Below are 72,089 nucleotides of genomic sequence, written 5' to 3'. Positions count from 1 at the left end.
TCATTGACATTATCACTAGTTTTAGGTTCATTGCCAGATTGTGTTTCAGCATCAGAAATAGAGATATCATTTGGATTCTCAGGTGTTTCAACAATAGGTTCACTAGAATCATGCAAAGTCCTATCATTTTTCTTTTTCTTCCTTTTAGAAGGACTGGGTGCATTTATATTATTTCTCTGAGAATCTTTCTCAATTCTCTTAGGGTGGCCTTCAGGATACAAAGGTTCCTGAGTCATTCTACCACCTCTAGTCATAACTCTAACAACATTATCATTATCCTTACTGTTCAATTCATTGAGCAAATCATTTTGAGCCTTAAGTACTTGTTCTACTTGAGTGGTAACCATAGAAGCATGTTTACTAATAAGTTTAAGTTCACCCTTGACATTAGCCATATAATCACCCAAGTGTTCAAGCATATTTGAATTGTATTTCAATTGTCTACCAAAATAAGCATTGAAGTCTTCTTGCTTAACCATAAATTTATCAAACTCATCTAAGCATGGGCTAGCAAACTTAGTAAATGGGATTTCAGCTTTATCATATCTATAAAGAGAATTTACCTTTACTACCTGTGTCGGGTTATCAAGACCATGAGTTTCTTCAATAGGTGAAGGATTAAGATCATATGTTTCTTCAATAGGCGGTAAATTAAGACCGTGTATTTCTTCAATAGGAGGTAAATTCTTAACATCTTCAGCTTTAATACCTTTTTCTTTCATAGATTTTTTTGCCTCTTGCATATCTTCAGGACTGAGAAATAGAATACCCCTCTTCTTCGGAGTTGGTTTAGGAATAGGCTCAGGAGCTGGCTCAGGAAGTGTCTAATTATTTTCATTTGTCAACATATTATTCAATAGAATTTCAGCTTCATCCGGTGTTCTTTCCCTGAAAACAGAACCAGCACAACTATCCAGGTAATCTCTGGAGGCATCGGTTAGTCCATTATAAAAGATATCAATTATTTCATTTTTCTTAAGAGGATGATCAGGCAAGGCATTAAGTAATTGGAGAAGCCTCCTCCAAGCTTGTGGGAGACTCTCTTCTTCAATTTGCACAAAATTATATATATCCCTTAAAGCAGCTTGTTTCTTATGAGCAGGGAAATATTTAGCAGAGAAGTAATAAATCATATCCTGGGGACTACGCACACAACCAGGATCAAGAGAATTAAACCATATCTTAGCATCACCCTTTAATGAGAACGAAAATATTTTAAGGATATAAAAGTAGCAAGTTCTCTCATCATTAGTGAACATGGTGGCTATATCATTTAATTTAGTAAGATGTGCCACAACAGTTTCAGATTCATAGCCATGAAAATGATCAGATTCAACCAAAGTAATTATATCAGGATCAACAGAGAATTCCTAATCATTATCAGTAACACAGATAGGTGAAGTAGCAAAAGCAGGGTCAGGTTTCATCCTAGCATTTAGAGATTGCTTATTCCATTTAGCTAATAACCTCTTGAGTTCGTATCTATCTTTGCAAGCTAAAATAGCTAAAACGGCTTCTTTTTAAAAAACATAACCCTCAGGAATAACAGGTGAGTCTTCATCATCACTTTCATCAATATTATCAGATTCAATATTTTCATTCTCTCTAACCCTAGCAAGTTGTTCATCAAGAAATTCACCAAGTGGCACAGTAGTATCAAGCATAGAAGTAGTTTCATCATAAGTATCATGCATAGCAGAAGTGGCATCATCAATGACATGCGACATATCAGAACGAATAGCAGAAGTAGGTTTAGGTGTCGCAAGCTTACTCAAAACAAAAGGTGAATCAAGTGCAGAGCTAGATGGTAGTTCCTTACCTCCCCTCGTAGTAGAGGGATAAATCTTGGTTCTTGGATCTTTCAAGTTCTTCATAATGATAAGCAGATATAAATCCCAAGTGACTCAAAGAATAGAGCTATGCTCCCCGGCAACGGCGCCAGAAAATAGTCTTGATAACCCACAAGTATAGGGGATCGCCACAGTTTTCGAGGGTAGAGTATTCAACCCAAATTTATTGATTCGTCACAAGGGGAGCCAAAAAATATTCTCAAGTATTAGCAGCTAAGTTGTCAATTCAACCACGCCTGGAAACTTAATATCTGCAGCAAAGTATTTAGTAGCAAAGTAATATGATAGTAGTGGTAACGGTAGCAAAAGGTAACGGTAGCAAAAGTAATATTTTTGGTATTTGATACGTCTCCAACGTATATATAATTTTTGATTGCTCCATGCTATATTATCTACTGTTTTGGACTATATTGGGCTTTATTTTCCACTTTTATATTATTTTTGGGACTAACCTATTAACCGGAGGCCCAGCCCAGAATTGCTGTTTTTTTGCCTATTTCAGTGTTTCGAAGAAACGGAATATCAAACGGAGTCCAAACGGAATAAAATCTTTGGGAACGTGATTTTCTCACCGAACGTGATCCAGGAGACTTGGACCCTGCTCCAAGGAACAAAAGAGGCGGTCACGAGGGTGGGGGGCGCCCCCCCCATAGGGCGCACCCCCCTGCCTCGTGGGCCCCTCGTTGCTCCTCCGGCGTACTTCTTCCTCCTATATATACACACATACCCCCAAACGATCAGAACAGGAGCCAAAAACCTAATTCCACCGCCGCAACTTTTTGTATCCACGAGATCCCATCTTGGGGCCTGTTCCGGAGCTCCGCCGGAAGAGGGCCGTCATCACGGAGGGCTTCTACATTATCATAGCCTCTCCGATGAAGTGTGAGTAGTTTACCTCAGAACTTTGGGTCCATAGTTAGTAGCTAGATGGCTTCTTCTCTCTCTTTGAATCTCAATACAAAGTTCTCCCCCTCTCTTGTGGAGATCTATTCGATGTAATCTTCTTTTTGCGGTGTGTTTGTTGAGACCGATGAATTGTGGGTTTATGATCAAGTCTATCTATGAATAATATTTGAATATTCTCTGAATTCTTTTATGTATGATTGGTTATCTTTGCAAGTCTCTTCGAATTATCCGTTTGGTTTGGCCAACTAGATTGGTAGTTCTTGCCATGGGAGAAGTGCTTAGCTTTGGGTTCGATCTTGCGGTGTCCTTACCCAGTGACAGAAGGGGCAGCAAGGCACGTATTGTATCGTTGCCATCGAGGATAACAAGATGGGGTTTATTTCATATTGCATGAATTTATCTCTCTACATCATGTCATCTTGCTTAAGGCGTTACTCTGTTTTTAACTTAATACTCTAGATGCATGCTGGATAGCGGTCGATGAGTGGAGTAATAGTAGTAGATGCAGAATCGTTTCGATCTACTTGTCACAGATGTGATGCCTATATACATGATCATGCCTAGATATTCTCATAACTATGCTCAATTCTGTCAATTGCTCAACAATAATTTGTTCACCCACCATAGAATACTTATGCTCTTGAGAGAAGCCAAGCCACTAGTGAAACCTATGGCCCCCGGGTCTATTCTCATCATATCAATCTCCATTACTTTAGTCTTGCTTTGCTTTTTACTTTGCTTTTACTTTTTACTTTGCATCTTTATACCAAAAATACCAAAAATATTATATCTATCAGATCTCACTCTCGTAAGTGACCGTGAAGGGATTGACAACCCCTAATCGTGTTGGTTGCGAGTAGCTATCGCTTTGTGCAGGTACGAGGGACTTGAGCGTGGGCTCCTACTGGATTGATACCTTGGTTCTCAAAAACTGAGGGAAATACTTACGCTACTCTGCTGCATCATCCCTTCCTCTTCGGGGAAAACCAACGCAAGCTCAAGACGTAGCAAGAAGGATTTCTGGCGCCGTTGCCAGGGAGTCTACGCAAAAAGTCAACATACCAAGTACCCATCACAATCCTTATCTCTCGCATTACATTATTTGCCATTTGCCTCTCGTTTTCCTCTCCCCCCAATTCACCCTTGACGTTTTATTCGCCCTCTCTCTCTATTCTCCCTCTCTATTTGCCTTTTTGCCCGCTTGCCTTTTTGTTTGCTCGTGTGTTAGATTGCTTGTTTGTCACGATGGCTCAAGATACTACCAAATTGTGTGACTTCACCAATACCAATAATAATGATTTCCTTAGCACTCCGATTGCTCCTCTTACCGATGCTGAATCTTGTGAAATTAATACTGCTTTGTTGAATCTTGTTATGAAAGATCAATTCGCCGGCCTTCCTAGTGAAGATGTTGCTACTCATCTGAATAGCTTCGTTGATTTATGTGATATGCAAAAGAAAAAAGATGTCAATAATGATGTCGTTAAATTGAAGCCATTTCCTTTTTCGCTTAGAGATCGTGCTAAAGCTTTGTTTTTGTCTTTGCCTAAGAATAGTATTGATTCATGGAACAAGTGCAAAGATGCTTTTATCTCTAAGTATTTTCCTCCCGCTAAAATCATCTCTCTTAGGAACGATATTATGAACTTTAAACAACTTGATCATGAACATGTTGCACAAGCTTGGGAGAGAATGAAATTAATGATACGTAATTTCCCTACTCATGGTTTGAATTTGTGGATGATCATACAAAATTTTTATGCCGGGTTGAATTTAGCTTCTAGAAATCTTTTAGATTCGGCCGCGGGAGGCACTTTTATGGAAATCACTTTAGGAGATGCTACTAAACTCCTAGATAATATTATGGTTAATTATTCTCAATGGCATACTGAAAGATCTTCTAATATAAAGTGCATGCGATAGAAGAAATTAATGTGTTGAGTGGAAAGATGGATGAACTTATGAAATTATTTGCTACTAAGAGTGTTTCTTCTGATCCTAATGATATGCCTTTGTCTACTTTGATTGAGAACAACAATGAATCTATGGATGTGAATTTTGTTGGTAGGAATAATTTTGGTAACAACGCTTATAGAGGGAAATAATCCTAGGCCATATCCTAGTAATCCTTCTAATAATTATGGGAATTCCTACAACAACTCTTATGGAAATTATAATAAGATGCCCTCTGAATTTGAGACTAGTGTTAAAGAGTTTATGAATTCACAAAAGAATTTTAATGCTTTGCTTGAGGAGAAATTGCTTAAAGTTGATGATTTGGCTAGAAACGTTGATAGAATTTCTCTTGAGGTTGATTCTTTAAAGCTTAGATCTATTCCTCCTAAGCATGATATCAATGAGTCTCTCAAAGCCATGAGAATTTCCATTGATGAGTGGAAGGAAAGAACCGCTAGGATGCGTGCTTCCAAAGATGCCTTTATTAAAGCGTGTTCTTCCAATTCCTATGAAAATCAAGATGAAGATCTAAAAGTTATTGATGTGTCCCCTATTAAATCTTTGTTCTGCAATATGAATCTTGATGAAACTGAATATGATCTTCCTTTACCTAGAAGGCGTTCTAAAAATTCGGATTATTTAGATATTAATGATGAAATTGATGAAAGTGGGATTAAAATAAATAAAAATATAGATGTTGCTAAACCCACTATATTGGATTTCAAGGAATTTAATTATGAAAGTTGCTCTTTAATTGATTGTATTTCCTTGTTGCAATCCGTGCTAAATTCTCCACATGCTTATAGTCGAAATAAAGCCTTCACCAAACATATTGTTGATGCCTTGATACAATCTTATGAAGAAAAACTTGAGTTGAAAGTTTCTACCCCTAGAAAACTCTATGATGAGTGGGAACCAACTATTAAGATTAAAATTAAAGATCGTGAGTTTTATGCTTTGTGTGATTTGGGTGCTAGTGTCTCTACTATTCCCAAGACTTTGTGTGATTTGCTAGATTTCCGTAATTTTGATGATTGCTCTCTAAACTTGCATCTTGCGGATTCCACTGTTAAGAAACCTATGGGAAGGATTAATGATGTTCTTATTGTTGCAAATAGGAATTATGTGCCCGTAGATTTCATTGTTCTTGATATAGATTGCAATCCTTCTTGCCCTATTATTCTTGGTAGACCTTTCCTTAGAACGGTTGGTGCGATTATTGATATGAAGGAAGGGACTATTAGATTTCAATTTCCATTAAAAAAGGGCATGGAACAATTTTCAAGAAAGAAAATAAAATTACCATATGAAACTATCATGAGAGCCACTTATGGATTGCCTGCCAAAGATGGCAATACCTAGATCTATCCTCGCTTTTATGCCTAGCTAGGGGCGTTAAACGATAGCGCTTGTTGGGAGGAAACCCAATTTTATTTTTATTCCTTGCTTTTTGCTCCTGCTTAGTAATAAATAAATGATTTAGCCTCTGTTTTGGTTGTGTTTTTTGTGTTTAATTAGTGTTTGTGCCAAGTAGAACCGTTGGGAAGACTTGGGGAAAGTCTTGTTGAACTTGCTGTAAAAAACAGAAACTTTAGCGCTCACGAGAACTGCTGTAATTTTTATTTGAAGAATGCTATTTAGTTAATTATTTTTTAAGATGATTAATAGATAAATTCCTCACGTCCAGCAATTTATTTTAGAATTTTTGGGGTTCCATATCTTGCGCTAGCTACAGATTACTACAGACTGTTCTGTTTTTGACAGATTCTGTTTTTTCGTGTGTTGTTTGCTTATTTTGATGAATCTATGGCTAGTAAAATAGTTTATAATCCATAGAGAAGTTGGAATACAGTAGGTTTAACACCAATATAAATAAAGAATGAGTTTATTACAGTACCTTGAAGTGGTCTTCTGTTTTCTTTCGCTAACGGAGCTCACGAGTTTTCTACTTTGAGTTTTGTGTTGTGAAGTTTTCAAGTTTTGGGTAAATTATTTTGATGGATCATGGAACAAGGAGTGGCAAGAGCCTAAGCTTGGGGATGCCCATGGCACCCCCAAGATAATCGAAGGACACCAAGAAGTCAAAGCTTGGGGATGCTCCGGAAGGCATCCCCTCTTTCGTCCACTTCCATCGGTAATTTACTTGGAGCTATATTTTTATTCACCAACATGATATGTGTTTTGCTTGGAGCGTCTTGTATTATTTGTGTCTTTGTGTATTAGTATGCCACAACCATCCTTGCTGTACACACCTTTTGAGAGAGCCATACATGAACTAAAATTTGATAGAATACTCTATGTGCTTCACTTATATCTTTTGAGCTAAGTAATTTTGCTCTATGCGCTTCACTTATATCTTTTTGAGCGTTATAATTTTTCTCTATGTGCTTCACTTAGATCTTTTAGAGCACGGTGGTGGATTTGTTTTAAAGAAACTATTGATCTCTCATGCTTCACTTAAATTATTTGAGAGTCTCTTAATAGCATGGTAATTTGCTTAATAATAATATGCTTGGTATTCAAGATTTGTGAAACTTTCTTTTGAGTGTGTTGAATACTAAGAAAAGATTGAAGCATGATAATTGTTTTGAGATATGGAGGTGATAATATTAAAGTCATTCTAGTTAAGGTTTGTGATTCCCGTAGCATGCACGTATGGTGAACCGTTATGTGATGAAGTCGGAGCATGATTTATTTATTGATTGTCTTCCTTATGAGTGGCGGTCGGGGAAGAGCGATGGTCTTTTCCTACCAATCTATCCCCCTAGGAGCATGCGCGTAATACTTTGCTTTGATAACTTCTAGATTTTTGCAATAAGTATATGAATTCTTTATGACTAATGTTGAGTCCATGGATTATACGCACTCTCACCCTTCCACCTTTGCTAGCCTCTCTAATACCGCGCACTTTTCGCCGGTATCATACACCTACCATATACCTTCCTCAAAACAGCCACCATACCTACCTATTATGGCATTTCCATAGCCATTCCGAGATATATTGCCATGCAACTTTCCACCGTTCCATTTATCATGACACATTCATCATTGTCATATTGCATATCCCGGTAGACCGCCGGAGGCATTCATATAGAGTCATATTTTGTTCTAAGTATCGAGTTGTAATTGTTGAGTTATAAGAAAAATAAAAGTGTGATGATCATCATTATTAGAGCATTGTCCCAGTGAGGAAAGAATGATGGAGACTATGATTCCCCCATAAGTCGGGATGAGACTCCGGACGAAAAAAAAGAGGCCAAAGAAGCCCAAATAAAAAGAGGCCATAAAAAAGAGAAAAGGCCCAAACAAAAAAATATATAAATAAAAAAAATGAGAGAAAAAGAGAGAAGGGACAATGTTACTATCATTTTACCACACTTGTGCTTCAAAGTAGCACCATGAACTTCATAGTAGAGAGTCTCTCATGTTATCACTTTCATATACTAGTGGAAATTTTTCATTATAGAACTTGGCTTGTATATTCTAATGATGGGCTTCCTCAAATTTCCCTAGGTCTTCATGAGCAAGCAAGTTGGATGCACACACACTTAGTTTCTTTTTGAGCTTTCATATACTTATAGCTCTAGTGCATCCGTTGCATGGCAATCCCTACTCACTCACATTGATATCTATTGATGGGCATCTCCATAGCCCGTTGATACGCCTAGTTGATGTGAGACTATCTTCCCCTCCTTCTTGTCTTCTCCACAACCACCATTCTATTCCACCTATAGTGCTATATCCATGGCTCATGCACATGTATTGCGTGAAGATTGAAAAAGTTTTGAAAAAGTTAGAGTATGAAACAATTGCTTGGCTTGTCATCGGGGTTGTGCATAATTTAAATACTTTGTGTGGTGAAGATGGAGCAGAGCCAGACTATATGATTTTGTAGGGATAACTTTCTTTGGCCATGTTATTTTGAGAAGACATAATTGCTTTGTTAGTATGCTTGAAGTATTATTATTTTTATGTCAATATAAACTTTTGTCTTGAATCTTTCTAATCTGAATATTCATACCACAATTAAGAAGATTTGCATTGAAATTATGCCAAGTAGCACTCTGCATCAAAAATTCTCTTTTTATCATTTACCTACTCGAGGACGAGCAGGAATTAAGCTTGGGGATGCCTGATACGTCTCCAACGTATATATAATTTTTGATTGCTCCATGCTATATTATCTACTGTTTTGGACTATATTGGGCTTTATTTTCCACTTTTATATTATTTTTGGGACTAACCTATTAACCGGAGGCCCAGCCCAGAATTGCTGTATTTTTTTGCCTATTTCAGTGTTTCGAAGAAACGGAATATCAAACGGAGTCCAAACGGAATAAAATCTTTGGGAACGTGATTTTCTCACCGAACGTGATCCAGGAGACTTGGACCCTGCTCCAAGGAACAAAAGAGGCGGTCACGAGGGTGGGCCCCCCCCATAGGGTGCACCCCCTGCCTCGTGGGCCCCTCGTTGCTCCTCCGGCGTACTTCTTCCTCCTATATATACACACGTACCCCCAAACGATCAGAACAGGAGCCAAAAACCTAATTCCACCGCCGCAACTTTTTGTATCCACGATATCCCATCTTGGGGCCTATTCCGGAGCTCCGCCAGAAGAGGGCCGTCATCACGGAGGGCTTCTACGTTATCATAGCCTCTCCGATGAAGTGTGAGTAGTTTACCTCAGAACTTAGGGTCCATAGTTAGTAGCTAGATGGCTTCTTCTCTCTCTTTGAATCTCAATACAAAGTTCTCCCCCTCTCTTGTGGAGATCTATTCGATGTAATCTTCTTTTTGCGGTGTGTTTGTTGAGACCGATGAATTGTGGGTTTATGATCAAGTCTATCTATGAATAATATTTGAATATTCTCTAAATTCTTTTATGTATGATTGGTTATCTTTGCAAGTCTCTTCGAATTATCCGTTTGGTTTGGCCAACTAGATTGGTGGTTCTTGCCATGGGAGAAGTGCTTAGCTTTGGGTTCGATCTTGCGGTGTCCTTACCCAGTGACAGAAGGGGCAGCAAGGCACGTATTGTATCGTTGCCATCGAGGATAACAAGATGGGGTTTATTTCATATTGCATGAATTTATCTCTCTACATCATGTCATCTTGCTTAAGGCGTTACTCTGTTTTTAACTTAATACTCTAGATGCATGCTGGATAGCGGTCGATGAGTGGAGTAATAGTAGTAGATGCAGAATCGTTTCGATCTACTTGTCACGGATGTGATGCCTATATACATGATCATGCCTAGATATTCTCATAACTATGCTCAATTCTATCAATTGCTCAACAGTAATTTGTTCACCCACCGTAGAATACTTATGCTCTTGAGAGAAGCCACTAGTGAAACCTATGGCCCCCGGGTCTATTCTCATCATATCAATCTCCATTACTTTAATCTTGCTTTGCCTTTTGCTTTTCTTTTACTTTTTACTTTGCATCTTTATACCAAAAATACAAAAAATATTATATCTATCAGATCTCACTCTCGTAAGTGACTGTGAAGGGATTGACAACCCCTAATCGCGTTTGTTGCGAGTAGCTATCGCTTTGTGCGGGTACGAGGGACTTGAGCGTGGGCTCCTACTGGATTGATACCTTGGTTCTCAAAAACCGAGGGAAATACTTACGCTACTCTGCTGCATCATCCCTTCCTCTTCGGGGAAAACCAATGCAAGCTCAAGACGTAGCAGTATTTTGTAGTGATGATAGCAATAGCAACGAAAAAGTAAATAAGCGAAGAACAATATATGAAAAGCTCGTAGGCAATGGATCGGTGATGGAGAATTATGCCGGATGCGGTTCATCATGTATCAATCATAACATAGGGTGACACAGAACTATCTCCAGTTCATCAATGTAATGTAGGCATGTATTCCGAATATAGTCATACATGCTTATGGAAAAGAACTTGCATGACATCTTTTGTCCTACCCTCCCATGGCAGCGGGGTCCTGGCGGAAACCAAGGGATATTAAGGCCTCCTTTTAATAGAGTACCGGACCAAAGTATTAACACATAGTGAATACATGAACTCCTCAAACTATGGTCATCACCGGTAAGTATCCCGATTATTGTCACTTCGGGGTTAACGGATCATAACACATAATAGGTGACTATAGACTTGCAAGATAGGATCAAGAACTCTCATATATTGATGAAAACATAATAGGTTCAGATCTGAAATCATGGCACTCGGGCCCTAGTGACAAGCATTAAGCATAGCAAAGTCATAGCAACATCAATTTCAGAACATAGTGGATAATAGGGATCAAACCCTAACAAAACTAACTCGATTACATTAGATCTCATCCAACCCATCACCGTCCACCAAGCCTACGATGGAATTACTCACGCACAATGGTGAGCATCATGAAATTGGTGATGGAGGATGGTTGATGATGACGATGGCGACAGATTCCCCTCTCCGGAGCCCTGAACGGACTCCAAATCAGCCCTCCCGGGAGGTTTTAGGGCTTGGCGGCGGCTTCGTATCGTAAAACGCGATGAATTCTTCTCTCTGATTTTTTTCTCCCCGAAACCAAATATATAGAGTTGGAGTTGAGGTCGGAGGAGCTCCAGGGGGCCCACGAGGTAGGGGCGCGCCCTAGGGGGGCAGGCGCGCCCCCACCCTCGTGGACAGGTGGTGGGCTCCCTGGTCTTCATCTTTTGCAAGGATTTTTATTATTTCCGAATAGATGTTCTGTGAAGTTTCAGGTCATTCCGAGAACTTTTGTTTCTGCACATAAATAACACCATAGCAATTCTGCTGAAAACAGCGTCAGCCCGGGTTAGTTCCATTCAAATCATGCAAGTTAGAGTCCAAAACAAGGGCAAAAGTGTTTCAGAAAGTAGATACGATGGAGACATATCAGTGGGTAGTTGCGGATTAGTAGAAATACTTGTGTTGAGGTTTGTGATTCCCGTAGCATGCACGTATGGTGAACCGTTATGTAACGAAGTCAGAGCATGAGGTATTTATTGATTGTCTTCCTTATGAGTGGCGGTCGGGGATGAGCGATGGCTTTTTCCTACCAATCTATCCCCCTAGGAGCATGCTCGTAGTACTTTATTTCTATAGCTAATAGACTTTTGCAATAAGTATGTGAGTTCTTTATGACTAATGTTGAGTCCATGGATTATACGCACTCTCACCCTTCCATCATTGCTAGCCTCTCTAGTATCACGCAACTTTCGCCGGTACCATAAACCCACCATATACCTTCCTCAAAACAGCCACCATACCTACCTATCATGCCATTTCCATAGCCATTCCGAGATATATTGCCATGCAACCTCCATCATCATCATATACATGACTTGAGCATTCATTGTCATATTGCTTTGCATGATCAAAAGATAGCTGGCATGATGTTTTCATGGCTTGTCCCTTTTTTGATATCATTGCTACGCTAGATCATTGCACATCCCGGTACACCGCCGGAGGCATCCATATAGAGTCATACTTGATTCTAGTATCGAGTTGTAATATTGAGTTGTAAGTAAATAAAAATGTGATGATCATCATGTTGGGGAACGTAGTAATTTCAAAAAATTTCCTACGCACACGCAAGATCATGGTGATGCATAGCAACGAGAGGGGAGAGTGTGATCTACGTACCCTTGTAGATCGACAACGGAAGCGTTTGGTTGATGTAGTCGTACGTCTCCACGGCCCGACCGATCAAGCACCGAAACTAAGGCACCTCCGAGTTCTAGCACACGTTTAGCTCGATGACGATCCCCGGACTCCGATCCAGCAAAGTGTCGGGGAAGAGTTCCGTCAACACGACGGTGTGGTGACGATCTTGATGCACTACCGTCGCAGGGCTTCGCCTAAGCACCGCTACAATATTATCGAGGATTATGGTGGAAGGGGGCACCACACATGGATAAGAATATGATCACGTGGATCAACTTGTGTGTCAAGGGGTGCCCCCTGCCCCCGTATATAAAGGATCAAGGGGAGGAGGCCGGCCGGCCCTCTATGGCGGGCCAAGGAGGAGTCCTCCTCCTAGTAGGAGTAGGGAAAGAAGTGGGGAGGGAGAGGGAAAGGGGGGCGCCGCCCCCCTCTCCTAGTCCAATTCGGACCAGGGGGGAGGAGGCGCGCGGCCCACCTTTGGCTGCCCCTCTCTCTCTCTCTCTCCACTAAGGCCCATATGGCCCATTACTTCTCCTGGGGGGTTCCGGTAACCCTCCGGCTCTCCGGTTTTCTCTGAAATCACCCGGAACACTTCCGGTGTCCGAATAAAGCCGTCCAATATATCAATCTTTATGTCTCGACCATTTCAAGACTCCTCGTCATGTCCGTGATCACATCCGGGGCTCCGAACTAACTTCGGTACATCAAAACTCATAAACTCATAAATAACTGTCATCGAAACCTTAAGCGTGCGGACCCTACGGGTTCGAGAACAATGTAGACATGACTGAGACACGTCTCCGGTCAATAACCAATAGTGGAACCTGGATGCTCATATTGGCTCCTACATATTCTACAAAGATCTTTATCGGTCAGACCGCATAACAACATACGTTGTTCCCTTTGTCATCGGTATGTTACTTGCCCGAGATTCGATCGTCGGTATCTCAATACCTAGTTCAATCTCGTTACCAGCAAGTCTCTTTACTCATTCCGTAATACATCATCTTGCAACTAACTCATCAGTTGCAATGCTTGCAAGGCTTATGTGATGTGCATTACCGAGAGGGCCCAGAGATACCTCTCTGACAATCGGAGTGACAAATCCTAATATCGAAATACGCCAACCCAACATGTACCTTTGGAGACACCTGTAGAGCACCTTTATAATCACCCATTTACGTTGTGACGTTTGGTAGCACACAAAGTGTTCCTCCGGCAAACGGGAGTTGCATAATCTCATAGTCATAGGAACATGTATAAGTCATGAAGAAAGCAATAGCAACATACTAAACGATCGGGTGCTAAGCTAATGGAATGGGTCATGTCAATCAGATCATTCACCTAATGATGTGATCCCGTTAATCAAATAACAACTCTTTGTTCATGGTTAGGAAACATAACCATCTTTGATTAACGAGCTAGTCAAGTAGAGGCATACTAGTGACACTCTGTTTGTCTATGTATTCACACATGTATTATGTTTCCGGTTAATACAATTCTAGCATGAATAATAAACATTTATCATGATATAAGGAAATAAATAATAACTTTATTATTGCCTCTAGGGCATATTTCCTTCAGTCTCCCACTTGCACTAGAGTCAATAATCTAGATTACACAGTAATGATTCTAACACCCATGGAGCCTTGGTGCTGATCATGTTTTGCTCGTGGAAGAGGCTTAGTCAATGGGTCTGCAACATTCAGATCCATATGTATCTTGCAAATCTCTATGTCTCCCACCTGGACTAGATCCCGGATGGAATTGAAGCGTCTCTTGATGTGCTTGGTTCTCTTGTGAAATCTGGATTCCTTTGCCAAGGCAATTGCACCAGTATTGTCACAAAAGATTTTCATTGGACCCGATGCACTAGGTATGACACCTAGATCGGATATGAACTCCTTCATCCAGACTCCTTCATTTGCTGCTTCCGAAGCAGCTATGTACTCCGCTTCACATGTAGATCCCGCTACAACGCTTTGTTTAGAACTGCACCAACTGACAGCTCCACTGTTTAATGTAAACACGTATCCGGTTTGCGATTTAGAATCGTCCGGATCAGTGTCAAAGCTTGCATCAAGGTAACCTTTTACAATGAGCTCTTTGTCACCTCCATATATGAGAAACATATCCTTAGTCCTTTTCAGGTATTTCAGGATGTTCTTGACCGCTGTCCAGTGATCCACTCCTGGATCACTTTGGTACCTCCCCGCTAGACTTATAGCAAGGCACACATCAGGTCTGGTACACAGCATTGCATACATGATAGAGCCTATGGCTGAAGCATAGGGAACATCTTTCATTTTCTCTCTATCTTCTGCAGTGGTCGGGCATTGAGTCTTGCTCAACTTCACACCTTGTAACACAGGCAAGAACCCTTTCTTTGCTTGATCCATTTTGAAATTCTTCAAAACTTTGTCAAGGTATGTGCTTTGTGAAAGTCCAATTAAGCGTCTTGATCTATCTCTATAGATCTTAATGCCTAATATGTAAGCAGCTTCACCGAGGTCTTTCATTGAAAAACTCTTATTCAAGTATCCCTTTATGCTATCCAGAAATTCTATATCATTTCCGATTAGTAATATGTCATCCACATATAATATCAGAAATGCTACAGAGCTCCCACTCACTTTCTTGTAAATACAGGCTTCTCCAAAAGTCTGTATAAAACCAAATGCTTTGATCACACTATCAAAGCGTTTATTCCAACTCCGAGAGGCTTGCACCAGTCCATAAATGGATCGCTGGAGCTTGCACACTTTGTTAGCTCCCTTTGGATCGACAAAACCTTCTGGTTGCATCATATACAACTCTTCTTCCAGAAATCCATTCAGGAATGCAGTTTGACATCCATCTGCCAAATTTCATAATCATAAAATGCGGCAATTGCTAACAAGATTCGGACAGACTTAAGCATCGCTACGGGTGAGAAGGTCTCATCGTAGTAAATTCCTTGAACTTGCCGAAAACCTTTTGCGACAAGTCGAGCTTTGTAGACAGTAATATTATCGTCAGCGTCAGTCTTCTTCTTAAAGATCCATTTATTCTCAATTGCTTGCCGATCATCGGGCAAGTCAACCAAAGTCCATACTTTGTTCTCATACATGGATCCCATCTCAGATTTCATGGCTTCAAGCCATTTTGCGGAATCTGGGCTCACCATCGCTTCTTCATAGTTCGTAGGTTCATCATGATCTAGTAGCATGACTTCCAGAACAGGATTACTGTACCACTCTGGCGCGGATCTCACTCTGGTTGATCTACGAGGTTCAGTAGTATCTTGTTCTAAAGTTTCATGATCATCATCATTAGCTTCCTCACTGACTGGTGTAGGTGTCACTGAAACAGTTTTCTCTGATGCACTACTTTCCAATAAGGGAGCAGGTACAGTTACCTCATCAAGTTCTACTTTCCTCCCACTCACTTCTTTCGAGAGAAACTCCTTCTCCAGAAAGTTTCCGAACTTAGCAACAAAAGTCTTGCCTTCGGATCTGTGATAGAAGGTGTATCCAATAGTCTCCTTTGGATATCCTATGAAGACACACTTCTCCGATTTGGGTTCGAGCTTATCAGGTTGAAGCTTTTTCACATAAGCATCGCAGCCTCAAACTTTCAGAAACGACAACTTTGGTTTCTTGCCAAACCATAGTTCATAAGGCGTCGTCTCAACGGATTTTGATGGTGCCCTATTTAACGTGAATGCGGCCGTCTCCAAAGCATAACCCCAAAACGATAGTGGTAAATCAGTAAGAGACATCATAGATCGCACCATATCTAGTAAAGTACGATTACGACGTTCGGACACACCATTGCGCTGTGGTGTTCCGGCTGGCATGAGTTGCGAAACTATTCCTCATTGTTTCAAATGTACACCAAACTCGTAACTCAAATATTCTCCTCCACGATCAGATCGTAGAAACTTTATTTTCTTGTTACGATGATTTTCAACTTCACTCTGAAATTCTTTGAACTTTTCAAACGTTTCAGATTTATGTTTCATTAAGTAGATATACCCATATCTGCTTAAGTCATCTGTGAAGGTGAGAAAATAACGATATCCGCCACGAGCCTCAATATTCATCGGACCACATACATCTGTATGTATGATTTCCAACAAATCTGTTGCTCTCTCCATAGTACTGGAGAACGGTGTTTTAGTCATCTTACCCATGAGGCACGGTTCACAAATACCAAGTGATTCATAATCAAGTGGTTCCAAAAGTCCATCAGTATGGAGTTTCTTCATGCGCTTTACACCGATATGACCTAAACGGCAGTGCCACAAATAAGTTGCACTATCATTATCAACTCTGCATCTTTTGGCTTCAACACTATGAATATGTGTGTCACTACTATCGATATTCAACAAAAATAGACCACTCTTTAAGGGTGCATGACCATAAAAGATATTACTCATATAAATAGAACAACCATTATTCTCAGATTTAAATGAATAACCGTCTCGCATCAAACAAGATCCAGATATAATGTTCATGCTTAACGCTAGCACCAAATAACAATTATTTAGGTCTAATATTAATCCCGAAGGTAGATGTAGAGGTAGCGTGCCGACTGCGATCACATCGACTTTGGAACCGTTTCCCATGCGCATCGTCACCTCGTCCTTAGCCAATCTTCGCTTAATCCGTAGTCCCTGTTTCGAGTTGCAAATATTTGCAACAGAACCAGTATCAAATACCCAGGTGCTACTGCGAGCATTAGTAAGGTACACATCAATAACATGTATATCACATATACCTTTGTTCACCTTGCCATCCTTCTTATCCGCCAAATACTTGGGGCAGTTCCGCTTCAAGTGACCAGTCTGCTTGCAGTAGAAGCACTCAGTTTCAGGCTTAGGTCCAGGTTTGGGTTTCTTCTCTTGAGCAGCAACTTGCTTGTCGTTCTTTTTGAAGTTCCCCTTCTTCTTCCCTTTGCCCTTTTTCTTGAAACTAGTGGTCTTGTTGACCATCAACACTTGATGCTCCTTCTTGATTTCTACCTCCGCAGCTTTCAGCATTGCGAAGAGCTCGGGAATACTCTTATTCATCCCTTGCATATTATAGTTCATCACGAAGCTGTTGTAGCTTGGTGGCAGTGATTGGAGAATTCTATCAATGACGCAATCATCTCGAAGATTAACTCCCAATTGAATCAAGTGATTATTATACCCAGACATTTTGAGTATATGCTCACTGACAAAACTGTTCTCCTCCATCTTGCAGCTATAGAACTTATTGGAGACTTCATATCTCTCAATCCGGGCATTTGCTTGAAATATTAACTTCAACTCCTGAAACATCTCATATGCTCCATGACGTTCAAAACATCGTTGAAGTCCCGATTCTAAGCCGTAAAGCATGGCACACTGAACTATTGAGTAGTCATCAGCTTTGCTCTGCCAGACGTTCATAACATCTGGTGTTGCTCTAGCAGCAGGCCTGGCACCCAGCGGTGCTTCCAGGACGTAATTCTTCTGTGCAGCAATGAGGATAATCCTCAAGTTACGGACCCAGTCCGTGTAATTGCTACCATCATCTTTCAACTTTGCTTTCTCAAGGAACGCATTAAAATTCAATGGAACAACCGCATGAGCCATCTATCTACAATCAAGCATAAACAAGCAAGATACTATCAGGTACTAAGTTTCATGATAAATTTAGGTTCAATTAATTTACTTAAAGAACTCCCACTTAGATAGACATCCCTCTAATCCTCTAAGTGATTACGTGATCCAAATCAACTAAACCATGTCCGATCATCACGTGAGATGGAGTAGTTTCATTGGTGAACATCAGTATGTTGATCATATCTACTATATGATTCACGCTCGACCTTTCGGTCTCCGTGTTCCGAGGCCATATATGTATATGCTTGGCTCGTCAAGTATAACCTGAGTATTCCGCGTGTGCAACTATTTTGCACCCGTTGTATTTGAACGTAGAGCCTATCACACCCGATCATCACATGGTGTCTCAGCACGAAGAACTTTCGCAACGGTGCATACTCAGGGAGAACACTTCTTGATAATTAGTGAGAGATCATCTTATAATGCTACCGTCAATCAAAGCAAGATAAGATGTATAAAAGATAAACATCACATGCAATCAATATAAGTGATATGATATGGCCATCATTATCTTGTGCTTGTGATCTCCATCTTCGAAGCACCGTCGTGATCACCATCGTCACCGGCGCGACACCTTGATCTCCATCGTAGCATCGTTGTCGTCTCGCCAATCTTATGCTTCCACGACTATCGCTACCGCTTAGTGATAAAGTAAAGCATTACAGCGCGATTGCATTGCATACAATAAAGCGACAACCATATGGCTCCTGCCAGTTGCCGATAACTCGGTTACAAAACATGATCATCTCATACAATAAAATTTAGCATCATGTCTTGACCATATCACATCACAACATGCCCTACAAAAACAAGTTAGACGTCCTCTACTTTGTTGTTGCAAGTTTTACGTGGCTGCTACGGGCTTAAGCAAGAACCAATCTTACCTACGCATCAAAACCACAACGATAGTTTGTCAAGTTGGTGCTGTTTTAACCTTCGCAAGGACCGGGCGTAGCCACACTCGGTTCAACTAAAGTTGGAGAAACTGTCACCCGCAAACCACCTATGTGCAAAGCACGTCGGGAGAACCGGTCTCGCGTAAGCGTACGCGTAATGTCGGTCCGGGCCGCTTCGTCCAACAATACCGCCGAACTAAAGTATGACATGCTGGTAAGCAGTATGACTTATATCGCCCACAACTCACTTGTGTTCTACTCGTGCATATAACATCAACATATAAAACCTAGGCTCGGATGCCACTGTTGGGGAACGTAGTAATTTCAAAAAATTTCCTACGCACACGCAAGATCATGGTGATGCATAGCAACGAGAGGGGAGATTGTGATCTACGTACCCTTGTAGATCGACAACGGAAGCGTTTGGTTGATGTAGTCGTACGTCTCCACGGCCCGACCGATCAAGCACCGAAACTACGGCACCTCCGAGTTCTAGCACACGTTCAGCTCGATGAAGATCCCCGGACTCCGATCCAGCAAAGTGTCGGGGAAGAGTTCCGTCAGCACGACGGCGTGGTGACGATCTTGATGCACTACCGTCGCAGGGCTTCGCCTAAGCACCGCTACAATATTATAGAGGATTATGGTGGAAGGGGGCACCGCACACGGCTAAGAATATGATCACGTGGATCAACTTGTGTGTCAAGGGGTGCCCCCTGCCCCCGTATATAAAGGATCAAGGGGAGGAGGCCGGTCGGCCCTCTATGGCGCGCCAAGGAGGAGTCCTCCTCCTAGTAGGAGTCCTACTCCTACTAGGAGGGGGAAAGAAGTGGGGAGGGAGAGGGAAAGGGGGGCGCCGCCCCCCTCTCCTAGTCCAATTCGGACCAGGGGGGAGGAGGCGCGCGGCCCACCTTTGGCTGCCCCTCTCTCTCTCCACTAAGGCCCATATGGCCCATTACTTCTCCCGGGGGGTTCCGGTAACCCTCCGGCTCTCCGGTTTTCTCCGAAATCACCCGGAACACTTCCGGTGTCCGAATAAAGCCGTCCAATATATCAATCTTTATGTCTCGACCATTTCGAGACTCCTCGTCATGTCTGTGATCACATCCGGGACTCCGAACTAACTTCGGTACATCAAAACTCATAAACTCATAATATAAGTGTCATCGAAACCTTAAGCGTGCGGACCCTACGGGTTCGAGAACAATGTAGACATGACCGAGACACGTCTCCGGTCAATAACCAATAGCGGAATCTGGATGCTCATATTGGCTCCTACATATTCTACAAAGATCTTTATCGGTCAGACCGCATAACAACATACGTTGTTCCCTTTGTCATCGGTATGTTACTTGCCCGAGATTCGATCGTCGGTATCTCAATACCTAGTTCAATCTCGTTACCGGCAAGTCTCTTTACTCGTTCCGTAATACATCATATCGCAACTAACTCATTAGTTGCAATGCTTGCAAGGCTTATGTGATGTGCATTACCGAGAGGGCCCAGAGATACCTCTCCGACAATCGGAGTGACAAATCCTAATCTCGAAATACGCCAACCCAACATGTACCTTTGGAGACACCTGTAGAGCGCCTTTATAATCACCCATTTATGTTGTGACGTTTGGTAGCACACAAAGTGTTCCTCCGGCAAACGGGAGTTGCATAATCTCATAGTCATAGGAACATGTATAAGTCATGAAGAAAGCAATAGCAACATACTAAACGATCGGGTGCTAAGCTAATGGAATGGGTCATGTCAATCAGATCATTCACCTAATGATGTGATCCCGTTAATCAAATAACAACTCTTTGTTCATGGTTAGGAAACATAACCATCTTTGATTAATGAGCTAGTCAAGTAGAGGCATACTAGTGACACTCTGTTTGTCTATGTATTCACACATGTATTATGTTTCCGGTTAATACAATTCTAGCATGAATAATAAACATTTATCATGATATAAGGAAATAAATAATAACTTTATTATTGCCTCTAGGGCATATTTCCTTCACATAATTATTAGAGCATTGCCCGAGTGAGGAAAGGATGATGGAGACTATGATTCGCCCACATCGGGATGAGACTCCAGACTTTAAAAATAAATAAAAGAGGCCAAAGAAGCCCAAATGAAAAAAAGAGGCCAAAGAAGCCCACCAAAAAAATAAAAAAATAAAACAAAAAAAGAGAGAAAAGAGAGAAGGGGCAATGTTACTATCCTTTTACCACACTTGTGCTTCGGAATAGCACCATGTTCTTTATATAGAGAGTCTCTTGAGTTATCACTTTCATATACTAGTGGGAATTTTCATTATAGAACTTGGCTTGTATATTCCGATGATGGGCTTCCTCAAATGCCCGAGGTCTTCATGAGCAAGCAAGTTGGATGCACACCCACTTAGTTTTCAGTCTGAGACTTATAACTCTTAGTGCATCCGTTGCATGGCAATCCCTACTCACTCACATTGATATCTATTGATGGGCATCTCCATAGCCCGTTGATATGCCTAGTTGATGTGAGACTATATTCTCCTTTTTGTCTTCTCCACAACTACCATTCTATTCCACCTATAGTGCTATGTCCATGGCTCACGCTCATGTATTGCGTGAAAGTTGAAAAGGTTTGAGAACGTCAAAAGTATGAAACAATTGCTTGGCTTGTCATCGGGGTTGTGCATGATGTGAATATTTTGTGTGGTGAAGATGGAGCATAGCCAGACTATATGATTTTGTAGGGATAACTTTCTTTCGCCATGTTATTTTGAAAAGACATGATTGCTTTATTAGTAGGCTTGAAGTATTATTATTTTTATGTCAAATGATAGACTATTGCTTTGAATCACTCGTGTCTTAATATTCATGCCATGATTAGATATGTGATCAAGATTATGCTAGGCAACATTCCACATCAAAGATTATCTTTTTTATCATTTACCTACTCGAGGACGAGCAGGAATTAAGCTTGGGGATGCTGATATGTCTCCGTCATATCTATAATTTTTGATTGTTCCATGCCAATATTCTACAACTTTAATATACTTTTGGCAACTTTTTATACTATTTTTGGGACTAACATATTGATCCAGTGCCCAGTGCCAGTTCCTGTTTGTTGCATGTTTTTTGTTTCACAGAATATCCATATCAAATGGAGTCCAAACAGGATAAAAACTGACGGGGATTTTTTTGGAATATATATGATTCTTGGGAAGAAAAATCCACGCGACACGGTGCCGAGGGGGCCACGAGGCAGGGGGCGCGCCCCTGACCCTCGTGGCCACCTCGTAAGGAGGTTGATACCCTTCTTTCGCCGCAAGAAAGCTAATATCCGGATAGAGATCGTGTTAAAATTTCAGCCCAATCGGAGTTACGGATCTCCAGGAATATAAGAAACGGTGAAAGGGTAGAATCAGAGAACGCAGAAACAGAGAGAGACAGAGAGACAGATCCAATCTCGGAGGGGCTCTCGCCCCTCCCATGCCATGGAGGCCAAGGACAAGAGGGGAAACCCTTCTCCCATATAGGGAGGAGGTCAAGGAAGAAGAAGACGAAGGGCCCCCCTCTCCCCTTCTCTTCCGGTGGCGCCGGAACGCTGCCGTGGCCATCATCATCATCACCGCGATCTACACCAACACCTCCGCCATCTTCACCAACATCTCCATCACCTTCCCCCCTCTATGTACAGCGGTCCACTCTCCCGCAACCCGCTGTACCCTCTACTTGAACATGGTGCTTTATGCTTCATATTATTATCCAATGATGTGTTGCCATCCTATGATGTCTGAGTAGATTCTCGTTGTCCTATCGGTGGTTGATGAATTGCTGTGATTGATTTAATTTGCTTGTGGTTATGCTGCTGTCCTTTGGTGCCCATCATATGAGCGCGCGCATGGATCACACCCTAGGGTTAGTTGTATGTTCATAGGACTATGTATTGGAGGGCAAGAGTGACAGAAGCTTCAACCTAGCATAGAAATTGATGCATACGGGATTGAAGGGGGACCAATATATCTTAATGCTATGGTTGGGTTTTACCTTAATGAACGTTAGTAGTTGCGGATCCTTGCTAATAGTTCCAATCATAAGTGCATAGAATTCCAAGTCAGGGATGACATGCTAGCAGTGGCCTCTCTCACATAACACTTGCTATCGGTCTAGTAAAGTAGTCAATTGCTTAGGGACAATTTCACAACTCCTACCACCACTTTTCCACACTCTCTATATTTACTTTATTGCTTCTTTACTTATAACAACCCCTACCTTTTATTTACTTGCTCTTTATTATCTTGCAAACCTATCCAACAACACCTACAAAGTACTTCTAGTTTCATACTTGTTCTAGGTAAAGCGAACATCAAGCGTGCGTAGAGTTGTATCGGTGGTCGATAGAACTTGAGGAAATATTTGTTCTGCCTTTAGCTCCTCATTGGGTTCGACACTCTTACTTATCGAGAACTGTTGCGATCCCCTATATTTGTGGGTTATCACCTTCCTCCTTGGTTGTGCATGAAGAGGAAGTTCATTATGATGCCAGTGCTCATCCAAGGCCCTAAGCAACCCGGTAACGACATTGATGTGTACCTAAGGCCATTAGTTGAAGAACTCTTACAGCTGTGGAATGGAACATGTGTACATGCATGGGATGAGCACATGGGGAAGAATTTGACCTAAAGGCATTGTTGTTCGTTGTCATCAATGATTGGCCTGCTCTCAGTAACCTTTCGGGACAGACAAACAAGGGATACCGCGCATGCACGCACTGTTTGGATGATACTGACAGTATATATTTGGATAATTGTAGGAAGAATGTGTACCTAGGACATCGTCGATTTCTTCCGAGCAGGCATCCCGTAAGAAAGAAAGGCAAGCATTTCAAAGGTGATGCGGATCACCGGACGAAGCCTCGCCACCGTACTGGTGCTGATGTACATGATATGGTCAAGGATTTGAAGGTAGTCTTTGGAAAGGGTCCTGGCGGACAACCTATTCCGAATGACGCTGACGGAAGCGCACCCATGTGGAAGAAGAAATCTATATTCTGGGACCTGCCCTATTGGAAAGACCTAGAGGTCCGCTCCGCAATCGACATGATGCACGTGACGAAGAATCTTTGTGTGACCCTGCTTGGCTTCTTGGGCGTGTATGGGAAGACAAAAGATACACCTAAGGCACGGGAGGACCAGCAACGTATGCACGGAAAAGATGGCATACATCAGGGTCATGCCAGCTACGCTCTTACCAAAGAAGGGAAGGAAATCTTCTTTGAATGCCTGCTCAGTATTAAGATACCGTCTGGCTTCTCGTCGAATATAAAGGGAATAATAAACATGGCAGAGAAAAAGTTTCAGAACCTAAAGTCTCATGACTGCCGCGTGATTATGACGCAACTGCTTCCGGTTGCATTAAGGGGGCTTCTACCGGATAACGTTCGATTAGCCATTGTGAAGCTATGTGTATTCCTCAATACAATCTCTCAGAAGGTAATCGATCCAGAAATCATACCAAGGTTAGAGAATGATTTGGTGCAATGTCTTGTCAGTTTCGAGTTGGTGTTCCCACCATCCTTCTTCAACATCATGACGCACGTCCTAGTTCACCTATGCGAAGATATTAACGTTTTGGGTCCTGTATTTCTACACAATATGTTCCCTTTTGAGAGGTTCATGGGAGTCTTAAAGAAATATGTTCATAACCGTGCTAGGCCAGAAGGAAGCATCTCCAAGGGCCATGAAAACAAGGAGGTCACTGAGTTTTGTATTGACTTTATTCCTGGCCTTAAGCCGATTGGTGTTCCTGAATCGCGACATAAGGGCAGACTAGATGGAAAAGGCACGCTAGGAGGGAATCAAATAATGTATGGACGGACATTCTCTCACTGAAGCACACTACACAGTTCTACAGAATTCCGCCTTGGTGGCTCCGTATATGGACGAACACAAGAATTTTCTATGCTCCAAACACCCGGAGCGGTCTGATGACTGGATTACACGTGAACAAACCAGGAGTTTCGCCGGCTGGTTGCAGACACGTACCATGCATGACGCCTCTATTGAAGATGACATGTACTCGCTGTCCCAGTTACCATCTTCGAATATAATGACTTTTAAAGGCTACGAGATAAATGGTAATACATTTTACACGATCGCCCAAGATAAGATGAGCACCAACCAAAACAGTGGTGTCCGCTTTGATGCAACCACCAAGACGGGAAAGGAAACATATTATGGTTACATAGAGGACATATGAGAACTTGACTATGGACGTGGTTTGAAGGTCCCTTTGTTTCGGTGCAAATGGGTCAATATGACACGAGGCGGGGTAACGGAAGACCCGCGGTACAAAATGACAACAGTGGATCTCAACAATCTTGCATATGCAGACGAACCATTCGTCCTAGCCAATGATGTGGCACAGGTTTTCTATGTGAAGGACATGTCTACCAAGCCAAGAAAAAGAAAAGATAAGGAAGCGAATGCATCATACGATGAGCCAAAGCGCCACATAGTTCTTTCTGGGAAGAGAAACATCATGGGAATGGATGACAAGACAGACATGTCAGAAGATTATGAAAAGTTTGATGAAATTGCTCCATTCACAGTGAGTATTGACCCGAGCATCCCGTTAAATGATGAAGATTTTCCATGGCTATGGCGCAAAGGGACACACGCGAAGAAAAAGTTTCACACCCAAAGATCTGGGATGTGATCGGCTTCACTATCATCACTTTCTTCTGTGTTTCACACCCAGGAGGGAATCTCTGTAATAGTTAGGGTAGTTATGTGTTTTGGCATTTGAAACGCAAAGAAATTTTATGTGCAAACAAATTCTTTCATGCATTTACTGATTTTTTTCAGCTAAATGACCCTGAAATTGAAAAACACTTCAAATGAACTCAGAAATGGTTGAAAGTTGGCATGGTATCATAATTTCACCCACATAGCATGTGCAAAAAGTAGAGAGGGTTACCGCAAAAACTGAATGCACTTCGTGTACAAAATGGACAATCCCTTTCGAAGTATCAAGGTTTCAGATGAAAACTCATCTGTTACAAAGGCATTTCATTTTTTAAATAACCTAAGCATTACCAAATTGAATATAATGATAAAACACACTAATATTAAACATAATAAAAAAGAATCACTGAAAAATCTATTTTCAAAGTTAAGTTATTCACAAACTAGTGATTCACACAAATTTCAAATAATTCAAAATTTAAACTATTCAAATTTGAAAACTACCGCCACTAATACAAAGTTAATAATTTTTTGTACCTAAAGCAAAAATATTCACAAAGAAACTCTAAATACAACAAAAAACAACTCAAAAATAAATAAAACAAAAATAAATAAAATAAAAATAAGAAAATAAAAAAGCCCGCCTACTGTGCTAGAGCGGCCTGCATACAACTAGAAACCCAATGTTTTATTGGGCCAGGATGCAGGCCCGCAAAGACCTAGTAGGCCCACAGCGTAGCAGAGAACAGATAGGCCCAGTAGGCCTGCTTTGGAGAGGAGCTCGAGGGAGCTGTCGCACTGGGGCTTATAAACCAGTGCGGACGCCCCTCGGCTAGCGAGGTGGGACTAAACTTGCCGCACCGCACGTGCTCCAGCGCACCCCCTTTAGTACCGGGTCGTAGCTCCAACCGGTACTAAAGGGGGGGGGGGGTCTTTAGTACCGGTTGGTGCCACCACCCGGTACTAAAGGGGGTGCGCTTCCCGCCGCTTCGCCTGGCCAAAACAGACCTTTAGTACCGGTTGGTGGCTCCAACCGGTACTAAAGGGGTGTTCTATATAAGAAAATCCTTCAAAAAAATTCGTTAGTTTGTTCTCCCTCTACTTCTTCTCCTCTGCCCCGTCGCCGCCGCCCCTCGTCGCCGCCCCTATCGCCGTCCCCTCTGCCTCGCCGTCGCCCGCGCTGTTAGCCCCTCTCCCCGGCCCCTCTCCTCCCTCCAATCGAAGCCGCTGCACGCGCACACACACACGCACGCGCACGCGCGCGCACACACACACACATGCACACACACACACGCACACACACATACACAATTCTGTTTTCTGTTTTTTCTGTTTTTATACAAATGTTTTAGATGAAATAATTAATTAGATTAGATAAATGTCAAATAGTATATAGAAATGTTATAGAATTGTTAGAAATGTTAGTTTTAGCTAGATGAATTAGATTAATTTCAAATTGTTATAGAAATGTTAGAAATGTTATAGAACTGTTAGAAATTTTAGAAATGTTAGTTTTAGCTAGATGAATTAGATTAGTTTCAAATTGTTAGAAATTTTAGAAATGTTAGTTTTAGCTAGATGAATTAGATTAATTTCAAATTGTTATAGAAATGTTAGTTTTTAGTTTCTTATAATTTTAGTTATAGAAATTTAGAATTTGCATATAAGTCACAATCCAATAATTTAAAAAATGTAACTTTTGCGGCGTATAGTATTTTTCCTCGACGACGCCCGGCCCGCATCCTCGCCGTCGACCCGTTCGCGACGACGTCCTGCTTCAGAGGATCCATGTCTGGGACTGGGCTCCGCCGATCTGGCACTAAGAGGTGCTACCTTCAGGGGCTCGCCGCTTGGTGAGGAACCCGGGTCCCATCGTCGACCCTGATCTCCTTTGGTGGCGTTCACGTGGGCCACATTCGGTGCAGAGGGAGCCGGCCCCGTCGGAGGTGGTGCGTCGCCGTGTCAGGGAGGAAGACGAGCACGTCCATCACTACATGGCTGCTATGGACGTCAGGTTCTCCAATACCTGGCAGGTTCTTTGGGCAGATGACCGGAGATATGATCCTGTGATGGTTCCTTCTCTTTGGATGTCCACCACCCGCGCCCCAGGAACCGCGAGTGGCCTAGGTTCTTCTGTAGTATTCAATCTTTATTAGCTACCTAGCCAGTGATTATTCGAGACGATGTATTCGAGATTATATATTATTCGAGACGATGTATTCGAGATTATATGTTATTCGAGACGATGTATTCAAGATTATATATTATTCGAGACGATGCATATTATGTATTATATGATTCAGTTTTTCCTTATTGATTGCATCCATGAATTGTAATTTGAATACTAAATTGTTTTATATTTCTTCTGGATTAAATAAAAGCTATGGCGGACAATACCGGTAGAGAGGGAGAAGAGTCCCTGTTCGAGATCATACGAGATCATACACAACCAAATGATCTGAATGAAGCAGATTACAGCTCCCAATATCTGAACAATACCGGGGAGGGTGATGATAAGATATTCGATTAGGACGACCGATATGATGAAGTCATGAACTATGATTATGATTATGATGACGCAGACAATGTTGATCTTTAAATAAAAAAGACTACCGGCGAGGTATATTTATATAAGCAGGCATCTGGTGATCATCACATGTTTTTTTATTTGAAGATATATTAATGAATCGATCTTTCTTCTTTCAGCCCTCCAGATCAAGCAAATCTGCTTCTACAGACAGTAGGACAAAGCGAGGCCCGGGCAAAAAGTTGAAGGAGGGTGTAAAGTACAACATCGATTCCATCAAAGCTAGTGGCGAACCCCTCACGCCTAAGAACATTGCGAACAAGTTCGTTCGTCGGTGTGGAGTTCTTGTGAAGGACCAACTCCCGATCTCCATTCAAGAATGGAAAGAGCCAAAACTAAACGTCCAGATGTTACTTGGGTCGACGACAGAGCAAAAGAAAAGCTTTGGGAATCTCTGATGGAACATTTCACCCTACCAGATTATTTCACTGATGCAGATGTGCGGAAAGTCAAGGACGCTGCTCTTAAGAAGATGTCAATTGCATTCAACACCCACAAGAAAACTGTATGGGCCAACTACGAAGCTGTAGAAAGGAAGAATCCGGAATTCAAGGGAACACTTGAGAAGCAAAGAGAACACTGGCCCGCTTTCGTGAAATTCAAGGAACGGTCGACAAAAAACAAGGCCAATGCCGCAAAAAAGACGCAGTTCCATGGGCTGGGGCCAGGTGGCTACGCGGTGGGAATGCCTAAGTGGGATAAGTTTGAGCAAGAGATGGAGGATGCAGGGGTCACTCCGGTTACTAGGAGCTGGCCCCCCAGGTGCATAACTTGGTTCTATGCGCATGGGGGGGCATTGGACCAGGAGACAGGCATGGTTTTGACGAAGGCAAGTCTAAAAGGAGTCGAACAAAAGTTACTTGACGCAATAGAAGATGCTCCAAAGGGGGTGTTCACGCCCAACAGAGAGCACAACGAGCTTACGCGCGCCTTGGGAAATCCTGAACACCCGGGAAGAATACGACGCAAGGGCGTTATTCCCTGGTATGAGGGATTTTCGGAATGAAACGACGACTACAGGTGCCGTGCAAGAAAGAAGATGGAGGAGGAGAAGAAGAGGAAGCTGGAGGAGGAGCAGAGGAAGCAGGAAGCAGAACGTCTTGAAGGCCTAGAAGCAAGGCACACAGACTTGGCACTCAAATACCAGCGGCAGCAGCAGCAGATCGACTCATCCATGCCGAGAAGCAGCGTTGGTTCCGCCCCGGGCGACGCACTGCTGGATACATACCCTGTGGATGACATCATAGAGAACACTAACTGTGAGCTACACTTCAAAATGAAGAACATATCCATGAAGGTGTGATACGTCTCCAACGTATCTACAATTTTGATTGCTCCATGCTATATTATCTACTGTTTTGGACATTATTAGGCTTTATTATCCAATTTTATATTATTTTTGGGACTAACCTATTAACCGGAGGCCCAACCCAGAATTGCTGTTTTTTTACCTGTTTTAGGGTTTCGAAGAAAAGGAATATCAAACGGAATGAAACCTTCGGGAACGTGATTTTCTCACCGAATACAACTTAGGAGACTTGGACCCTATGTCAAGCCAATCAACAGGAGGCCACGAGGTAGGGGGCGCGCCTGCCCCCCCCCCCAGGCGCGCCCTCCACCCTCGTGGGCCCCCTGTTGCTCCACCGACGTACTTCTTCCTCCTATATATACCCACGTACCCCCAAACGATCAGAGAAGGAGCCAAAACCCTAATTCCACCACCGTAACTTTCTGTATCCACGAGATCCCATCTTGGGGCCTGTTCCGGAGCTCCGCCGGAGGGGGCATCGATCACGGAGGGCTTCTACATCAACACCATAGCCTCTCCGATGAAGTGTGAGTAGTTTACTTCGGACCTACGAGTCCATAGTTAGTAGCTAGATGGCTTCTTCTCTGTTTTTTGATCTCAATACAATGTTCTCCGCCTCTCTTGTGGAGATCTATTCGATGTAATCTTCTTTTTGCAATGTGTTTGTTGAGACCGATGAATTGTGGGTTTATGATCAGGTCTATCTATGAATAATATTTGAATCTTCTATGAATTCTTTCATGTATGATTGGTTATCTTTACAAGTCTCTTCGAATTATCAGTTTGGTTTGGCCTACTAGATTGATCTTTCTTGCAATGGGAGAAGTTCTTAGCTTTGGGTTCAATCTTGCGGTGACCTTTCCCGGTGACAGTAAGGGCAGCAAGGCACGTATTGTATTGTTGCCATTGAGGATAACAAGATGGGGTATTCTTCATATTGCATGAGTCTATCCCTCTACATCATGTCATCTTGCTTAAGGCGTTACTCTGTTTTAACTTAATACTCTAGATGCATGCTGGATAGCAGTCGATGAGTGGAGTAATAGTAGTAGATGTAGGAAGGAGTCGGTCTACTTGTCTCGGACGTGATGCCTATATACATGATCATACCTAGATATTCTCATAACTATGCTCAATTCTGTCAATTGCTCAACAGTAATTTGTTCACCCACCGTAGAATACTTATGCTCTCGAGAGAAGCCACTAGTGAAACCTATGGCCCCCGGGTCTATCTTTATCATATTAATCTCCTACTACTTAGTTATTTCCTTTGCTATTTCCTTTGCCTTTATTTTACTTTGTATCTTTATCATAAAAATACCAAAAATGTTATCTTATCATATCTATCAGATCTCACTCTCGTAAGTGGCCCTATAGGGATTAACAACCCCTATTTGCGTTGGTTGCGAGGATTTATTTGTTTTGTGCAGGTGTGAGGGACTCGCGCGTAGCCTCCTACTGGATTGATACCTTGGTTCTCAAAAACTGAGGGAAATACTTACGCTACTTTGCTGCATCATCCCTTCCTCTTCGGGGAAAACCAACACCGTGCTAAAAGAGGTAGCAAGGTGGCGGACGCCGTTGCTTTTACAAATACCCCCGAAGCAACCTTCCATTGCACCCCGATTCCAGCGGGCTATGCTCGTGTCTTGGTTGATGAGGTAGTGGACCAATATTCGGGGCTAGAGCTTGACATTCCTGGAGGTGACGACGAGCACACACTGGGAGAGGCCATACATCGTATCATCCTATGGAGAAAGGATTGCATCATCTTTCGAAGGCCACCGACACCTCCTCGACGTCCGCCACCGAGTCAGCAGACTCCCGCTTCTCCAAGTCCACGAACGCGTGAGCCGACTCCTCCTCGAGGTCCGCCACCGTGTCAGCAGACTCCCGCTCCTCCAGGTCCACGAACGCGTGAGCCGACTCCTCCTCGAAGTCCGCCACCGTGTCAGCAGACTCCCGCTCCTCCAAGTCCACCAATGCATGAGCAGACTCCTGCTCCAACTTAGCCACGTCAGCCATCTCCGCCGCCTCAGCAATCGCAGCAGCGACACGCCGCAACTATGGTGCGTAGAAGTATGAGTCAGGGTAGTACAAGAGGTACAGGCGGAGGCAAGCGATATAAATATGGTCCAAGCCTCGCTCCTCTTCTCCAGAGGCCTTACGACATGACCGAGGAGCAAAATGAAGCCATAGTGAAGGCCCAGGTGGATGCCCATTTTGGACCGAAACTGGCACCGCCGCCAAGGGAGAAAGTGCCTGAGGAAAAGATTGACCACTTCATTCGTATGGCTAGACCACCAGCTCCCAAGCCTGTTGACTTAGACTATGAGTGCCAAATCAGGAAGGCACATCGAGCACGACTACAGAAGGAAGCGAGCTCGAGCTCGAGCCAACAAGCAGCTGGCAAAAAATGTGGGAAAACCGTTCCCCAGCTGGGAGAACAGGCGGCGCAATTGATCTCCCCACTTGTTGTGCCAACAACACATGAGAGTACGCGCGCCCTATATTATTGTGGGCAAACCGTTCCCTAGCTGAACAATATTATAATAACCGAGGAGCATATAAGGCAGGCTAAAATGCTTGATATCAGTGTTGGACAACTCCTCGAGATCGAGCCCATGTCTCCTCTTAGAGAGGAGGAAATAAAACGGAAATATGTCCGGGGCCAACCTTTGGTCAAGCCCGAGGAGGTCAAGAACCTCCCAACGAGAATGTATGAATTGCATCAGTAGTACATGAACATTACCAAGATTTCCAATCGAGAGTCCCTCATGGTGAATGTCAAGGAGGAGCATTACTTCCATGAGAAAGCTCTGTTCGTTGAGTATTCAGAACTATTTCAGTTATACAATCAAGACTCACTGGACAAATCTCTCGTCAGTTGCTATTGTCTGTAAGTGATTTCTTTCTGTAATTTAAGTCTCAAGCTAGCTGTAGTGATCATTTTGATCAATCATTACCTGTAATTATCCTCACTATATTCTTTTCTGTGGTATTATGCAAGATGAAGATGTATGAAATGAAAAAAATCTGGACGCTATGGCATTGGGTTCATTGATCCAAATACCGTTAATGAATACAAATGGAAAATTCCAAGTTGTCGAGCAAGTTTAGAGGAAAGAATGCTAGAGTTCTTCAAGCGCCTCAATAGCAATGAAGATATACTACTTCCTTACAATTTCAGGTGAGTCACACTGTCTTGTAGTACAAATTCTGTTTTTGCTTACTAGCTAGCTAGATGTTAATAATTAAGTGTATAGGGTTTAGGCTAGTTGATTAGTGTTGCGCACATGCCCGCTTAATTAAGACATGCAAACATTTGCGCATGCAATTAACACTGGATCTTGTTAGTCATTAAAGTTGATAAAGGAACAGTTGAAGTACTCGACTCGCTACTTAAGGAAGAAAGTGACTTTGCCATCGTGAAGGGGATAGTCGGCAGGTAATTTCAATCATTATTAACTATATCTCGGCCTATTTAATTAGTTCGTCATTTCCTAATATCAATTATTTAATAACCCTTTTATTCATTTTCTTTGTTGGCGGGCAGGGCTTGGGCAAAGTTCATCAAGGTGACTCCAGGCAAATGACGACAAAAACTGTTTTGGTTTCGACCCAAGGTAAGTAATTAAGTATTACTAGCTAACTTACCATCTCTTCAATTCTTGTTTCAATACCATTAATTAATTATCATGCTTGATTAATTATTATCTGATTAAATTCCATTCTCGTAAAGGCCCTGAAGCAGGCTTCAGGGACTGATCTCTGTGCATACTACGTTTGCGAGAATATTCGCATGATGGCGTCCGAAAGAAGCAAATCTGATAGACAGAAATGGGTATGTTTGCCAGAACACTATTCACAATATTTACATCATTATCGATATCTAGTCACACAACTAATACACATACATATTGATCTCCTTCTTAACAGTTCAAAGAGGTGCGGGATCAACTCCTAGAAACGGAGCGCATACTAACACTTCAAGAGGAAATAGCGGGATTTTTGCTCGACCAGGTCATAGATCCCAAAGGAGAATACTATTACCCGCTACCGCCCCATGAACCACTTGTCATCGTGCTCCGAAGGCACCAAGGCAACATGTAGGAGAAATTGTATATATACATACATGTGTATGTGTGAATAATTAATGGTGGTTATGAGACATTCGATGATATATATATATATATATGATCGGTTCTATGAGAAAATCTATTTATATATATGCATAACATGTACAATATGTAGTAACGTAAAATACCAGCAAACAAAAAAGAATTAAATGAAAAACACAAAATTAATGAAAAAATAAAAAATAAAACCAAAACCCCATAAACATTTAGGACCGGTTGGTGTTACCAACCGGTACTAATGATCTACCAGCACCCGGGCCTGGCTCGTGCCACGGGGTGGCACTTTAGCACCCTAGTGAGGACTCGAACTGGAAAGCAACATCACAACAACTGCTACTACTACAGCTTACTGAATTGTCACATTGGCAGCTACGGCCACTTTATCGTCGAGCGCCTTCCACCAATACGGTAGCTGTACATGACTTATACCCCTGATTACGGCCACTTTAGGGATAACGATTAGGAGCGCCACTTCGGGGATTCTGTAGATGCGCGAACAAATCTGTGGTTGGATGGTTATAGGGAATGTGGTTTCCCCAGCCCACCAGGGTTCAAATCATGGTGCTCGCATTTATTTCTGGATTTATTTTAGGATTTTCGGCGATGCACATTTAGTGGGAAGAGACGTTTCTGTCGACGACGAGGCGCCTATAGTGACTTCATAAATCTCAAGATAATATGTCGGCTTAGTCTTTCAGAGATGCTCATAGGGATAGGGTGTGCGTGTGTGCGTTCATAGAGGTGAATGTATGCGCGTGTATATGAGCGCTTGTGTCTGTATTGATGTCAAAAAAAAATTCTATGGATGCAGGAGATTTGTGCCTATAACTACGAAATCACCTATTCGTTTTGTATCCTTTTTGTGGGAGAGACCATGAACAGGTCCAGTGGGCTAATTTGTTTGACATTTGGCTCTTACTTGCTCATGTTTGAAGGTAGCACATGCTACCCCTATTTTTAGAAAACTCTGGAGAAGAAGGTGCCTCCCAAAGCAAAGAGCTTTTATGCAGTTTGTCTAATTCATATTTAGATGTGTCCTAGACAGATTTTTGTGTGTGGCTTTTTCTCGTAGATTGTTTAAACGAAACAGATATGATTAACATGAGACATTGGAAGATTGACTTTGGCCTAAATTGTGCACTTTGCTTTAGGTATGTCAGAGAAATAAAGGGAGCATATGTTCTTTAATTGTAACTTTGCACGAAGAGTTTGGATCATGTTGGGGTTACTTGGACCCTGAGTATTATCATTGACCATAAGCTCCAATCAGCAAACTCCCAGTCCCCTGCTTCTTTAAGGTGCTTGCATATGCCTTGTGGAATCGAGAAATAAGGATGACAGTCATCCTCCCGGCTCCTCAGCCGTTTGGGATTCCTGGCTGTTGGATCGTTTTGCTTGATGCAATCTAGGCCATCGGATGGAGCCCTGGGACGACCACGGTCGTCGGATCGAAGAGGTGATCCTGTAGCAATGAATAGTTTCGTCCCGTTCGTGCCACCGCGCGTAATTCCGACGACCCACGGAGGGCATTTTCGTCATTTCATGTTTACGCATATAAATTGCGTCCTCTGCCGTGTAGATGACCTAGCTGCCTCTCCCCCGCACCCGCGCCCTCAACCCCCGTCCTCCCGCATCCCAGCCCACTCGCCCCAGCCCTCTCCCCGACCTCTCCCTCCACCAGACCTCGCAGCCCCGCCCACTTCACTGCCACCAACGCCCCGCAGACCTCGCCGCCGCCGACGCTCCTCAGACCGCGCCGCCGTGGACCTCTCTCCTTGTCTCCCTCGCACCACACCGCCCGCAGCCTCGACCTCTCGTCATCAGAAGGGAAGGGAAGGGAAGGAAAGAGAAGAGGGAGAGTGAGCAGGTCAGGCGGCAGCCAAGGTGCTCGCAGATTCGCCGGCGATGTCGTCCGACCTTGGCCTCCGAGTGCTTGTGCTCTGCCTGCTCCGCACCCACGCAATGGCCTGCTCAGGATGCCGCCCTCTCCCCTGCTCCAACCCTAATCCCCTCCCCTCCCCTTAAGTTGTTGCTCCTTTTGGTCACGCAGGTGCACGGACACGTCCCTGTTCTTCTGGTGGACAAGGTCAGTTCCGATCTGGATGAGTAGCAATTGCTGCAGGTGGACGAGGCACGAGCCCTCATGGCTCCTCCCTCCTCCTACCCCCCCCCCCCCACCCCGCTGAACCTGGTGAGCTCCACCCCCTCTTCCTACCCCTGCACATCTATCTTATCTAGCCAATTCTCTGATTTAGCTAGGTTCCAAAGAAGAGAATTTTCTTTGTCTTTCTTGTTTTGTTTTTACCTTGCTGCCAAGGAAGGCCTTGGATCTAGCTAATTATTTACAGAGTACATGTTTGTTGCCTTGCTTGGCTTGTTGGCTAGGGTTGGGATCTTTCTCTAGGATTGTAGTGAGCTTTCAGGAAGAGGTGAATGCAGCAGGACATTGGGGGTGTTTGGATGTATGGGCTGCCTGGATCTTGTTAGAATCCTTTGGATTCATTAGGTCTGGTTGGACACCCTCGGTTTTTTGTTGCTATGCGAGAGACAGTGTAGCATTGCTAGATTCCTCGAACGATTTTTTGTTGCATTTCTTATTTTGTTCGGTGGCTGCGAGTTTGGCATTGGCTCGTGTTATTGAAATTTGACTAGATAAATTAATTGCCTAATCTGTTCGTTAGTCTGGATTAATCCTTGGTTTAGGCCTTTAGCTTAAGCATTAAACAAATCACATGACTGGTTACAGATAATTGCAGGAACTATGCATGGCATTGTAATCAAACCACCATTGTTAGCTGTTTGGTTGGCGATTTTGATGGAGAGAGGGGGGGTAGGTTGTAGACATGTCAGGTGGTTAGTTACAAAGAGAGTGGAGATTTATGCCTATTGTGGTTGCAGTTCTGTGAATCAAAGCGCCATTCTTAAATGCTAGATTAATTTGGTTGTCTCATCTGTCACCAGATTCCAGTTTCTAATTAGCGGTCAAGGAGTAGATAACTGCACAACTTTGGACATGCATGAGGTGAGTATGCATGTAAATCTGTCTCAATATTAACTGATAGGGCAACTAATATGACCGTTTTGTTTTGCAGGCAGTGGCTGTTAAAAAGATAGATGACTGTAACAAATAATGTGTGAGAACAAGGAGCCAAAAATATTGGAAAATGACCATAAGATAGATAGCGGATTCAGTGATTTGGTTATTATGGAGGTTGATGGAACTTGGTCTATTGTTGGAATTCAGAGCCATAAAGCATTGGACTTGGACAAGGTAAGTGCACTTGCAGAATCTCCATCTAGAATATCTATTTTGGGTACTAATTACGTGACTGCTCCATGGTTCAGAGCTCTTCCATGGCAGCAACCAGCAGTCCAAGGCCAAGGTGAGTTCCCCCTTTTCCTCCTCTTGCTGAGCTCCCTCCTTTGCCCGCCATTTCCCTCGCTATCTCAGTGATATGGTTATATGCGCTGCTAGAAGTGAGGATTTTACTATATTTCCGAAGCGAAAATTGTTCCAGAGATCTGGGAGTTGTACTTCCACTTCTGTTGTGATGTGTCTTGCTTTCGTGTTTGTTTACAATTGGCAAGTTTTAGGCTTTTACTGTCTTTAGGCCATCCTAGCAATACTTTTTACAGTTATACTGCAAGGTCTGCACTATTTGTTCTCTTCTAAAAATATGATTCTTGATGAAGTTTTACTTCACTGTTGGCATCTCCTTTGTTTGCTGATCTACAAATGTGTTTTTGTTTTTACATTGATAGACAAACTTTTAGTCGTACTTTCTAGGATCATAGTTTGTTGTCAACTACTTCCACTCATAGCTGATATATGTGAGTATTTAGGCTGGATAAATATACCATGGCCTGGACTGGTGGATTGAGTATAGTTGGTCCATACAGATTCTGTTAGACATAACTATCTTTTTTTTAATCGGCCATGTGACTGCTTGCTAACGGCTTGAATTGACCCACTCCTACATATGAAATTGTAATTTTGTTGCTCATGAGCACTTCTGTGTGTGTGTGCTCATGAAGCTTCTCTTCTCCATGGATGAATCTCAACTGGAAGCAGCAAGCTATCTCAAGGGAGGGGATTCTCAAGTCACCCCACTTCCAATCCATGGACGCTATCCACAAGGACCAAGATGACGACGACCAGGAAGGAAGGAGCCCACGCCCGACCCCGACGACGGCGGTTCCATTTGTGTGCCGGCGTCGACCACAACCTCCCTCTCTAAAATATGGTTGTGCTTTATTTTAATTGAAAGAAGTTCATTCTCAACTCACTCTGCTTATATCATAATTCAGCACCGACTCTTTCAGTCTTTCCTGCCTCCTAGCATGCTTTTACTCTGCATCTGCTACGTGATAGTTATTGTTACTGTAAAATATGTTTGAAGCCAGTAACTGATTACACTTTTAGTCCCATATTCTCAAGGACTTCCAAGAAGTTGAGGTTCTGAATAGGTTATTAGTATCTAACCATGTTGATAGCAATTAGCTTTGTCCACTTACTGAGCTGTCCTTTTAGTGTTCTGAAGATATACTTGAGTTTTATTTGTTATAGAAGGCCTCCCAAAAATCTAACTTTCCTTGACAGACATATCTCTCTCTCTCTCCCTCTCCCTCCCTCTCTCTCTCTCCATCTACATATATCACACCAGTTGTTCCAGGTAGAGTAGTAGTGGCCACCAAATTTTACTGAAATAATCATGCGAGATTACCAGCAAACAAAATTCTCATAGTAGGATAGAATGTGGGTATATATATTATAATATTGGTGTCAAATATGTTTACTCAGATGATCCAAGAATTGAATAAACCACTCGAATAAAATACCTCTCTGTTCGCTTTAAAAATTCTACAGTCAACATGCTAATATTATTTGCATCTACATAACGGCTTGCAGAACAGCGGGGGGCGTCTGAGCCTGCAGTCAGAGTAGCAGCTGACGTAGCATTTGCAGAACACCGACACGGCGTCAGCCACCTGCAGCTGCTGGGCAGACAGCAGGACGGCAAGGAGCACGCAGACAACCACAACCTTCACTCTCTCCTTCTTCCCAGTCCCCTCCATTGATAATGGATTCTTCCTCTTGCCTGTGACAACTTTTGTTGGGTCGACGGCCCCTCTTTATACCGAAGGCAAGCTTCTGGTGCTGCACACGCTATTGATTCTTGAAGAAGCGTCTGCGATTCTAGGAGAAGCTTTAATTTCTCTCCAGAGATGAGCTTGATTATCTAAGAAGCTTTTCCTTTTGCAGAGATGATCGTACTTATGGAAACTCAGATGCCTTGCACTGCTGCCGGATCAAGGATGGAGTGAACTAAAGCACTTTGCTATTACAAGTAGCCCTCCCTGTTCCATGAATCGACAGGTAAGTTCTGTCATCTGTTTCTTATCTTTGTATTGCACACATACGTATAGAGAGGAGTGTGTAGTACGCAAATTGATGTTGGTCAAGCTATGTATATGTACGTGCATCTTATATAGATATAGGCTTGTATGCTCGTTTGCAGGGTCCCATTTCTGATCCATAAGCCTCTGTATTAGGCATACTTGTACAATTTTGCAACGGTGGCACATGATTATAATTGCTTTTTTGCTCAGTCAAATATATATCAAATAGTATACATGAGGGAATGTTAGTAACTTTTTCTTTGTGCTTGGGATGCTAAACTTGATTGTTTGTTCCTGACCATTAGGGGAAGAATTGGCAATGCTAAATTGGTGAGAAGAGAGCAAGAGGAAGATGATGAGTTGACATGGAAAAGGTTCAGATTCCTTTACTGCCTGTACCCCCATTACACCCACAACCCCACCTTTGCCTTTATTATTGTACTAATATGTTGATGGGTCTTCTTTCTCATTATAATCAGTTCAAATTTAGGTTGTGAGAACACTGAGTTTTCAAAAATTTAGGTTGTGGGTATACATGTTACTATAATTATATTGTTTCGTCAGATGTGTTTGCTCAAATTATAGAGGGTCATATGGATCCCTCCTCCTATGCCATCATCACGAGAGGAGAGGGAGAACGGCCGCACTATGTTGATGTGTAGAAATTCCAGGATTTCTGGACACCGAGTGCTCCCCCAATTGCACGATATGGGGAGGTGGATGACATCCCTGTGGATTACCATCTACGAAGAATGGTCTACATGATTTTTTTTCTTCATCATGTGTTTCTGTGTGCAACAAGAATCAGTGATTGCTTATCTGTTGGTTAGCTGGTACAGATGGAGTCTATTTTTATTCTCAGTAGTGAGACTTCAAATAGATACCACTACTATATATTTAGTTAAATTTGGCCGAGTAACATGTGTGTTGCACCTCTGATGGATTACGAAGAGCATAAACGGGGCTGATAGTGTGCTACAAACATGCATGCATCTCAAGGTTGTTTAGATGAAATATGTACCATCCGAATAAAAGAATTCATTGCTCTCTTTATCTCATGTCAATGCTTGGCTTATGTGGTTGCAGCGACTTGCGATATGTTCAGCGGATCACCATGTCAAGGAATGAGCAGTTAAATAAGAGTCTTTTTGACAAAAGTAAGGTGAGATTTATTTTTGTTCATCTTGGTTGGATTTAAATAAGATGTGGCTACATATAATAATTAATATTCAACTAATGCAATTTATTTGTGATTCCTATGCTCACTATGGAAAATGTCCAGGCTGACAAATGAATGGCAAGTTCTTTATGCATATAGAACTATTACATTATATTTTTGCATGCAATTTCAGGCCACTCGATCTATCCGTGGAATACATGTTTGTAGCATGTTTTGTGATATTCGAAAGAACCATTTTATCTTACATTCACATTACCTTTATGAAAAATATATACAATAGTGTGTCTGCTACTTGATGCAATTTTAATATCTTCCTAAGAATACACAACTCATGTTTTGTACGAGTTATGAGAGAATAGTCCTTGGCAGGGGCCAAGGTTCGGCTTTGTTTTCTCCTGAAGGAAATATGCCCTAGAGGCAATAATAAAGTTATTATTTATTTCCTTATAATCATGATAAATGTTTATTATTCATGCTAGAATTGTATTACCCGGAAACATAATACATGTGTGGATACATAGACAAACAAAGTGTCACTAGTATGCCTCTACTTAACTAGCTCGTTAATCAAAGATGGTTATGTTTCCTGACCATGAACAATGAGTTGTTATTTGATTAACGAGGTCACATCATTAGTTGAATGATCTGATTGACATGACCCATTCCATTAGCTTAGCACCCGATCGTTTAGTATGTTGCTATTGCTTTCTTCATGACTTATACATGTTCCTATGACTATGAGATTATGCAACTCCCGTTTACCGGAGGAACACTTTGGGTGCTACCAAACGTCACAACGTAACTGGGTGATTATAAAGGAGCATTACAGGTGTCTCCAAAGGTAGATGTTGGGTTGGCGTATTTCGAGATTAGGATTTGTCACTCCGATTGTCGGAGAGGTATCTCTGGGCCCTCTCGGTAATACACATCACATAAGCCTTGCAAGCATTACAACTAATATGTTAGTTGTGAGATGATGTATTACGGAACGAGTAAAGAGACTTGCCGGTAACGAGATTGAACTAGGTATTGGATACCGACGATCGAATCTCGGGCAAGTAACATACCGATGACAAAGGGAACAACGTATGTTGTTATGCGGTCTGACCGATAAAGATCTTCGTAGAATATGTAGGAGCCAATATGGGCATCCAGGTCCCGCCATTGGTTATTGACCGGAGACATGTCTCGGTCATGTCTACATTGTTCTCGAACCCGTAGGGTCCGCACGCTTAAGGTTACGATGACAGTTACATTATGAGTTTATGCATTTTGATGTACCGAAGGTTGTTCGGAGTCCCGGATGTGATCACGGACATGACGAGGAGTCTCGAAATGGTCGAGACGTAAAGATTGATATATTGGAAGCCTATATTTGGATATCGGAAGTGTTCCGGGTGAAATCGGGATTTTACCGGATTACCGGGAGGTTACCGGAACCCCCCGGGAGCCATATGGGCCTACATGGGCCTTAGTGGAAAGGAGAAAGGGGCAGCCCAAGGGGGCTGCGCACCTCCCCCCCTCCCCTAGTCCTATTAGGACTAGGAGAGGTGGCCGGCCACCCTTCTTCCCCTTTCCCCCTTGGGAATCCTAGTTGGAATAGGATTGGGGGGAGTCCTACTCCCGGAAGGAGTAGGACTCCTCCTGCGCCCTCTCTCCCTGGCCGGCGCCCCCTCCCCCCTTGGCTCCTTTATATACCGAGGTAGAGGCACCCTAGAACACACAAGTTGATCCACGTGATCTATTCCTTAGCCGTGTGCGGTGCCCCCTGCCACCATATTCCTCGATAATACTGTAGCGGAGTTTAGGCGAAGCCCTGCTACTGTAGTTCATCAAGATCGTCACCACGCCGTCGTGCTGACGGAACTCTTCCCCGACACTTTGCTGGATTGGAGTCCGGGGATCGTCATCGAGCTGAACGTGTGCTCGAACTCGGAGGTGCCGTAGTTTCGGTGCTTGATCGGTTGGATCGTGAAGACGTACGACTACTTTCTCTATGTCGTGTCATCGCTTCCGCAGTCGGTCTACGTTGGGTACGTAGACAACACTCTCCCCCTCGTTGCTATGCATCACATGATCTTGCGTGTGCGTAGGAATTTTTTTGAAATTACTACGAAAACCAAAAGTGGTATCAGAGCCAGGTTATTTATGTTGATGTTATATGCACGAGTAGAACACAAGTGAGTTGTGGACGATACAAGTCATACTGCCTACCAGCATGTCATACTTTGGTTCAACGGTATTGTTGGACGAGACGACCCGGACCAACCTTACGCGTACGCTTACGCGAGACCGGTTCCCTCGACGTGCTTTGCACAGAGATGGCTTGCGGGCGACTGTCTCTCCAACTTTAGTTGAACCAAATATGGCTACGCCCGGTCCTTGCGAAGGTTAAAACGGAGTCTATTTGACAAACTATCGTTGTGGTTTTGATGCGTAGGTGAGATTGGTTCTTACTTAAGCCCGTAGCAGCCACGTAAAACATGCAACAACAAAGTAGAGGACGTCTAACTTGTTTTTGCAGGGCATGTTGTGATGTGATATGGTCAAGGCATGATGCTGAATTTTATTGTATGAGATGATCATGTTTTGTAACCGAGTTATCAGCAACTGGCAGGAGCCATATGGTTGTCGCTTTATTGTATGCAATGCAATCGCGATGTAATGCTTTACTTTATTACTAAACGGTAGTGATAGTCGTGGAAGCATAAGATTGGCGAGACGACAACGATGCTACGATGAAGATCAAGGTGTCGCGCCGGTGACGATGGTGATCATGACGGTGCTTCGGAGATGGAGATCACAAGCACAAGATGATGATGGCCATATCATATCACTTATATTGATTACATGTGATGTTTATCTTTTTATGCATCTTATCTTGCTTTGATTGACGGTAGCATTATAAGATGATCTCTCACTAAATTATCAAGAAGTGTTCTCCCTGAGTATGCACCGTTGCCAAAGTTCGTCGTGCCCAGACACCACGTGATGATCGGGTGTGATAAGCTCTACGTCCATCTACAATGGATGCAAGCCAGTTTTGCACACGTAGAATACTCAGGTTAAACTTGACGAGCCTAGCATATGCAGATATGGCCTCGGAACACGGAGACCGAAAGGTCGAGCGTGAATCATATAGTAGATATGATCAACATAAACGATGTTCACCATTGAAAACTACTCCATCTCACGTGATGATCGGTTATGGTTTAGTTGATTTGGATCACGTAATCACTTAGAAGATTAGAGGGATGTCTATCTAAGTGGGAGTTCTTAAGTAATATGATTAATGAACTTAAATTTATCATGAACTTAGTCCCTGATAGTATTTTGCTTGTTTATGTTGATTGTAAATAGATGGCTCGTGCTGTTGTTCCGTTGAATTTTAATGCGTTCCTTGAGAAAGCAAAGTTGAAAGATGATGGTAGCAATTACACGGACTGGGTCCGTAACTTGAGGATTATCCTCATTGCTGCTCAGAAGAATTACGTCCTGGAAGCACAGCTGGGTGCCAGGCCTGCTGCTGGAGCAACACCAGATGTTATGAACGTCTGGCAGAGCAAAGCTGATGACTACTCGATAGTTCAGTGTGCCATGCTTTACGGCTTAGAATCGGGACTTCAACGACGTTTTGAACGTCATGGAGCATATGAGATGTTCCAGGAGTTGAAGTTAATATTTCAAGCAAATGCCCGGATTGAGAGATATGAAGTCTCCAATAAGTTCTCTAGCTGCAAGATGGAGGAGAACAGTTCTGTCAATGAGCATATACTCAAGATGTCTGGGTATAATAATCACTTGATTCAATTGGGAGTTAATCTTCCGGATGATTGCGTCATTGACAGAATTCTCCAATCACTGCCACCAAGCTACAAGAGCTTCGTGATGAACTATAATATGCAAGGGATGAACAAGACTATTCCCGAGCTCTTCGCAATGCTGAAAGCTGCGGAGGTAGAAATCAAAAAGGAGCATCAAGTGTTGATGGTTAACAAAACCACTAGTTTCAAGAAAAAGGGCAAAGGGAAGAAGAAGGGGAACTTCAAGAAGAACGGCAAGCAAGTTGCTACTCAGGAGAAGAAACCCAAGTCTGGACCTAAGCCTGAAACTGAGTGCTTCTACTGCAAGCAGACTGGTCACTGGAAGCGGAACTGCCCCAAGTATTTGGCGGATAAGAAGGATGGCAAGGTGAACAAAGGTATATGTGATATACATGTTATTGATGTGTACCTTACTAGAGCTCGCAGTAGCACCTGGGTATTTGATAATGGTTCTGTTGCTAATATTTGCAACTCGAAACAGGGACTACGGAATAAGCGGGCACTGGCAAAGGACGAGGTGACGATGCGCGTGGGAAACGGTTCCAAAGTCGATGTGATCGCGGTCGGCACGCTACCTCTACATCTACCTTCGGGATTAATATTAGACCAAAATAATTGTTATTTGGTGCCAGCGTTGAGCATGAACATTATATCTGGATCTTGTTTAATGCGAGACGGTTATTCATTTAAATCAGAGAATAATGGTTGTTCTATTTATATGAGTAATATCTTTTATGGTCATGCACCCTTGAAGAGTGGTCTATTCTTATTGAATCTCGATAGTAGTAATACACATATTCATAATGTTGAAACCAAAAGATGCAGAGTTGATAATGAAAGTGCAACTTATTTGTGGCACCGTCGTTTAGGTCATATCGGTATAAAGCGCATGAAGAAACTCCATACTGATGGACTTTTGGAACCACTTGATTATGAATCACTGGGTACTTGCGAACCGTGCCTAATGGGCAAGATGACTAAAACACCGTTCTCCGGTACTATGGAGAGAGCAACGGATTTGTTGGAAATCATACATACCGATGTATGTGGTCCGATGAATATTGAGGCTCGTGGCGGATATCGTTATTTTCTCACCTTCACAGATGATTTAAGCAGATATGGGTATATCTACTTAATGAAACATAAGTCTGAAACATTTGAAAAGTTCAAAGAATTTCAGAGTGAAGTTGAAAATCATCGTAACAAGAAAATAAAGTTTCTACGATCTGATCGTGGAGGAGAATATTTGAGTTACGAGTTTGGTGTACATTTGAAAAATTGTGGAATAGTTTCGCAACTCACGCCACCTGGAACACCACAGCGTAATGGTGTGTCCGAACGTCGTAATCGTACTTTACTGGATATGGTGCGATCTATGATGTCTCTTACTGATTTACCGCTATCGTTTTGGGGTTATGCTCTAGAGACGGCCGCATTCACGTTAAATAGGGCACCATCAAAATCCGTTGAAACGACGCCTTATGAACTGTGGTTTGGCAAGAAACCAAAGTTGTCGTTTCTTAAAGTTTGGGGCTGCGATGCTTATGTGAAAAAGCTTCAACCTGATAAGCTCGAACCCAAATCGGAGAAATGTGTCTTCATAGGATATCCAAAGGAAACTGTTGGGTACACCTTCTATCACAGATCCGAAGGCAAGACATTCGTTGCCAAGAATGGATCCTTTCTAGAGAAGGAGTTTCTCTCGAAAGAAGTGAGTGGGAGGAAAGTAGAACTTGACGAGGTAACTGTACCTGCTACCTTACTGGAAAGTAGTTCATCACAGAAAACTGTTTCAGTGACACCTACACCAGTTAGTGAGGAAGCCAATGATAATGATCATGAAACTTCAGATCAAGATACGACTGAACCTCGTAGATCAACCAGAGTAAGATCCGCACCAGAGTGGTACGGTAATCCTGTTCTGGAAGTCATGCTACTAGATCATGATGAACCTACGAACTATGAAGAAGCGATGGTGAGCCCAGATTCCGCAAAGTGGCTTGAAGCCATGAAATCTGAGATGGGATCCATGTATGAGAACAAAGTATGGACTTTGGTTGACTTGCCCGATGATCGGCAAGCAATTGAAAATAAATGGATCTTTAAGAAGAAGACTGACGCTGATGGTAATGTTACTGTCTACAAAGCTCGACTTGTCGCAAAAGGTTTTCGACAAGTTCAAGGGATTGACTACGATGAGACCTTCTCACCCGTAGCGATGCTTAAGTCCGTCCGAATCATGTTAGCGATTGCCGCATTTTATGATTATGAAATTTGGCAGATGGATGTCAAAACTGCATTCCTGAATGGATTTCTGGAAGAAGAGTTGTATATGATGCAGCCGGAAGGTTTTGTCGATCCAAAGGGAGCTAACAAAGTGTGCAAGCTCCAGCGATCCATTTATGAACTGGTGCAAGCCTCTCGGAGTTGGAATAAACGTTTTTATAGTGTGATCAAAGCATTTGGTTTTATACAGACTTTCGGAGAAGCCTGTATTTACAAGAAAGTGAGTGGGAGCTCTGTAGCATTTCTGATATTATATGTGGATGACATATTGCTAATTGGAAATGATATAGAATTTCTGGATAGCATAAAGGGATACTTGAATAAAAGTTTTTCAATGAAAGACCTCGGTGAAGCTGCTTACATATTAGGCATTAAGATCTATAGAGATAGATCAAGACGCTTGATTGGACTTTCACAAAGCACATACCTTGACAAAATTTTGAAGAAGTTCAAAATGGATCAAGCAAAGAAAGGATTCTTGCCTGTGTTACAAGGTGTGAAGTTGAGTAAGACTCAATGCCCGACCACTGCAGAAGATAGAGAGAATATGAAAGATGTTCCCTATGCATCAGCCATAGGCTCTATCATGTATGCAATGCTGTGTACCAGACCTGATGTGTGCCTTGCTATAAGTTTAGCAGGGAGGTACCAAAGTAATCCAGGAGTGGATCACTGGACAGCGGTCAAGAACATCCTGAAATACCTGAAAAGGACTAAGGATATGTTTCTCGTATATGGAGGTGACAAAGAGCTCAACGTAAAAGGTTACGTTGATGCAAGCTTTGACACTGATCCGGACGATTCTAAATCGCAAACCGGATACGTGTTTACATTAAACGGTGGAGCTGTCAGTTGGTGCAGTTCTAAACAAAGCGTCGTAGCGGGATCTACATGTGAAGCGGAGTACATAGCTGCTTCGGAAGCAGCGAACGAAGGAGTCTGGATGAAGGAGTTCATATCCGATCTAGGTGTCATACCTAGTGCATCGGGTCCAATGAAAATCTTTTGTGACAATACTGGTGCAATTGCCTTGGCAAAGGAATCCAGATTTCACAAAAGGACCAAACACATCAAGAGACGCTTCAACTCCATCCGGGATCTAGTCCAGGTGGGAGACATAGAGATTTGCAAGATACATACGGATCTGAATGTTGCAGACCCGTTGACTAAGCCTCTTCCACGAGCAAAACATGATCAGCACCAAGGTTCCATGGGTGTTAGAATCATTACAGTGTAATCTAGATTATTGACTCTAGTGCAAGTGGGAGACTGAAGGAAATATGCCCTAGAGGCAATAATAAAGTTATTATTTATTTGCTTATAATCATGATAAATGTTTATTATTCATGCTAGAATTGTATTAACCGGAAACATAATACATGTGTGGATACATAGACAAACAAAGTGTCACTAGTATGCCTCTACTTAACTAGCTCGTTAATCAAAGATGGTTATGTTTCCTGACCATGAACAATGAGTTGTTATTTGATTAACGAGGTCACATCATTAGTTGAATGATCTGATTGACATGACCCATTCCATTAGCTTAGCACCCTATCGTTTAGTATCTTGCTATTGCTTTCTTCATGACTTATACATGTTCCTATGACTATGAGATTATGCAACTCCCGTTTACCGGAGGAACACTTTGGGTGCTACCAAACGTCACAACGTAACTGGGTGATTATAAAGGAGCATTACAGGTGTCTCCAAAGGTAGATGTTGGGTTGGCGTATTTCGAGATTAGGATTTGTCACTCCGATTGTCGGAGAGGTATCTCTGGGCCCTCTCGGTAATACACATCACATAAGCCTTGCAAGCATTACAACTAATATGTTAGTTGTGAGATGATGTATTACGGAACGAGTAAAGAGACTTGCCGGTAACGAGATTGAACTAGGTATTGGATACCGACGATCGAATCTCGGGCAAGTAACATACCGATGACAAAGGGAACAACGTATGTTGTTATGCGGTCTGACCGATAAAGATCTTCGTAGAATATGTAGGAGCCAATATGGGCATCCAGGTCCCGCTATTGGTTATTGACCGGAGACATGTCTCGGTCATGTCTACATTGTTCTCGAACCCGTAGGGTCCGCACGCTTAAGGTTACGATGACAGTTACATTATGAGTTTATGCATTTTGATGTACCGAAGGTTGTTCGGAGTCCCGGGTGTGATCACGGACATGACGAGGAGTCTCGAAATGGTCGAGACGTAAAGATTGATATATTGGAAGCCTATATTTGGATATCGGAAGTGTTCCGGGTGAAATCGGGATTTTACCGGATTACCGGGAGGTTACCGGAACCCCCCAGGAGCCATATGGGCCTACATGGGCCTTAGTGGAAAGGAGAAAGGGGCAGCCCAAGGGGGCTGCGCACCTCCCCCCTCCCCTAGTCCTATTAGGACTAGGAGAGGTGGCCGGCCACCCTTCTTCCCCTTTCCCCCTTGGGAATCCTAGTTGGAATAGGATTGGGGGGGGAGTCCTACTCCCGGAAGGAGTAGGACTCCTCCTGCGCCCTCTCTCCCTGGCCGGCGCCCCCTCCCCCCTTGGCTCCTTTATATACCGAGGTAGAGGCACCCTAGAACACACAAGTTGATCCACGTGATCTATTCCTTAGCCGTGTGCGGTGCCCCCTGCCACCATATTCCTCGATAATACTGTAGCGGAGTTTAGGCGAAGCCCTGCTGCTGTAGTTCATCAAGATCGTCACCACGCCGTCGTGCTGACGGAACTCTTCCCCGACACTTTGCTGGATCAGAGTCCGGGGATCGTCATCGAGCTGAACGTGTGCTCGAACTCGGAGGTGCCGTAGTTTCGGTGCTTGATCGGTTGGATCGTGAAGACGTACGACTACTTTCTCTACGTCGTGTCATCGCTTCCGCAGTCGGTCTGCGTTGGGTACGTAGACAACACTCTCCCCCTCGTTGCTATGCATCACATGATCTTGCGTGTGCGTAGGAATTTTTTTGAAATTACTACGAAAACCAACATCTCCTGCTATTGATATTCATGTCAAACTGAACAAAATGCTTCATGTTGTGATTTGAACTGGTTTGTCCTAATAATTTTTTCTTATATTTCCATCTTCGGTTGTATCTCGGATTTCTCATCACCCTTTCTTTGAACATATAGTGCATTCTAATGGTGTTATTTGCCTATTCAATGCCATGCTTTAGACATCTGTTATGGTAGTGATTTCACTGAAGTAAGTGATCTAAACGATCTTATATTTGTTGCAGAGGGAGTATTTCATAACTGAACATGTTTTATGTACAATCTGTTACTGACTGGCATTGTGAAAAACGCAGAGGTACTACCCGCACATGTAAATTCAACTACATATTTGTGTTATTGTGCTACTATTGTTTAAGCAATTGCACTCTTCCTTTCATTTCTTGGAAAATTAGGAATTAACTGAAGCTTGTATTGTTATATTATTTCATACTATAAGAGAAATTACTCATGTATCACTAAAGCTTGCATTATTAGTGTCATCAGAAAAATGAAGCCTGAGGACGCTATCAGCCTTTCCTGTCAAGTATTGGCCACTACTATCTGCATTAGCTTCACCTCAGAACATGCCCTTTTTCACTTGGAGAGAGGAAGTAGGAGTTCTCAGTGATGATCATCTACAAGATATCATACATGTTTGTTGATTGACTAACAAAGACAAAGGCCGTACCGTTATTGATGTTTCTATAGCATTGTTTCCAGCTGCTGTAACACCTGTTTTTACACTTGCGAGTATGAACTATTTGGCTATATTTTATAGAACTTATGTACCGATGTAGAATGGTATATCATGCTTTTATACTTTATGATATACCTTTTCGTTGTAGTATTTTGGAAAGTTGCAATGCTCAACATTTGTATAGACTTCTATCATAATGATCCTCTCCTTACCAGTTGGCAATGATTTTTTTTGTACCATTGCTCATATGATCTTATCAATGTTGAAGGTACATATGTTTAGATACACTCTTTTGCATCAGATTATTGACTAATAACGTCGTATTGTCTCTCACAAACTAAAAACTTAAGTGAATGATTCATCTTTACTTTATTTTGATATCCCTTCTGAATGAGCATTACTTGCTTGACCATAACGTTTGGACCGGCACCCTCGCTCCAAGGTGCGTTTCCGATCTAGTTAATATATGGAAGCAGAGAAATGCCTTGGTCTTTGAAGGAGGGCGGCCACCTTTGGTTATCCCGGGGCATTCTTGTTAGGAACGACATTAACCCAGTGGCACATCGTGCCCAGTCTTGTAGACAAAACCCTCCATGCATTTGCTTGGCTAAACTCTTTAGCTTGACTACATCCCTTTTTTATATAGAATACACATAGCATGAGTATTATATATTAAATAAAAAAGGGTACAAGAAAGCCATCTACATTTTCTCTACCATGTCAGAGCATCTCCAGCCGTTGGCCCCCCAGGGGGCGCGTAAAATCGCCGCCTGGGGGCGAGCCGGCGCTAAAATCGGCCTGGGGGCGAGCCGGTTCCCAGCCGCCGGCCTCAGGGTCACCCCAGACGCAATTTTTTATATAAAAAAAAGAAATTCGGCAAAGTTTGGCAAATTGAACAAAACGTCCAGCTAAAGTTCGGCAAACTTGACATATATTCAACATGTTCGGCGTTTACATAAGTTATTTAAAAAACCCCAACTAAGGGGCGAAGAAGTCGTTGAGCGCGGCGGCCTTCTCCTCCTTGAAGCGGCCGCCCCTGCTGGGCCCTTGCCCGGCGTCTCCCTAGCGGACCGGTGCCGGCGGCGCGTCGTCGAGGACGACGACACCTCCCTCGTCCGGCCACGGCGCCAAGCTTCGAACCGCTCATAGGCGAGGCGCTGACGCTGGTGCTCCAGCTCCGTGCGCGCCCAGTCTTCACGCGCCCACTTCAGGGCCGCTACGTCGTCGAGCTCCTCCTTGACGCCGCCGGCGAGCCCGGGCGTCACGACGGGGAGCCCCGACTCCGTCTTCACGGCGGCGAGGCCCGACTCCGTCTTTGGCTTGACATAGCGCGGAGAAGCCGAGGAGGGGGCGCACCTGCCGCCCTTGTTGATGACGATGTCGGCGCTGCGGGTGCGCCGGCCGAGCCGGAGGAATGGGAGGAGAAGCGGGAGAAGGACTGAGAGGAGGAAGACGAGGAGCCGAACCTCCTGGGCATCCATTGCCCGGCGCTTCGGTGGGGGAGGCGGCGGCGGGGCGGCCGCCGCGGCAGGGTATGCCAATGGCGGGTCGTTGCCGCCCCACCATAGGCAGCGCCCATCGCTGTTCTTCGTGCCCCCCACCACCGGTGCCCCGTTGGTGGAGCCAGCCGCTGCGCCTGTCGACGCTAGAAGTACGCCGCCCACGACGCGTGCTTGTCGGCGGCGTATTGGTGGAGGGCGCACTGCTCCTCCGTCAGGGACGCCCGCACGCGGTCGACCTCGGCGGCAAAGATGTCGAGGCGCGCGTCGACCTCGGGCGCCGAGGGGATGGGGATGCCCCCGTTGCTGAGCCTCTACCCCGTCGGCTCGGCGCGCATGTCCGGCGGCGCCAGGATGTTGGCCTCGAAGAAGAGGTAGGCCTCCCACTCGTGGAGCGAGCGGCGGCCAAAGCCGTTGGCCGCAGCCGCGTCGCTGGGGAAGTGTTCGACCATCGCTTTGGGCTTGGGGAGAGAGGGAATGGTAGGCGGCGGACGGGAAGAGAGGCAGAGCTTAGCGGCGGACGAGGAGAGAGACAGAGCTCGACTGCTGGTTTGGGCTTGGGTTGGTGTGGCCAGAGGCGAGGAGAGACGACGGTTTTATAGCCCCGCGCCATGTGTACGCGTGGCGGGAGGGAAGGCGTCGCCACGCCATCCGTGAGGAATCAAATGGCAAGGCTGACCGGCGGCAGCCTTGCCATTGATTCCCCGCGGGAAACCGAGGCGTTATAAAGGAAGACGAGGCGCGTGTCGCTGACTCAGCGGGTTCACGGCTCTTTGCGCCAAAACAGCTTGCTCTGGCGCCTCTGGGAGCCGCCCAGCGCACCGGATTCTGTCTGGGTCCGCCGGCGCCAGTTTCGATCCAAACCAACGGAAAACGGGCTCCTAAGAACGCGACTGGACCGATTTTTAACGCCGATGCAAAAAAATCATTTGAAAAAGATTTGTTAAAGACGCGGCTGAAGATACTCTCAAAGCAAAGAATCCACTCAATACGACTCACACACTACTGGCTAGGCATCCCTAGACGTCACCAAGAAGTAGGCAGCCATATCCTTTTGAATAATCCCACACTTCCAAGAATCTCCATCGGGGGCCACTCGCCTGGGGCGTTGCATCGTTGAAGATAACATCGTTACGGTGTTTCCAATGTTCCCAAAATATTAAGATCATCTACATGTCGGTTCAGGTTTTTGAAGGTGCTTATAGATGTAAGATATACATATGTGTTCATAAAGGTGAGTGTATGCGCATGTATATAAACGCTTGTGTCTGTATTGATGTTAAAAAGAAACCTGTGTGCCACAAGCTTTTTAAGTGATGCGAACCACTCAGTCTTGAATTGTGTGATGAAGAGAGCCGATTTGCGCTGCAAAGTTTCCCATGCAGGCAGTCCTTGCGTGCCGAATTTCCGTCCAATTCTTTTTTTTTGCGGGTGACCGTCCAATACCTTGAAAGTTCAACCTGCCAGGTCCTATTTAGGCTGGTCATAGTGGGAAGTAATTTATACTAGTGTCATGCATATGACACTGGTCTAAGTTACTACTTTCATAGTGTAAAGTAACATAATAGTAATGTCATAGATGACTACATTTATTACCTTATAGACTCGTACTTTCTCGGAAAGCGCTATGTTACAATAACATATTATGTTACTCTAAACACCTCTTTCCTCATTAACTATGTGTCACATAAGCAAAAAAAATTTGAAATGCGTTATGTTACTACCTAAGTTACTCCCACTATAACTAGCCTTAGACCGGACCGGCCTAATCCGTAGTTCCACCGGACACGTGGCTGGAGTGACCACAACAATGAACATAACATTCGGGAGCCAACTGAGGCCCACTTATAATATGTTTGTTTCACCGAGGCGAAGGCCTAGAGGCGGCATCAAGCTATGCTCACGGAAATGTCGCATGGATGCCGAAAGATGAAGACTTCGACATACCCAAGATTTCGAATGTATTTCTATTTTCTGTAAGGGTGAAGGACTTGTGATACTTAATGCTCCTTTTGTCCGAAATTACTTGTCATCAAACTAGATGAAAATTGATGTATCTACAACTAAAATACATCTAGATATATCCATTTTAATGACAAGTATTTCCGGGCGGAGGGAGTACATGGTTTTAGGTCTTTTCAAAAGAAAAGAAAATCAGTGAACTGAGCGGCTTAGATGGTTATGTTCCTTGTGGTAAAACTAATCCATCAGAATTCAAGTCCTAGGCATTGGTGCTCGCATGAGCGTCTTCTGTTGTTAAAAAACCAATGTATGAGAAATCTGAGAAGAGTAATGCACAATTCGATGGTTGCGGATAGGACCAAGAGCGAAGCTCTCCTTAGGACTCCCGGTCGGTACCGATGATAAGAGCACCTACAGCCGGTCCTCAAATATTTCTCAAACGTCCGCGGACACGCGTGTCTGGTCTGTGACCGGACAGGAGTGAGAAGAAAAAACTGTGACCCAGCTGGATCACTCATATCATCCTACGCATGGTCTATCGGCGAACCCTTAGATTGAGACCAAATCCGGGAAGGATATGAGGGCTCCCAGACGTTTCCGGTCAGTCCGCCATGTAGGATGTGACCCAACCCATATCATATTTTCTCTAGCTTTATTTGTTCTTTTGTTTTTCTCTCTTTATCTCCATCAATCACACGCAAGTGACCAGACATATAGGTGAGAACATGAGAAGCATAGTTGCATGCACGGACAAAATAGGGGCTTAAAATGGACATGCCTGAACACTAAACAGGCACGGACGTTTAGGGGGGTAGATTTGCTAAGTCCAGCTGTAGATGCTCAAAAGTAAGATGGCACATCTTCATTTCTCAAGTTGTATGTTATGCGTGTTAATAGCACGTTGGAAACTAGAGAAAAAACATAAGTGCCCCCGCGTCGTTCGCTCCCCACACCGATGTCAGTCCGGCAAAGCCTCGGTCGATGGTTGGGAGCAGAGGGTCCTTCTGCATGCCCTTCCATCCCGATCGGCCCCGCACGGATCACGCCTCCGTGAGTTGTCCGTGTGCTGCTGCCGGCTCGTCATGCCTTCTCAATCGCGGGGCTCCTCACCTTGGGTCGATGGGCGCCTCAACTTTGGCCTGAGGGTGTTGTTGCCGGCAGGGCTGCGGTGTCCCAGCTTCGGCCCTGGTTCATCGCCATGTCCTTACTGGTGGCGCCCCCGGGTGTGGTCTGGTTAGATCTGGTGCCCTAATAGGCTATAGAGCTAGTTCAACTCTAGTGTAAAATTATTTGTACTAGGCTATAGAGCTAGTTCAACTCTAGTGTAAAATTATTTGAACTAGCTTATAGAGCTAGTTCAACTCTAATGTAAAATTATGTGTACTAGGCTATAGTGTAAAAACTCTAGTGTAAAATTATTTGTACTAGGCTATAGAGCTAGTTCAACTCTAGTGTAAAATTATTTGAACTAGCTTATAGAGCTAGTTCAACTCTAGTGTAAACTTATTTGTACTTGGATGTCGTCGACGTCGAGGCACCCTAGATGATCAAATTAGGTTATCTTGGATGCCGTCGACGTCGAGGCACCGTAGATGATCAAATTAGGTTATCTTGGATGCCGTCGACGTCGAGGCACCGTAGATGATCAAATTAGGTTATCTTGGATGCCGTCGACGTCGAGGCACCGTAGATGATCAAATTAGGTTATCTTGGATGCCGTCGACGTCGAGGCACCCTAGATGATCAAATTAGGTTATCTTGGATGCCGTCGACGTCGAGGCACCCTAGATGATCAAATTAGGTTATCTTGGATGCCGTCGACGTCGAGGCACCCTAGATGATCAAATTAGGTTATCTTGGATGCCGTCGACGTCGAGGCACCGTAGATGATCAAATTAGGTTATCTTGGATGCCGTCGATGTCGAGGCACCCTAGATGATCAAATTAGGTTATGTTGGATGCCGTCGACGTCGAGGCACCCTAGATGATCAAATTAGGTTATCTTGGATGTCATCGATGCCGAGGCACCCTAGATGATCAAATTAGGTTATCTTGGATGCCGTCGACGCCGAGGCACCCTAGATGATCAAATTAGGTTATCTTGGATGCCGTCGACGCCGAAGCACCCTAGATGATCAAATTAGGTTATCTTGGATGCCATCGACGTCGAGGCACCCTAGATGATCAAATTAGGTTATCTTGGATGCCGTCGACGTCGAGGCACCCTAGATGATCAAATTAGGTTATCTTGGATGTCGTCGATGCTGAGGCACCCTAGATGATCAAATTAGGTTATCTTGGATCACAGTAGTAGCCACATTCATCACACTTATTAGCAAACAATAAGAAAATTAGGAGCCACAACTAACCAGAAGCAACACCAAGTTTAAAACATCAACAGCTAACCAGAAGCAACACCAAGTTTCCATCACAGCCCAACAATTCCACTAGGTACCTTACATGAAAGTACTCATGACAACCAGAATAAAGATGTTTAGAACATCAACAGCTAACCAGAAGCAACACAAGTTTTCTTCACAGCCCAACAAGTCCACTAAAATGAAAGTACTCATGACAAGTTTAGAACATCACAACCAAAATGCAGATGTTTTGAACATCAGCAGCTCAACACAACTTCACCTGCTCCCTTGAGAACAGTTGAACCACTCAGACATCTTAAAGGATGGCTTCCTCACTCTTCCACTACCTACAACTCTTGGGGGGATGAACTTGTTTCTTCCTCTTGGCCCAGCAGCAGTAGAGGAACTTGGACTAGCACCAGCAGTAGAAGAACTTGGACCAGCACCAGCAGTAGAAGTTGCAGTCCTTGTAGTTTTAGCTTTCTTTGTTTCCCTTGTAGCAGGAGGAACAGCAGCTGCAGCAGGAGCAGAAGGAGCTCTCCTTGGTGCACTGGGAGCTGAAGCAGGAGCAGAAGGAGATCTCCTTGCTACCCTTGGAGCCCTTGGAGCTGGTGGTGCTGGAGCTGCAGTTTGAACAATAGTAGGAGCAGAAGGAGCACTTCTCCTTGGTGGCATGGGAGCAGGAGCAGATACAGTTCTGGGTGTATCATCTCTCCTGTTTTCCTGAAATTACAGCACACAAATGTTAGAAACTGGTATGTGAAATTGTACAAAAACCTACTACAATAGTTACCTGGTGCTGGTTCATTCTCATAGCTAGGGCTGGTTTCAGAGCCTACTTGCAACTAGTGTATCTATGCCCAGTCCTATTGCAATTGCTACAAGTGATAGTTGCCATCCTAGATGTATCCTTTGGAGCTGGCTTTTCAAACTTGCTCTTTCTCCTCTTTGTCTCTTTGTTTTCTGGCTTTTCTTTGAACACTGGTGGTTCAATGTCAGGGGTTCTAGTCTTTGGCCACAAATCAGGCCCAGGCACAGGGAAAACTATTGGACTATAAGCTGCCTTATATATTGGTTTCTTGAAGAAATCATGAACAAAATCTTCTGGCACAAGTTTTGCCTTGTTGATTGCAGAAACAGCATGATTGCAAGGTACTCCACACATGTCCCACTTCCTACAACCACATGTATGATGCAACAAGTTAACTGCATATGTGCTTTCTCCACTTGTCACCTGAAAGAGATCAGGTCCAGCCTTGATAGACTGACAAAACCTAGAATGATGTTTTTCTTCCTCTAGCTTCTCAGCATATGTTGGGCATATCTGCCACTTAGCAGTCTCAGTCTTTGTCCTATTTGCATTGAACTTCACTAACAACTTTGTCCTGATCCCATCTACCATGGTTCTAATGGGTTTGGCTCTGACATCAAGTATCATCTTGTTAAAAACTTCACTTATATTGTTAACTACCAAGTCAGTTTTACAATTGTTGTCCATGGCATGCCTAGCCCATGTATATTTTGGTATCCTAGATAGCCATTTCCAAGCTGGCTCACACTCCTTTTTCATGCCTTCCATTGCTGTTACATAACCATGCCCAGTATAGAAATAACTTGCCTGATACATGTATTTCTTCAACTCTTCCCCTCTAAAACCAGCTGTTTGAAAGTTCTGATAAATATGTCTAAGGCAGAATCTTTGTTTGCAATTGGGGAATACATTGTTTATGGCTGTAAGAAGGCCCTGTTTGAATGAACTACAGTTTGAGAATACTACAACAATGCCATGTATGAAATTAATAAACAAAGACAATTAATAAGCAATGCAAGCAATGATTGGAGTAGAGATAGTAGTACCTTTTGCCTGTCAGATATAATAGTGTAGTAGCCAAACTTGCCTGACTCACCACCAATGGCATATTTTAATTGAGTAAGAAACCAAGACCAGCTTGCTGTGTTTTCCTTGTCCACTATTGCAAAAGCAATGGGAAATATGTTATTGTTTCCATCTCTTCCAGTGGCAGCCAAGATTTGCTGCCCTGTGGTCAACTTTATGAAGCAACCATCCACACCTATCATACAAGATCACAAGTGGATTACCAACAAATTATTGGGTGTGCACATATAAATGTAGAGTCACTAGTTAATTAGTAGGTGTGCACATACCTATGAATGGTCTGCAACCATTAAGGAAACCCTCTTTGCAAGCATTGAGGTAGATGAACAAGCCATGGAATCTTGGGTTTTTGCTTGGATGTAGTTTCAGATGCTTTGTTGTGACAATGCATCTACTTTCTGGATTGGTTTCTAGCACAGCTTCTAGGTAATCCCTTATCCTATGATATTGTGCCTTCTGATCTCCTAGGACTACATTTTTGGCTAGCTTTCTTGCCCTATAGGCCATATGTATAGATACCTCTATTCCATGCTTTTGCTTCAAGTTTGAAATTATAGTATGGACAGGTGTGTTGGGGTCTGTCCTCAATTGTTGCTCACATTCATGTGCCAACCACTTAGCAGTAACTTTTGTGCTCTCTCCTACTACTGGGAAGCTGTGGTGCAAGTTCAGTTTCTTTATACAGAATGTGTTCTCATGTGCTATCTGAGAAGCTGCAATGAAAAATGGACAATTCTCAAATTTGCAGACAGCTATAATCCTGTCTGGACAGTTCCTGTGGAAGGCATGGTTCCTATTTTGTGAGATGTGAAAATTAAGAAGTGCCCTCCTGAACTGGGTCACATCTAGGAAACAAAGCTTCTTCATAAATTGCTCTTCTGGGTTCTCCCTTTGCTCATCATACCAAACTCTGGGCTTCTTCTTTTTTGCCTTGCTCTTCCTATCAGCTGGAAGCTTCACACATAGTATTTGAGCCCCATCATTATCCTCCTGACTTAGGTCACCAGGGTTGCTCTCCTCATCAGATGAAGGAAACCAATCTTCCTCAATAATCTCATCCAAACTAGCATGAGATCTTGTAGTTGGCCCCTTTCTTTTACTTCCTCTGCTACTTCCTCCTATGCTGCTCCCTTCCTCCTCCTCCTCCTCCTCCTCTGGTGCCTTCTCCTCCTCCTCCTCCTCATATGCTTCATATGGCTCATCCACATCAGTGTCCCCTTCAATATGATGAAGTGGATCATCTCTATGCTTCTTCATTGCCTCAAGCCTAGCAATTATATCCTCATCTGCTAGTAAATCTGTGTCACTGTCACTATCAGTGAAATCTTCAGCCATTAGCTCTGGAAGTTTTCTTTTAGTTGCCTTGTATTTCTCTTTTTCTTTCCCCTTTTTCCTGAACCTCTCAATCTCTTCATTCCTCTTCTGCTCCATCAGTTGCTCAATTTGCTCTTGATCTTGGTCTTGCTCCATGAAATACTCGTGCCTCTCTTCACCAATCTCCATTGCAAATGCTGGTACTGGTGCACACTTCTGCTTCAAAAATGAACTCTCCTGTGTGTTAATGACCTGCACTGGCACTGGTTGTGGCTTTGTTGGGCTAGGAAACAGTACTCCTGCTGTATCTATCTCATACACCACTGGCACACCTATTTCAGATAATGGAACCTGCTCCTCACAAACTGGTCCAATGTTCAAATCACTAGGTCTTGGAGCATCACTTCTGATGACTGTTATGTTCACCACCTTCTGACCTTTGATAACTAGGTCATCCAACATTTCCTCCACCTTATCATCATCTGTCAGTTCTTCCATACCTGAAACCCCAACACCTGGATCTCTGACATAATACATAAAGTCTGTCATCCCATAACCTTCAAGCTCTATTAGTGCAATCAGATTGTAAAATGTGATATCATCCACATTTAGGCTTCTTTCAAGATTATCTCTGTCATGGAAATGGAATCTGACTTCCCACACTTCATCATTCAATCTACAGTTCAAGTAAAGCAATTCAGTTCAAGTAAACAATTCAGTTACAAGTTAAAGATTTAGTTAAAAATATAGTTTCAGTTATAAATTCAGTTAAAAGTTAAAGATTCAGTTATATATTCAGTTAGTAGAAACAATTCAGTTAATGTTTCACTTAAAGATTTAACTAAAGTTTCAGTTAAAAATACAGTTTAAGTTAAAATTACAGTTTCAGCTAAAAATTCAGTTAAAAGTTAAAGATTCAGTTATATATTCAGTTAGTAGAAACAATTCAATTAATGTTTCACTTAAAGATTTAACTAAAGTTTCAGTTAAAAATACAGTTTAAGTTAAAATTACAGTTTCAGTTAAAAATTCAGTTAAAAGTTAAAGATTCAGTTATATATTCAGTTAGTTCAAACAATTCAGTTAATGTTTCACTTAAAGATTTAACTAAAGTTTCAGTTAAAAATACAGTTTAAGTTAAAATTACAGTTTCAGTTAAAAATACTGTTAAAGTTTCAGTCCAAAATACAGTTAAAGTAATTTGTTCACTTAACAATTCAGTACAGGATTCAGTTATAAATTCAGTAACATTTTCATTTAAATATTCAGTTGTAAATTCAGTAATTGAGTAGGTTGAAATTGAGTTTAACATTCAGTAATTTCATGTAATTGAGTAGGTTCAAATTGAGTTTAACATTCAGTAATTTCAGTTAATGTTTAGGTGCCTACTACATACACTTAGAACCCTAGAACTACATAAACACTTCACTTACATGTCTGACCACATAAACAACCTACAACAATAATCCTATAACACTAGAATCACAAACACTTAGAACCCTAACCCTAGAAACCAAATCCGGGTACGGAAAGAGAAAACTTACGAGACACCGCCAAAGGAGGATGCGTAGTGATGGCTCCCCTCTGAATCTTTCTTCACGGCCTTGGCGAACGCCCTCGCCGCCGCGTACTCAACACAGTAAGACGGCGACGGCGGCTGTGGAAGAGGCGGAGCCTGAGATGGGTTTGAACTGCCGCAAACCTCTGTTGGATCTGCAGGAGCACCACTGCCACCAGATGCATCGCCAGCACCACCGCCACCGCCATCATCACCGCCACGCGAGGTGGCCATCACCGGCGGCGAGCAAGGGCGAGAGAGGAGAGGGGAGCGGGGCGAGAGAGAGGACAGGGGCGCGGGGGGGACTGTCTGACAAGGACCGACCGGCGCGGCGTCTTGAGCGTTTTGTTCCTAACGGCGCCGTTTGCCTGTCCGTCAAGCCACGTCAGCGTTTTCGGGGCCCACCTGTCGGAAAAGAGATCAAACGAGGCTAAACGGCTGTTCAGTGCTTTCTGCAACGGGTTAAGAGATTTTACGGTGTTTTTTGCAACAGATTAACGACTTGGTAGTTTCCTGCAAACCTAGCCACAAATGTGGTGGTTTCTTGCAATTGACTCGTGCAAACCAAACTGTGTGGTTGGATGGTTAGGTGGAGAGTGTGTGCGTTCATGGGATGAGTGTATGCACGTATATATAAGCGTTTGTGTCTGTACTGATGTTGAAACAAAAATCGGTTTGTGTCTGTTTGTTTGCCAAAGAAAAAATTGATGTGTCAATAACCTCTTTATTGATCTGTATTTCTTGAATTTTTGTAAAAGCAGTTGACCATAGAACGACCGCATCATGCTTCGCTTTCTTAATTACATCCTCGACGGGAGAATATCCAGGGAGTAGCAAATCTTCTTGAACGCCGCGACGTGATCCTCCGCGAGGGCCATGAAGAGGTCGACGCTGCCCTTCACCGTGCGCGACGGCACGAAGACCATCAGCCCCTCGACCGGCAACCCCGGCGGCAGGAACGCGGAGGGCGGCCCGGTCCCAAAGTCGAGCTGGTGGAACCTGAACCCCAGCCAGCTGTCCACCTCGATGTCCGGGCAGAGCATCGTCCCGAAAGTTGACGTCGCCGCGAGCTCCTCCCCGTTCGCGTCCGCCACCCCGCCGAAGTCCACGTACGACTGGATGTACTCCTCGTCGACGCGCGCCGCGGCGTCGCGGATGGCGCCGACCACGCCGCCGTAGCTCAAGCCCAGCACGTCCCGCACCTGGAGCCTCGGGAACGCCCAGAGCACCATGTTGCCGAAGAAGTCCATTGGCACGGGTGGGTTGGCCCTGCCCCTGCAGTTCACGGCCACCCTCACCTGCGTGAACTCCTCCGGGTTCAGCCCCCGCGCCGCCGTGACCTTCTTCCACACGTGCGCCAGCAGGCACTGGAACGTGCTGCAGCGTGCGCCCACGCGGGACCTGAGCTCCGCGATGAACTCTGCCGGGAAGTGCACCTTGATGTTCCTGATCTTGTCCATGGGGAGAACGGCATGGGGCTGGCTGGTGGCGCTGCCTTCTCCTCCCTTGAACTCGATGGACCGGTGGTCGAACACTGGCTTCGGCGTGCTGCCAGGCACGGCGGTGCCCGCGCGGTCTATGAAAGGGGAGGGCACGGTGAAGCCCTTGCCCTCGCGCACCGCGGTCGCCCACGCGCCGTAGAAAGTGCTCGCGGCGTGGCCGTCGGCGATGTGGTGGTGGCATATCACGCCGAGCAGGAGGCCGCCGCACCTGTAGCGGCTGAGCTTGACCTGCAGCAGCGCTGGTCCAACGCTCTCCTGTAGAGTAATTGAAAAACACATCAGCACTCCATACAATCAAAACCACTGCATGCATGCATGAACAGTACTATGAGAATGTGACGTGACGGCACCTCCGGCACCGTAGGGTAAAAGCCGGCGACGTCCGTGGCCATGCCGCCGGCGGCGAGCACGTCGGCCATGTCGGCCGGGACGTCGGCCTCGATGACAAGCACGCCCTCGTTGTTGAGGTGGAGGACGCGGCGGCCGTGGCCGTCGAGGGCGAAGCGGCCCAGCAGGTGAGGGTAGGGCGCGATGGCCCGGAGGAGGCCCTCCTTGAGCGCCTGGTTGGACGGCGCCGGGGCGGGGTAGGCGAGCACGATGGGGACGTAGGTGTCGATGGCGGCGCGGTCGAAGACGGTCAGCTGGACCTTGCCGCCGGCCAGCGGGTGCGGCGCGGTGTACGCCGGCTTCAGCATCGCGCTTCTGCTGGTGGCAACAACCTGGCCGGCTTCTGCGTAGTTAACCTCCATTTCTGCGTACGTATGCGTATGCAAGCGGGCACGAGGTCGATGTCTAGCTATCACCTTTCTACAAAGAGGCCGATGAACTCGTCGAGTGTGGCTTGGATCGATGAACAGGTAGGGGCGCTTACGTCCGCTTATATAGAGCTCCAGGCCAGGGTATGCGCGCGTCCACCATGTGCTGCATGCATTCGGAGCTATCTCTTCGCCGGCCATGCCATCCAGTCTACGCTCTCTCTCTCTCTCTCTCTCACGTGGTAGACCGCCGAGTCAGTGCACGCACGTTTCTTGGCATGCATGCATGTGATGTATGTACTTCTACCCACCAATCATTTTGGACCGGACCGGCCGGGGAATGACCGCGAACGGACGGACACACTCACGGGCGTTGAACTTGAACGGCCACTCGTCTTGATCCGTAGGACTACTGACAAGATCCATCAACCCAATCTAATCAACCCATTCCGAGGTACAGCGCCGGTGTTTCCTGGTAACTGCTAACATGCAGATCCGAGGAACTCATATTCTGTAGTACTACCTGAAGGATGGCGACTGGTCAAAGGAAGCGAGGCTGGGTTAGGCGATCTTTGGACCGAATAATCTAGTCCGGGAGACAAAACGTGCGTGGGGCCCTGCGCACAACTTGTCTCGGATAGGCTGTGCCCACCCATAGTTTTCAAGTTCTCGGGTGGAAAAACCCACTAGTTTTCAACATGCCCTTTATTTACTGAGGGTAAATTTTATTGACGTAATATGAAGCATCAAGAGAGTACAAACATCAAGATGATATGTCAGCTCAATCTTTCGGAGGTGCTCATAGGGATAGGGTGTGCGTGTGTGAGTTTATAGGGGTTAGTGTATGCGTGTATGTATGAGCGCTTGCGTCTGTACTGTGTTCAAAAAAGAGTATAAACATAACGAGCATCTACACATTCGGTCTCTGCATAGTTAGGATGCACAACTAACACCAACACACATACACAAAAAGAAATCACTCCGGCAAAAAGCAAAGTCATATAAAACCAAATCCGTGCTATAAGCGTGAAAAAGGAAAAAAAACGATCAAATCCACGATCGACAAACTACAACAATGACCTTATCCGCACCAAATATTTCATGACACAAACAAGGGTGACTAGATTCTTCAACGGCAAAGCCTTTAGAAAGGGAGCGACGCTCAAGCGCCGCCGTCACCGGAGCCAATCACGAAAGGCCAGATTGTAGGGTTTCACCCTGAAAACTGGTTTGAGCATATCCGAGCAATGCCTTCAACAAGGTAATGACGAAAAAACATCGCCATTGCTAGTATAATCAACTCAGGTCAGAACTAGATTTTCACCTCAGAGCTCGAGACCGGGTGCTCAAGTAGCACCACCATCGAAGTCACTCGTACGGTGTCTACATTACATTTCCTCCATTACAGCAGCTACATGCGATGTGCGTCCATCGCAGCTGCACAACCATACCTCTGCATCAAGTCATTGTTCATAGATTGCTCTTGGTGTCGGCAACCACCAGATCTGGAGAGAGGAACTCTTGCAAAGACTTTTCAATATAGTCACCGCAATCGGCAGCGAAGTCGTCACCATATGCAGGAGTGGTAACGACACAAATCGACACCGATGGCAGAACCTCGCCGGAGAGAATCCTCCCGATGCAGCGAACCGCCGGATCCATATAATTTGATCATCTACGGTGCCTCGACGTCGACGGCATCCAAGATAACCTAATTTGATCATCTACGGTGCCTCGACGTCGACGATATCCAACATATCCTCATTCCATCATTTAGGGTGCCATAGTTAACATCAATGACATATTTAACATCATACTTAACAACTCTAGTCACTAACATAGTTAAGATCATACTTAACAACTCTAGTCACTAACATAGTTAACATCATGACACCATAGTTAACATCATACTTAACAACTCTAGTCAGCAACATAGTTAACATCATGACACCATAGTTCAAAGCTTACAAGACATAGTTCAAGGCTACACCCTACTTCAAATACTGCAAACTGCCACTAGTTCACACATTACAAGCCATAGTTCAATGCTTGAAACTTAAGATAATGACCCACATGGTCAGATTACAAATCACTCTTCATCACAAATATCCTTGATGTCCTTCAGCTTTCTCTTGTTCTTGTCACTAGCTTTGACAAGATCAGCAATGTGAAACTCCAAATTCCTCCTCTCAATGCTCAACTTTTCCTTCTCCTTCAAATGAGAAAACTTCAGATTCCTAATCACATTACCTTGGGCAACCTGAATGCTCCTCAACTAGTCAACCTTTTGCTTTAGTTCTTTGTTCTCAGCATCCATTGCACCCAGCTGTTCATTCAAAGCTGAAATATTGTTGTCCAAAGGAGGAGTGATCTCCTCATGTTCACCTTGTTGGACTTCATTTTCCTTGGGAATATTGTCCTGGCTATCAAGTAGGTTGTTCACATCCTCAACAAGCTTCTCATAAGTCTCCTGTAGCTTGTTCTTCTGTGATGTGAGATTGTGGACAAGTGATGCATGTTCCAGACATGCCATCCTATTAGCACACTGGCAATCCTCATACAAAAGCCATAGTTTGTGAAGAGCATTCTGCAGATGCTCTGGCCACTCCTCATCTACCCACTGAACAACACCACAGCTGCTTGCTTCCTGCAAAACAACAAGTACAAATGCATTTACTTCCTTTTTCACTTCACTTCTATTCAGTCCAATTCAAAACAACTATTGTATACTGCACATGCACAATTCTGCATTTATATCTGAATTTTTAACAGCATACTACACTGAATTTACTTCATTTATACCTTAATTCATTTAACAACACAATACAATTCACTTCAATTCATTTATACCTTAATTCATTTACTTCATTTATATCTATGAACAATGCACTGTGATACTTTTTAACAACACAATTTACTTCACTCAGTCACTATGGATACCTTAATTTTATATCTATGTACTTAATTTTTAACAGCACAATTTAATTCATTTACTTCATTTATATCACTGTGGTGTTGTTCATTTATATGTATGAACAATTCATTTATTTCACTCACTCACTATGGTATGGTACATGACAGTACCTTTAACTAAACTACTAGGTGAACAGTGAACATGAACAATGAACAGTGCATATGAACAACTTGTAGTTTCTTCACAAAATAAGCAAACTACAGATTTTTGCTAGCACTCACATCAAGTCCACAGGCAAGGAACCTCCTCCCAGTGCTAATGCCTGAGAAGCAAACATGCCTCTTTGCTGGCTGGCCATGCTCACACATCACCATCACCTCATCGTCAACACCAGAGTAGTTCGGGTCCTCGATTGTAGCCGGGATCTACATCAACAAAAGAAACGCACAAAATCCATCTCACGGGTTCAAAATGAGCAGGAAAAACAAAATCCCCAAACCGAAACCCTAGCTCAGAGATCCCTAGCTACGAGTACACATCACTGACCTTGATAGGGGAGCCGCCTGAAGAGTACTCGTAGCCCGATTCCTCGCTGTCGTCGCTCCACGAAACCATGGCGGACGGCGGCGAGCTGGCTTCTCACCGACGGCGACCAGAGCCAGAGAGAGGAGACAGAGGAGAGGGGCAAGAGAGAGAGAGGGGAGGCGCGGGGGATCTGTCTGGCGAGCACCGACAGGACCGACCGGCGCGGCGTCTTGAGCGTTTTGTTCCTAACGGCGCCGTTTGCCTGTCCGTCAAGCCACGTCAGCGTTTTCGGGGCCCACCTATCGGAAAAGAGATCAAACGAGGCTAAACGGCTGTTCAGTGCTTTTTGCAACGGGTTAAGAGATTTTACGGTGTTTTTTGCAACAGATTAACGACTTGGTAGTTTCCTGCAAACCTAGCCACAAATGTGGTGGTTTCTTGCAATTGACTCTGGTTTGCACACACAAACCGATTTAGTTGATTATAAACAAAGTGTATAAGATCAAAAAAATACTAAAAATGTACCATGGTTTTGAGCATGACTTTGGTCGCACAAATAAGACCGTCCTAAAGGATATTGACGAGCTGCACGGAGATCTTTCAGTGCGTTATATGGTCACGATGACCTTTGCAAGAGTATATTCAATTCTACTCGTGAGCTCACTTGGCCACGGGGGAATAGTACTCCCTCCGTCCCTAAATACAGTGTGTGTTTTTAGGTCAAACATTGTAATATTTTAAATCAAATTTATGGAAATTATTAACATCTAGAATACCAACTCAATTAGTGAAATATATTTTCATACGTATATGTGTGCTATCAATGATAGAGAAATATATTGTCTGTTAACGTGGTCAAAGTTGGTAAACTTTGGCTGTCACGAAAACCAACAATGCACATTATATTATGAAATGGAGAAAGTAAAAGTTATTTACAAAATATATGGTATCTTGGAGGTGGCGGCTAAGCCTCACTGGACTAAGGAATACAATTATTTAAAGAAGCATATGATATCTTTTGTCGGGCGGCTAAGGCCAAGTAGACAAACAAAGAAAATTAGTTAAATGAATAAATGATATCTTGATCTGTTGAACCAATCGATTTCTATGGTGCGTACGTATGTTATTTGCTTGTTGGGATTGTTAATTGCCACACTAATTAAACAACTATCATTAACAATTGTGTTCATGCATCGAAGGAATGCCTCTCCATAGGAACGCGTCTCTTAGCATAGGCGCATCATTTCCTCTTTATCTATCCGCGCTCTCTCTCTCTCTCCCTCAGAGACGCCTTTTCAGATTCAATCATTAATGTGAATCCTTACAGAGTTTATTCAATCAGTTTTGTTCAATAGATTCTTTGTGCGGCTGACTTCATAGAACCATTGTAAGGACGTCGTCTTCAACAATGCAACACCCAGGTGGGCAGCAGTCATTCACCGTGTGGCTCAGGAGGGAGATTCTTGGAAGTAAGTGGGATTATTCAAAGGGAACATGGCGGCGTACTTCTGGGAGATGTATAGGTGGATGGCTAGCGAGTAGTGTGTAAGTTGTGTTGGGTGGATTATTTTCCTTGCCAAGGCAGGGAAATGTAGATGAGTTTTTGTACCTTTTTCCTTCTTTAATACTCCCTCTGTAAACTAATATAAGAACGTTTAGATCACTAGTATATGATACTCATGTTATGTGTATTCTATACAAAAAGGGGATGCATCCAAGCTAACTAATATGGCCAAGCAAGAAGAGAGCATTGTTTACAAGACATGGCATGATGTGCCACTGGGTTAATATCGTTCCTAAAGAGAATGCCCAGGATGCCATAGGTGACGTCACTCCTTCAAATACAAGGGCATTTATCTACTTCTAGATATTCCACAAGGCATATGGAAGCACCTTAAAGAAGCAGGGACCTTGGAGTTCGCCACTTCAAACTTATGATAAGTGATAATACTTGGGGCCCAAGTAACCCCAACATGACCCAAGAAATTGGAGCAAAGTTATAGTTAAAGAACATATGCGCACAGGTTAGACCGAAGTATATCTTTAAATTTCTCATGTTAATCATATCTCTTGTGATTAACGATCTACAAGAAAAGCCACATAAAAACTATTTGGGAGGCACCTGCTTTTACAAAGTTTTCTAAAAAGAGGAATGGCATTTATACCTTCAAACATGAGCGAGTAAGATCCCGATTGTCGAACAAAAGCCCACTGGTGCCCCTCATGATCTCTGCCACAAAAAGATTCAAGTTTAGAATACAAGTCTTGAAGTTCCCTATAAGTTGGAGAGTATATAGGAATTGCAAAATAATTAGCTAGCTCCTCATCAGAAGGGACTTTAAGGAGACATCAAGGTCAAGGGCAAAACAAGACATGTGAGGGGGCTTTCTTGCAACAATGGAGTTGTTACATCTATCTTTTCGGCACAAATTGTTGCCCTAAAGCATTTCAAGACCTCGGAATATTTCAAAAGTGAACAAACATCGCGCCACCAAATATATCCCATTCCACCCTAGCTTGCAGAGTGAAATGTGAACATTATGCTCTCCAAATCATATACACCCCTGGCTTATCCAAGCATCTAAAAATGTTCCAATTTAAGCACTCTAATACCCGCTTTGGCATTTAGATCACTAGTCGGCTCCCAAGAAGCAAGTGAAATTGAGCGTTTATTCTCGTCCTTTGGCAGGGTGATGTAGGACCAAGTCATAATTTTTTTCCCAATCTTCACAATTTTTAGGTGGAGTTGAGGGGAATCTTAAGTAACTCAAGGAAGGCAAAAGGAAACTCGCAAGAGTAAGATTCGCCACACAAGTTTACTTAAAACACAAGCCAGGAGAGATACACACTTATACATCAAACAAAAGTTAAAGGTAAATAGGTAGGGTTCTTCCCAAATCTCGAGGAGAGATGGGGTCTTGAGAGATAGTTCTTCCCCAAAGGATATGGAGGTCTTCGTAATCCACAAGGTGATTCTTCTCCTAGAAGGAGATATTGATCCTCTAGGAGGAGATTAGATCAACAAAGATCTATCAAGATCTAGTTTATTTCATTGCTAACTCTATAAAGTGTAAGGGGTACGAAATATATGGTGGCTAGAGGTAGGTGGTGACTGAAAGGGTACAAGGGACATTTTTTGTGACTACTCACAGGTAGGGCCATGTGATCCGTCTCAAATGCATCTATAATTTTTTATTGTTAAATGCTATTATATTATCACTTCTGTATGCTTTATATGTCATTTTATATTATTTTTTGGACTAACCTATTAATTTAGTGCCAGTGGCAGTTCCTATTTTTTGGCATGTTTTTGGTTTTTCGGAAAATTGATACCTACAGAAGTGCAAACATGATGAAACATTTTGATATTTTTTTAACATAAGACTCTAGAAGCTTCGGGGAAGGACTAGAAGACCCACGAGGTCCCCACAAGGCAGGGGCGCACCCTTGGGTGTAGGGCACACCAGGTTGGCTTGTGGGCCCCTCATAGCTCCGTTTGCCCTAATTCTCGGCCTATAAATTCCCACATATTCTGAAACCCTCGAAGCGAGACCTGAAACAATTTTATTGTCGGCGCAAGCCTCTGTTCAGACGCGAACCCATCTGGAGCATTGTTCTAGCACTCTTTCGGGGGGGTCATTGGGGAGGTCATCTTCATCAACCTTGCTGCCTCCATGATGATGTGTGAATAGTTCTTTCAAGACCTACGGGTTCATATTAGTAGCTAGATGACTTTATCTCTCTATTTTGATCTTCAATACTATGATCTCCTCTGAGATCTATTCGGATGTCATTCTTGTGCCATGTTTGTTGGGATCTGATGAATTGTGGATTTATGATCAGATTGTTCATTGATTTATATTGATTCTCTTGAAATATCTCCTTTGTGTAATTTTATAGCTATCAATCTATGAGCTTTCTTTGGTCAAGATAAATGAGTAGATCTTCAGAGGAAGAGGTGCATAGTAGTGGGTTCAACCTTGGGGTGATCTTTGCCTAGTGACAAAAAAGGGCAAAGACACGTATTGTATTGTTGCCACTAAGGATAAAATGACGGGGTTTGGTCATATTGATCTCTTCCTGTCTACATTATGTTGTGTTTCTTGTTGCATTACTCTATTTATCATGAACTTAATACTTTGAGATGCATGTTGGATAGCGGTCTTGGGGTGGAGTAATAGTAGTAGATGCAGTTGGATTAACGGTCTACTTATCATGGACGTAATGCATATGTGATATTATGCCATGAATGATCACATTTATAATTTGCACTATTCTGTCAATTGTCTAACAGTAATTTGTCTACCATGCCTCTGTATGCTTTCGAGAGAGATGCCTCTAGTGAACCTATGGTCCCGGGGTCTATCTTCCATCAATACAAAAGCTCTTACAATTGATGTTTCTTTTCACTATCACTATTTGCTTTTAATCTTGTAACCGGCAAGAACAAGGGGAGTGACGACCACCTTGCCTTTGTTGGGTGCAAGCAATTTTTTGTGTGTGTAGATACTGCTAAACTTTTTAGCTTAGTGGCTCCTACTGGTTCGATGAACCTTGGTTCTTAACTGGGGGAAATACTATCTGATGCCATGCTATATCACCCTTCATCTTCAGAGAAATCCAATAAGTTTTGCGGGAGTAGCACCATGCGCACATTGTAAAGGGGTCGTGCAGACGGGTCCCGTGGAGATCCCCATTCCCCATGGGCACGGGGTATGCATGGAGCTTCTACTTGTCTTTAGTCTTTAGGCACCTTCTTCCATGTTTTCTTCTTGCTCCTTCTCCTAGACTTGGCGTTCCTTCCTCACTTCTTCATGATGGCCTTCACCGTACCTAATCACAATCTACTCTTTTGGACATTATTGGGCTTTATTATACACTTTTATATTATTTTTGGGACTAACCTACTAACTGGAGGCCCAGCCCAGAATTGTTGTTTTTTTGCCTATTTTAGGGTTTCAAAGAAAAGGAATATCAAACGGAGTCCAAACGGAATGAAACCTTCGGGAACATGATTTTTGGAATGAACAAGACCCAGGAGACTTGGACCCTATGTCAAGCAACCAACAGGGAGGCCATGAGGCAGGGGGGCGCGCCTACCCCCCCCCCCCCCAGGCGCGCCCTCCACCCTCGTGGGCCCCCTGTTGCTCCACCGACGTACTTCTTCCTCCTATATATACCTATGTACCCCCAAACGATCAGAGACGGAGCCAAAACCCTAATTCCACCGCCGTAACTTTCTGTATCCATGAGATCCCATCTTGGGGCCTGTTCCGGAGCTCCACCGGAGGGGGCATCGATCACGGAGGGCTTCTACATCAACACCATAGCCTCTCCGATGAAGTGTGAGTAGTTTACCTCAGACCTACGGGTCCATAGTTATTAGCTAGATGGCTTCTTCTCTCTTTTTGGATCTCAATACAAAGTTCTCCCCCTCTCTTGTGGAGATCTATTCGATGTAATCTTCTTTTGCGGTGTGTTTGTTGAGACCGATGAATTGTGGGTTTATAATCAAGTTTATCTATGAACAATATTTGAATCTTCTCTGAATTTTTTTATGTATGATTGGTTATCTTTGCAAGTCTCTTCAAATTATCAGTTTAGTTTGGCCTACTAGATTGATCTTTCTTGCAATGGGAGAAGTGCTTAGCTTTGGGTTCAATCTTGCGGTGTCCTTTCCCAGTGACAGTAGGGGCAGCAAGGCACATATTGTATTGTTGCCATCGAGGATAACAATATGGGTTTTTTTTATCATAT

General features: G+C 43.6%; 3 protein-coding genes and 1 long non-coding RNA gene across 4 annotated transcripts; 2 read left to right on the top strand and 2 right to left on the bottom strand.

Moving 5' to 3' along the window:
* Positions 1-36,785: 36,785 nt before the first annotated feature.
* Positions 36,786-37,916, top strand: LOC147976712 (uncharacterized). The gene is made up of 3 exons (XM_087519837.1): positions 36,786-36,926; positions 37,001-37,038; positions 37,691-37,916. The coding sequence occupies exons 1-3, from the start codon at positions 36,786-36,788 to the stop codon at positions 37,914-37,916; spliced, it is 405 nt and encodes a 134-aa protein (XP_087375963.1).
* A 647-nt stretch (positions 37,917-38,563) lies between these two features.
* On the top strand, positions 38,564-40,217 carry LOC147976711 (uncharacterized). The gene is made up of 4 exons (XR_015602171.1): positions 38,564-38,799; positions 38,919-39,032; positions 39,361-39,429; positions 40,142-40,217. It is a non-coding gene; the product is annotated as an uncharacterized LOC147976711 (long non-coding RNA).
* A 21,123-nt stretch (positions 40,218-61,340) lies between these two features.
* LOC125528675 (tryptamine benzoyltransferase 1) lies at positions 61,341-62,979 on the bottom strand. The gene is made up of 2 exons (XM_048693118.2): positions 62,489-62,979; positions 61,341-62,393 (listed from the first exon to the last, which is right to left on the bottom strand). Exons 1-2 carry the CDS (start codon positions 62,885-62,887, stop codon positions 61,437-61,439), a joined length of 1,356 nt encoding a protein of 451 aa, XP_048549075.2. The 5' UTR covers positions 62,888-62,979; the 3' UTR covers positions 61,341-61,436.
* Positions 62,980-64,834: 1,855 nt separating this feature from the next.
* On the bottom strand, positions 64,835-66,777 carry LOC147976710 (uncharacterized). The gene is made up of 3 exons (XM_087519836.1): positions 66,354-66,777; positions 66,089-66,232; positions 64,835-65,540 (listed from the first exon to the last, which is right to left on the bottom strand). Exons 1-3 carry the CDS (start codon positions 66,420-66,422, stop codon positions 65,169-65,171), a joined length of 585 nt encoding a protein of 194 aa, XP_087375962.1. The 5' UTR covers positions 66,423-66,777; the 3' UTR covers positions 64,835-65,168.
* Between the last annotated feature and the right edge of the window lie 5,312 nt (positions 66,778-72,089).

The sequence above is a fragment of the Triticum urartu genome, chromosome 4A (assembly GCF_056163025.1).
Source record: "Triticum urartu cultivar PI428250 chromosome 4A, HENAU_Tu73, whole genome shotgun sequence".
NCBI lineage: Eukaryota > Viridiplantae > Streptophyta > Magnoliopsida > Poales > Poaceae > Triticum > Triticum urartu.
The sequence above is the reverse complement of the archived record's forward strand: the minus strand, read 5'-3'. Positions and strand labels throughout refer to the sequence as shown.

Bases quoted from the DNA above. Each gene is read 5' to 3' on its own strand.
- LOC147976712 (XM_087519837.1), top strand. From the start codon at position 36,786: ATGTGTGAGAACAAGGAGCCAAAAATATTGGAAAATGACCATAAGATA. The intron at 36,927-37,000 runs GTAAGTGCACTT...TCCATGGTTCAG, and splicing joins AAGCATTGGACTTGGACAAG to AGCTCTTCCATGGCAGCAAC. The intron at 37,039-37,690 runs GTGAGTTCCCCC...GTGCTCATGAAG, and splicing joins ACCAGCAGTCCAAGGCCAAG to CTTCTCTTCTCCATGGATGA.
- LOC125528675 (XM_048693118.2), bottom strand. From the start codon at position 62,887: ATGGAGGTTAACTACGCAGAAGCCGGCCAGGTTGTTGCCACCAGCAGA. The intron at 62,394-62,488 runs GTGCCGTCACGT...ATTACTCTACAG, and splicing joins TTTACCCTACGGTGCCGGAG to GAGAGCGTTGGACCAGCGCT.
- LOC147976710 (XM_087519836.1), bottom strand. From the start codon at position 66,422: ATGGTTTCGTGGAGCGACGACAGCGAGGAATCGGGCTACGAGTACTCT. The intron at 66,233-66,353 runs GTCAGTGATGTG...TTGTTGATGTAG, and splicing joins CAGGCGGCTCCCCTATCAAG to ATCCCGGCTACAATCGAGGA. The intron at 65,541-66,088 runs GTGAGTGCTAGC...GTTGTTTTGCAG, and splicing joins TCCTTGCCTGTGGACTTGAT to GAAGCAAGCAGCTGTGGTGT.